General features: G+C 55.7%; 5 protein-coding genes across 19 annotated transcripts in view; 4 read left to right on the top strand and 1 right to left on the bottom strand.

The window, feature by feature from the left end:
• Window positions 1-19607, bottom strand: part of PTK2B (protein tyrosine kinase 2 beta) — a 54629-nt gene extending 35022 nt beyond the window's left edge. Inside the window, exons 1-7 of the mRNA XM_086875379.1 lie at window positions 19328-19607; window positions 12024-12286; window positions 8953-9131; window positions 8768-8855; window positions 6911-6990; window positions 5050-5112; window positions 1438-1492 (exon numbers count right to left, since the gene is read on the bottom strand). Coding sequence (XP_086731505.1) covers window positions 1438-1492; window positions 5050-5112; window positions 6911-6990; window positions 8768-8855; window positions 8953-9131; window positions 12024-12182 — 624 coding nt within the window. The 5' untranslated portion in view covers window positions 12183-12286; window positions 19328-19607. The remainder of the gene's footprint in view (window positions 1-1437; window positions 1493-5049; window positions 5113-6910; window positions 6991-8767; window positions 8856-8952; window positions 9132-12023; window positions 12287-19327) is intronic.
• Window positions 19608-25991: 6384 nt separating this feature from the next.
• LOC147654541 (uncharacterized) lies at window positions 25992-27103 on the top strand (the record flags this gene model as incomplete). The annotated part of the gene is made up of 1 exon (XM_086879439.1): window positions 25992-27103. A coding segment is annotated over one exon (1059 nt), but the record flags the coding sequence as incomplete, so codon positions are not given.
• A 1985-nt stretch (window positions 27104-29088) lies between these two features.
• On the top strand, window positions 29089-47758 carry DRC1 (dynein regulatory complex subunit 1). 6 transcript variants are annotated; one of them, XM_086875383.1, is made up of 17 exons: window positions 29089-31224; window positions 31905-31998; window positions 33228-33340; window positions 36446-36629; window positions 37489-37626; window positions 37873-37959; window positions 39844-39966; window positions 41883-42022; window positions 42112-42246; window positions 43168-43397; window positions 43562-43725; window positions 43864-43953; window positions 44847-44933; window positions 45050-45219; window positions 46727-46867; window positions 46951-47061; window positions 47598-47758. In XM_086875383.1, exons 1-17 carry the CDS (start codon window positions 30845-30847, stop codon window positions 47725-47727), a joined length of 2517 nt encoding a protein of 838 aa, XP_086731509.1. In that variant the 5' UTR covers window positions 29089-30844; the 3' UTR covers window positions 47728-47758. The 6 variants fall into 6 exon arrangements, with proteins under 6 accessions (XP_086731509.1, XP_086731508.1, XP_086731507.1 ...); XM_086875382.1 differs by having other exon boundaries at window positions 47568-47758; XM_086875381.1 differs by having other exon boundaries at window positions 47526-47758.
• A 777-nt stretch (window positions 47759-48535) lies between these two features.
• Window positions 48536-58698, top strand: TRIM35 (tripartite motif containing 35). 9 transcript variants are annotated; one of them, XM_086875391.1, is made up of 8 exons: window positions 48536-48840; window positions 49091-49411; window positions 50702-51167; window positions 53963-54058; window positions 55317-55547; window positions 55664-55686; window positions 55987-56108; window positions 57974-58698. In XM_086875391.1, exons 2-8 carry the CDS (start codon window positions 49326-49328, stop codon window positions 58531-58533), a joined length of 1584 nt encoding a protein of 527 aa, XP_086731517.1. In that variant the 5' UTR covers window positions 48536-48840; window positions 49091-49325; the 3' UTR covers window positions 58534-58698. The 9 variants fall into 9 exon arrangements, with proteins under 9 accessions (XP_086731517.1, XP_086731513.1, XP_086731512.1 ...); XM_086875389.1 differs by having other exon boundaries at window positions 48574-48909; window positions 49112-49411; XM_086875390.1 differs by having other exon boundaries at window positions 48579-49110; window positions 49235-49411.
• A 9333-nt stretch (window positions 58699-68031) lies between these two features.
• Window positions 68032-69667, top strand: part of STMN4 (stathmin 4) — a 13070-nt gene continuing 11434 nt past the window's right edge. For both annotated transcript variants that reach the window (XM_086875366.1, XM_086875367.1), the window contains exon 1: window positions 68032-68148. In XM_086875366.1, the coding sequence (XP_086731492.1) occupies window positions 68047-68148 (102 nt within the window). In that variant the 5' untranslated portion in view covers window positions 68032-68046. The remainder of the gene's footprint in view (window positions 68149-69667) is intronic.

Genomic DNA, 69667 nt, shown 5'->3' with positions numbered 1-69667 from the left:
GAACAGCGGGAATGGCATCGGGAACAGAGCCAGGAATAGCACCGGGAACAGCACCTGGAATACCACCAGAAACAGAGCCGGGAACAGCACCGGGAACAGCACCGGGAACAGCACTGGGAACAGCAGGAATGGCACTGGGAACAGCACCAGGAACAGGACTGGGAACAGCACCAGGAACAGCACCAGGAACAGCACCAGGATTTGCAACGGGAACAGCACCAGGAACAGCACCAGGAACAGCACCGGGAACAGCACCGGGAACAGCACCGGGATTAGCAACGGGAACAGGACCGGGAACAGGACTGGGAACAGCACCGGGAACAGGACCGGGAACAGGACCGGGAACAGCACCGGGATTAGCAACGGGAACAGGACCGGGAACAGGACTGGGAACAGCACCGGGAACAGGACTGGGAACAGGACTGGGAACAGCACCGGGATTTGCAACAGGAACAGGACCAGGAACAGAGCTGGGAATAGCACCGGGAACAGCACCGGGAACAGCACCGGGAACAGCACTGGGATTTGCAACGGGAACAGGACCGGGAACAGAGCTGGGAATAGCACTGGGAACAGCACCAGGAACAGCACCGGGATTTGCACCGGGAACAGCACCGGGAACAGCACTGGGATTTGCAATGGGAACAGGACTGGGAACAGCACCGGGAACAGCACCGGGAACAGCACCGGGAACAGCACTGGGAACAGGACTGGGAACAGCACCGGGAACATGGATGGAATCAGGCAGCAGGAACACTGGGAACAGCACCGGGAACAGTGTCAGGAATGGCGCCGGGAATGGTGCCAGGAACAGCAGAAACAGCGCCAGGAACAACACTGGGAACAGCACTGGGAATAGTGCCGGGAACAGCGGGAACAGCACCGGGAATGCCTCCAGGAACAGTGGGAACAGCACCGGGAATGCCTCCAGGAACAGCGGGAACAGCACCGGGAACACCGGGAACAGCGCCAGGAACAACAGGAATGCCACCGGGAACAGCACCGGGAGCAGGGATGGAATCAGGCACCGGGAACAGCGGGAACAGCCGGATCCGGGATGGATTCGGGAACAGGAACAACGGGATGGGAGAGTGACAGGGACAGAAGGAACAGCGGGAATGAGATGGACACACAGACATGGGAGATGGGGAAAGGGACACACGGACATGGACACACCCGGCCATGCTCTCTCATGTCCCCAGGTGTGTCCCCAGATGTCCCCCAAGGTGTCCCCAGTTGTCTGCAGTGTGTCCCCAGATGTCCCCAAGTGTCCCCAGTTGTCCTCCAGGTCTCCCCAGGTGTCTCCAGGTCTCCCCAGTTGTCCCCAGTGTGTCCCCAGATGTCCCCAGGTGTGTTCCCAGTTGTCCCCAGATGTCCCCAAGTGTCCCCAAGGTGTCCCCAAGTGTCCCCAGGTGTCCCCCCCCGTGTCCCTCTCACCTTCAGGTTCTCCTGCATCTGGCTGGGGAAGAACAGGTCCAGCCCCACCTCCTTCCTGCGGAGCACAGAATCCCGGGAATGTCAGCGGGAATTCCCCATCCCGGGAATGTCAGTGGGAATTCCCCAATCCCGGGAATGTCAGCGGGAATTCCCCATCCCGGGAATGTCAGCGGGAATTCCCCATCCCTGGGAATGTCAGTGGGAATTCCCCATCCCGGGAATGTCAGCGGGAATTCCCCATCCCGGGAATGTCAGCGGGAATTCCCTGATCCCGGGAATGTCAGTGGGAATTACCCATCCTGGGAATGTCAGCTGGAATTCCCTGGGAATGTCAGTGGGAATTCCCCGATCCCGGGAATGTCAGCGGGAATTCCCCAATCCCGGGAATGTCAGCGGGAATTCCCCATCCCGGGAATGTCAGCGGGAATTCCCTGATCCCGGGAATGTCAGTGGGAATTCCCCATCCCAGGAATGTCAGCGGGAATTCCCCATCCCAGGAATGTCAGCGGGAATTCCCTGGGAATGTCAGTGGGAATTCCCCATCCCAGGAATGTCAGCGGGAATTCCCCAATCCCGGGAATGTCAGCGGGAATTCCCCATCCCTGGGAATGTCAGCAAGAATTCCCCATCCCGGGAATGTCAGCGGGAATTCCCCGGGAATGTCAGCGGGAATTCCCCAATCCCGGGAATGTCAGCGGGAATTCCCCATCCCGGGAATGTCAGCGGGAATTCCCAATCCCAGGAATGTCAGGAGGAATTCCCCAATCCCGGGAAGGAAGGAGGGATCCGGCGGGAGCTGAGGGCGAGGGGGGACCCCGGGGTGGGGAGATGGGGGCGGGCGGTTCCCATCTTCATCCCTGAGGATGAGGAGGAGGAGGAGGAGGGTGAGGAGCCACAGGAGGATGAGAAGCAGCGGGAGGATGAGGAGGATGAGGAAGATGATGAAGATGAGGAGGATGATGAGGATGAGGAGCTGCAGAAGATGAGGAAGATGAGAAGCAGCAGGAGGATGATGATGAGGAAGGTGAGAGGCAGCAGGAGGATGAGGAGGATGAGGAGTAGAGGAAGATGAGGAGGATGAGGAGGATGAGGAAGATGAGGAGCTGCAGAGGATGAGGAAGGTGAGGAAGATGAGGAGGATGAGCAGGATGAGGAAGATGAGAAGCAGCAGGAGGATGATGAGGATGAGGAAGATGAGAAGCAGCAGGAGGATGAGGTGGATGATGAGGAGCCACAGGAGGATGAGGAGGATGAGGAGTTGAGGAAGAGGAGGAGGATGAGGAACATGATGAAGATGAGGATGAGGATGAGGATAAGGAGAATGAGGATGAGGAAGATGAGGAGCTGCAGAGAATGAGGAAGGTGAGGAAGATGAGGAGGATGAGCAGTATGAGGAGTAGAGGAGGATGAGGAGCTGCAGAGGATGAGGAAGATGAGAGGCAGCAGGAGGATGATGATGATGAGGAAGATGAGAAGCAGCAGGAGGATGAGGAGGATGAGGAGTAGAGGAAGATGAGGAGGATGAGGAAGATGATGAAGATGAGGAGGATGAGCAGGATGAGGAGTAGAGGAGGATGAGGAAGATGAGAAGCAGCAGGAGGATGATGATGATGAGGAAGATGAGAAGCAGCAGGAGGATGAGGAGGATGAGGAGTAGAGGAAGATGAGGAGGATGAGGAAGATGATGAAGATGAGGAGGATGAGCAGGATGAGGAGTAGAGGAGGATGAGGAAGATGAGAAGCAGCAGGAGGATGATGATGATGAGGAAGATGAGAGGCAGCAGGAGGATGAGGAGGATGATGAGGAGCCACAGGAGGATGAGAAGCAGCGGGAGGATGAGGAGGATGAGGAGTTGAGGAAGATGAGGAGGATGAGGAAGATGATGATGAGGAAGATGTGGAGGATGAGGAGGATGATGAAGATGAGGAGCTGCAGAGGATGAGGAAGATGAGAAGCAGCAGGAGGATGAAGATGAGGAAGATGAGAAGCAGCAGGAGGATGAGGAGGATGAGGAGTAGAGGAGGATGAGGAAGAGGAGGAGGATGAGGAGCTGCAGAGGATGAGGAAGATGAGAAGCAGCAGGAGGATGAGGAGGATGAGGAAGATGAGAAGCAGCAGGAGGATGAGGTGGATGATGAGGAGCCACAGGAGGATGAGGAGGATGAGGAGTTGAGGAAGAGGAGGAGGATGAGGAAGATGATGAAAAGGATGAGGATGAGGAGGATGAGGAAGATGAGGAGCTGCAGAGGATAAGGAAGGTGAGGAAGCACAGGAGGATGAGCAGGATGAGGAGTAGAGGAGGATGAGGAAGATGAGAGGCAGCAGGAGGATGAGGAAGATGAGGAGCTGCAGAGGATAAGGAAGGTGAGGAAGCACAGGAGGATGAGCAGGATGAGGAGTAGAGGAGGATGAGGAAGATGAGAGGCAGCAGGAGGATGAGGAAGATGAGGAGCTGCAGAGGATAAGGAAGGTGAGGAAGCACAGGAGGATGAGCAGGATGAGGAGTAGAGGAGGATGAGGAAGATGAGAGGCAGCAGGAGGATGAGGAAGATGAGGAGCTGCAGAGGATAAGGAAGGTGAGGAAGCACAGGAGGATGAGCAGGATGAGGAGTAGAGGAGGATGAGGAAGATGAGAAGCAGCAGGAGGATGAGGAGGAAGAGGATGATGAGGAACCATGAGAGGCAGCAGGAGGATGAGGAAGATAAAGGAGCGTGAGGAAGATGAGGAACTGCTGGAAGATGAGGAGGATGAAGAGATGTGGAAGAACGTGGAGATGTGGGAGGATGAGGAGGATGAGGAGCCACAGGAGGATGAGGAAGGTGAGGAGGATGATGAGGATGAGGAGGATGAGGAGTTGAGGAAGATGAGGAGGATGAGGAAGATGAGGGAATGTGAGGAGGATGAGGAGGATGAGGAGCCACAGGAGGATGAGGAAGGTGAGGAGGATGATGAGGATGATGAAGATGATGAAGATCATGAAGATCATGAAGATGATGAGGATGATGAAGATGATGAAGATGAGGAAGATGAGGAGGATGAGAAGCAGCAGGACGATGAGGAGGATGAGGAGCATTATGAAGATGAGGAAGATGAGGAAGATGAGGAGGATGGTGAAGATGAGGAAGATGATGAAGATGGTGAAGATGATGAAGATGAAAATGAGGATGATGAATATGATGAAGATGAGGAGGATGATGATGAAGATGAGTATGATGAAGATGAAGACGATGAAGATGGTGAAGATGATGAAGAGGATGAAGATGATGAAGATGGTAAAGATGATGAAGATGAAGAAAATGATGAAGATGAGGAGGATGATGAGGATGATGAAGATGGTGAAGATTAAGATGAAGATGAAGAGGATGATGAAGATGGTGAAGATGATGACGATGAGGAACATGATGAAGTTGAGGAGGATGATGAGGATGATGAAGATGGTGAAGATTAAGATGAAGATGAAGAGGATGATGAAGATGAAGAGGATGATGAAGATGGTGAAGATGATGAAGATGAGGAACATGATGAAGTTGAGGAGGATGATGAGGATGATGAAGATGAGGAGGTCGCTCAGCAGCCCCCCGGCCCCTCAGGACTGCGGGGCTGGACTCACTCCAGGAACTCGAAGTTGGATTTCTTGTCCAGCGCGTTGTGGGGCATGTCCTTGTAGAACCTCCTGCGGGACACGGGGACGTCGGACCGTGACACGCGGGTCCCCTGTCCCGAGTGTCCCCATGTCCTGGGGACACCCTGCATGTCCCTTCATGTCCCCCGTCCCTCCGTGTCCCCGTGACATCCTCCATGTCCCTCCATGGCCCTCCGTGTCCCCATGTCCCTCCATGTCCCCGTGTCCTGGTGTCATCCTCCATGTCCCCATGTCCCTCCGCGTCCCCGTGTCCTGGTGTCATCCTCCATGTCCCCATGTCCCTCTATGTCCCCATGTCCCTCCATGTCCCTCCATGGCCCTCCGTGTCCCCATGTCCCTCCGTGTCCCCGTGTCCTGGTGTCATCCTCCATGTCCCCATGTCCCTCCATGTCCCTCCATGTCCCTCCATATCCCCATGTCCCCCCATGTCCCTCCATGTCCCCCCATGTCCCTCCATGTCCCCATGTCCCCATGTCCCCATGTCCCTCCATGTCCCCATGTCCCTCCATGTCCCCATGTCCCCATGTCCCTCCATGTCCCTCCATGTCCCCCCATGTCCCCATGTCCCTCCATGTCCCCATGTCCCTCCATGTCCCCCCATGTCCCCATGTCCCTCCATGTCCCTCCATGTCCCCATGTCCCTCCATGTCCCTCCATGCCCCCATGTCCCCCCATGTCCCCATGTCCCTCCATGTCCCTCCATGTCCCCATGTCCCTCCATGTCCCCATGTCCCCATGTCCCCCCATGTCCCCATGTCCCTCTATGTCCCTCCATGTCCCCCCATGTCCCCATGTCCCTCCATGTCCCTCCATGTCCCTCCATGTCCCCATGGTCCCCCATGTCCCCCCATGTCCCCCATGTCCCCATGTCCCCCCATGTCCCCATGGTCCCCCATGTCCCTCCATGTCCCTCCATGTCCCTCCATGTCCCCCACATGTCCCCCACATGTGCCACCTCTCCCCATTCCCATCCCCTGGGACACACAGCGGACACCTGGGGACACTTGTGGACACACAGGGGACACAGGGGACACTTGGGGACACACGAGGATTCAGCAAGAGGTGACACTTGGTGACACTTGAGGATACTTGTGGACCCCTGGGGGCACACAGAGGACACACGGGTGGTACAGGTGACACAGGTGACACCTGGGGACACCTGGGGACACACAAGGGACACACAGGGGACACCTGGGGACACTCAGGTGACACTTGGGGACACCTGGGAACACGCAGGGACACAGGGGACACACAGGTGACATTTGGGGACACCTGGGGACGCACAGGGACACACAGGTTACTCTTGGGGACACACAGGGAGAACACAGGTGACACTTGGGGACACACAGGTTACACCTGGGGACACACAGGGAGAACACAGGTGACACTTGGGGACACACAGGTTACACCTGGGGACACACAGGGAGAACACAGGTGACACTTGGGGACACACAGGGAGAACACAGGTGACACTTGGGGACACACAGGTTACACCTGGGGACACACAGGGAGAACACAGGTGACACTTGGGGACACACAGGTTACACCTGGGGACACACAGGGAGAACACAGGTGACACTTGGGGACACTCAGGGAGAACACAGGTGACACTTGGGGACACCTGGGGACACACAGGGGTATACAGGGGACACTTGGTGACACTTGGTGACACCTGGAGACACCTGGGGACACCTGGGAACCCCTGGGGACACACAGGAGCACACAGGTGACACTTGGGGACAGCTGGGGACACACAGAGACACACAGGTGACACTTGGGGGCACACAGGTGACAGCCAGGTGACAGCTGGGGACAGCTGGGGCCGTACCTGAGCTCGAGGCAGCCCAGCTGCAGGGCCATGCCCTCGCTGACCTTGCTGGCGTAGCTCTGCATGTACTCGCTGCGCACCTGGGGACACCGGCGACACTCAGGGGACACCCAGGGGACACCCCAGGGACACTCAGGGGACATCGGGGACACCCCAGGGACACCCCGGGGACACCAGGGGGACACCAGGGACAGCGCTGTGACCACCCAGGGGACACCCTGGGGACACTCAGGGGACATCGGGGACACCCCGGGGACACCAGGGACAGCACTGTCACCACCCAGGGGACACTCCGGGGACACTCAGGGGACATCGGGGACACCCCGGGGACACCCCAGGGACACCCAGGGGACACCGGAGACACCCCGGGGACACCCTGGGGACACTCAGGGGACACTCAGGGGACACCCAGGGGACACCGAGGCAACCCCCAGGGGTGGTGACAGGGGACAATGACGGTGACAGGGGACAATGACAATGACAGGGACACTCCCCATAAACCACCCCAGGGCCACAAAACCCGGGAATCCCAGGAGATCCAGGATCTGGATCCGTTCTCCACTGCCACAAAACCCGGGAATCCCGGGAGATCCAGGATCTGGATCCACTCCTGGGGATCCCGGGAGATCCAGGATCTGGACCCACTCCTGGGAATCCCGGGAGATCCAGGATCTGGATCCACTCCTGGGAATCCCGGGAGATCCAGGATCTGGATCCACTCCTGGGAATCCCGGGAGATCCAGGATCTGGATCCACTCCTGGGAATCCTGGGAATTCCAGGATCTGGATCCACTCCTGGGAATCCCGGGAGATCCAGGATCTGGATCCGTTCTCCATTGCCACAAAACCTGGGAATCCTGGGAGATCCAGGATCTGAATCTGCTCCCCAGCGCCACAGAACCCGGGAATCCCAGGAGATCCAGAATCCGGATCCGCTCCTGGGAATCCCGAGAGATTCAGGATCTGGATCCGTTCTCCATTGCCACAAAACCTGGGAATTCCTGGGAAATCCAGGATCTGGATGCACTGCCCAGGGCCACAAAACCTGGGAATCCTGGGAGATCCAGGATCTGGATCTGCTCCCCAGAGCCACAAAACCCGGGAATCCTGGGAGATCCGGGATCTGGATCCACTCCTGGGAATCCCGAGAGATTCAGGATCTGGATCCGTTCTCCATTGCCACAAAACCTGGGAATTCCTGGGAAATCCAGGATCTGGATCCACTCCCTACCGCCTCCCCAGAACCACAAACCCCAGGAATCCCAGGAAGCCTGGGAATCCTGGGAGATCCAGGATCCGGATCCTCTCCCCAGAGCCACAAACCCCAGGAATCCTGGGAATCCTGGGAGATCCAGGATCCGGATCCTCTTCCCAGAACCACAAACACCAGGAATCCCGGGAATCCTGGGAGATCCAGGATCCGGATCCTCTCCCCAGAGCCACAAACCCCAGGAATCCCGGGAATCCTGGGAGATCCAGGATCCGGATCCTCTCCCCAGAGCCACAAACCCCAGGAATCCCGGGAATCCTGGGAGATCCAGGATCCGGATCCTCTCCCCAGAACCACAAACCCTGGGAATCCCGGGAATCCTGGGAGATCCAGGATCCGGATCCTCTCCCCAGAACCACAAACCCTGGGAATCCCGGGAATCCTGGGAGATCCAGGATCCGGATCCTCTTCCCAGAGCCACAAACCCCAGGAATCCAGAAATCCAGGATCCGGATCCTCTCCCCAGAGCCACAAATCCCAGGAATCCCAGGAATCCTGGGAGATCCAGGATCCGGATCCTCTCCCCAGAACCACAAACCCCAGGAATCCCGGGAATCCCAGGAATCCCGGGAATCCCGGGAATCTACCTGCTGGTAGAAGTAGAGCAGCGTGGTCCTGTCCTCCTGGAAGCGCTCCATGAAATCCTCGGGCAGGTACCGGATCTGGAGGTCGTACCTGGAGGGGGCCAAGGAAAAAAACCCGGGAGCCGCTCCCTCGGGAGCCCGTCCCGCTTTTCCCGGGAATTCCGGGAGAGGCGGAGCGGCGTTCCCACCTCCACTCGGCTTCCAGGTGGAGGCACTCGTATTTTTCCTGGACTTCTCCCACGGTCAGGTGGGGATGGAGCCAGTGGATCTCGTCCGACTTGACGTGCTTCAGCCTCAGGCCGTAGCAGGCGGCCAGCCGGATGTCCGGCCCGATCCGGCCGCTCTGCAGGATGGAGCGGATCACCTCCTGGGAAAACGGGAATGACGGGAAATGACGGGAAATGATGGGGAATGGGAATGGGGAATGGGGAATGGGGAATGGGAATGGGAAATGGGAATGGGAATGGGGAATGGGAATGGGGAATGGGAAATGGGAAATGGGAAATGGTTCGGGTGGGATTCGTGGAGATCCAATCCCGGCCCAATCCGGCCGCTCTGCAGGATGGAGCGGATCAACTCCTGGGAAAACGGGAATGACGGGAAATGATGGGAAATGATGGGAAATGGGGAATAATGGAAATGGGAAATGGGAAATGGGAAATGGGGAATGGTTTGGGTGGGATTCATGGAGATCCAATCCCGGCCCGATCCGGCCGCTCTGCAGGATGGAGCGGATCACCTCCTGGGAAAACGGGAATGACGGGAAATGACGGTAAATGATGGGGAATGGGGAATAATGGAAATGGGGAATGGGAAATGGGAAATGGGGAATGGTTTGGGTGGGATTCATGGAGATCCAATCCCGGCCCGATCCGGCCGCTCTGCAGGATGGAGCGGATCAACTCCTGGGAAAACGGGAATGACGGGAAATGATGGGAAATGGGGAATGGGGAATGGGAATGGGGAATGGGAATGGGAATGGGGATGGAAATGGGGAATGGGGAATGGGGAATGGGAATGGGAATGGGAATGGGGAATGGGAATGGGGAATGGGGAATGGGGAATGGGAATAGGGAATGGGAATGGGGAATGGGGAATGGGGAATGGGAATGGGAACAGGAATGGGAATGGGGAATGGGAATGGGGAATGGGGAATGCGGAAGGGGAATGGGGAATGGGAATGGGGAATGGGAAATGGGAAATGGGGAATGGGGAATGGGAACAGGAATGGGAATGGGGAATGGGAATGGGGAATGGGGAATGCGGAAGGGGAATGGGGAATGGGAATGGGGAATGGGAAATGGGAAATGGGGAATGGGGAATGGGGAATGGGGAATGGGGAATGGGAATGGGGAATGGGAATGGGGAATGGGAAATGGGAAATGGGGAATGGTTCGAGTGGGATTCGTGGAGATCCAATCCCGGCCCGATCCGGCCGCTCTGTAGGATGGAGCGGATCAACTCCTGGGAAAACGGGAATGACAGGAAATGACGGGAAATGATGGGAAATGATGGGAAATGATGGGAAATGATGGGAAATGATGGGAAATGATGGGAAATGATGGGAAATGATGGGAATGGTTTGGGTGGGATTCATGGAGATCCAATCCCGGCCCGATCCGGCCACTCTGCAGGATGGAGCGGATCAACTCCTGGGAAAACGGGAATGACGGGAAATGACAGGAAATGATGGGGAATGGGGAATGGGAATGGGGAATGGGGAATGGGGAATGGGGAATGGGAATGGGGAATGGGAATGGGAATGGGGAATGGGAATGGGGAATGGGGAATGGGAATGGGGAATGGGGAATGGGAATGGGGAATGGGGAATGGGAATGGGAATGGGAATGGGGAATGGGGAATGGTTTGGGTGGGATTCGCGGAGATCCAATCCTGGCCCGGCCGGCCAGGGGCACTCCAGCCTCGCCGTGTGGAGAATCTGGGGTGGGTCTGGTTTAAAAGTTTGGGAATTCCTGGCTGGAATTCCACTGGAATTTTGTCCAAACAATCCTCTTGGTGCAAGGTAGAAGAGCCAGGAGAAGGGTGGGATTCCAGGTTGGAATTCCATTGGAATTTTGTCCAAATATTGATTGGGAAATGAGGAGAATCTGGGGCAGCTCAGGTTTAAAAGTTTGGGAATTCCTGTCTGGAATTCTGTTGGAATTTTGTCCAAACATAAATTGGGAAATGAGGAGAATCTGGGGAAGTTTGGGTTCCAGAGTGGTTCAAGTTTGGGAATTCCTGGGCTGGAATTCCGTTGGATTTTTGTCCAAACCATCCCTGGTGCAGACTCAAGGCAGAAGAGCCAGGAGAAGTGGACAGGGTGGGATTCCAGGCTGGAATTCCATCAGAATTTCATCCAAATGGCCAGTGGGAAAGTGATCCCAGGGATTCTCTGGGAATTCCTTCCCGAGCTCCCAGCTCCCCTTTCCCAGTGGGAAGCCATTCCCTGGCTCCTGGCCCTGCGGCCCTTTCCCAAATCCCAGCTCTCCCGCAGCCCCTGGAGCCTCGGGAAGCGGCTCCCAGGATTCCCGGGATCCCTTTTCCCAATCCGGCCACACATTCCCGGCTCTCCTTGGAGGTTTAATCATTAACCCGGGATCCTGGAGCAGCCGGATGTGGAATTCCACATTCCGGAGGCTCCCAGGGGCCCAGAAAAGCCAACCTGGGAAATCCGGGAAATCCTCGGGAATCTCTGGGAAATCCGGGATCCCTCGGGATCCTCCCGGGGTCCCATCCCAGGAATGGGGGATGGTAGCCGGGATTGAGGAATTCTGGGGGGGATTTGGGATTTTCCAGCAGTTTTGGATTTGATCCCGGGAAAAACCACGGAGGGAATTGGTGGGAATGGGGGTGGGGGAGGGGAGGTGGTTCCTGGGATCCTTCCCTGATCCGGCTGCACATTCCCAGCCGGGCTCCAGGTGAGTCCCCACCCCCGAGAGCTCCGGGAGCACATTCCCGATTTCCACACCCCATTCCCCAGCTGGAATCCACCGGGCTCCGGGCGGAAAGGGCGAGCAGCACATTCCCGAACCAATCCCACCGATATCCACGCGGGAACGGCCCCAAAATCCCTTCCCGGCCTCCTCCCGGCCTCCGCGCCCCCATCCGAGGTCGGGAATCACGGAACCGGGGAACCTCAAAACTCATCCCAACATTCCCAACTTCTCCAGCCAGGCGGGAAACGTGGCTGGAAGGAGCCGGATCCGAACCCAACCACTCCAGAATTCCCGATCCCGCAATTCCCGATCCCGCGTACCCGGATCTCGGTGGCCACCGTGCACTTGACCAGCTTGAAGTTCTTGCCCAGGTTGAAGCTGTTGCTGTAGAAGCAAACCTTGAGGATCCGCGTCTCCTCCTGATCCCGCTGGGAATCCTGGCGGGAATCCCGGGGGGGATCCCGATCCGGCGTCCCCATGGCGTCGGGAATCCCGGAAAGGCGGCGGGAAGAGCTGCTCCGGGGGTCGGGAATGGCGCTGATCCGAGGGAGGGCCGGGGCGTTAGGAGAGGAGCATCCCTTCCCTGCGGGAATGAGGGAGAGACGGGATCGGGATGGGGAATGGGGAAATGGGAATGGGAGAGGGGAAATGGGGAATGGGAATTGGAATGGGGATGGGGAATGGGAATGGGAATGGGGAATGGGGAATGGGAATGGGAATGGGAATGGGGAATGGGGAATGGGGAATGGGGATGGGAATGGGGAATGGGAATGGGAATGGGAATGGGGAATGGGGAATGAGGAATGGGGAATGGGAATGGGGAATGGGGAATGGGAATGGGAATGAGAATGGGGAATGGGGAATGGGAATGGGGAATGGGAATGGGGAATGGGAATGGGGAATGGGAATGAGAATGGGGAATGGGGAATGGGAATGGGGAATGGGAATGGGGAATGGGGAATGGGGAATGGGAATGGGGAATGGGGAATGGGGAATGGGGAATGGGGAATGGGGAATGGGAATGGGAATGGGGAATGGGGAATGGGGAATGGGGAATGGGGAATGGGGAATGGGAATGGGAATGGGAATGGGGAATGGGGAATGGGGAATGGGGAATGGGAATGGGGAATGGGGAATGGGGAATGGGAATGGAAAATTATGGGAAATGGGAATGGGGAATGGGAAATGGAGAATGGGAGATGGAAAATGGGAATTTTGAAATGGGAATTGGGAATGGGAAATGGAAAATGGGAAAGGGGAAATGGGAGGGGGGAAACGGGAAAGTGACACCCCCGTGTCATTGTCACCTCCAGTGACAGCCCCGTGTCATTGTCACTCCCATGGTGACACCCCCGTGTCATTGTCACCTCTCCATGGTGACACCCCTGTGTCATTGTCACCCCCACGGCGCCACCTCCCCTCCCCCACCCCCATTCCCACCAATTCCCTCCGCGTTTTTTCCCGGGATCAAATCCAAAACTCCCGGGAAATCCCAAATCTCCCCCAGAATTCCTCAATTCCGGCTCCCATCCCCCATTCCCCAGGGAAAACCCCCCGGGAGGATCCCCCAGGATTCCCGGATTTCCCGGATTTCCCGAGGATTTCCCGGATTTCCCGAGGATTTCCCGGAGATTCCCAAGGATTTCCCAGAGATTCCCGGGGATTTCCCAGAGATTCCCAAGGATTTCCCAGAGATTCCCGAGGATTTCCCAGAGATTCCCGAGGATTTCCCCTTTCCCGGGTTGGCTTTTCCAGGCCCCCGGGAGCCTCTGGAATGCGGAATTCCGCATCCGACTGCTCCAGGATCCCGGGTTAACGATTAAACCTCCCGGGAGAGCCGGGAATGTGCAGCCGGATCAGGGAAGGATCCCGGGAATCCTGGGAGCCGCTTCCCGAGGCTCCAGGGGCTGCGGGAGAGCTGGGATTTGGGAAAGGGCCGCAGGGCCAGGAGCCAGGGAATGGCTTCCCACTGGGAAAGGGGAGCTGGGAGCTCGGGAAGGAATTCCCAGAGAATCCCTGGGATCGATTCCCAAGGAAAGGCCGGATCACCCCGGGAATTGCCGGGATTGGAGCGGGATGGGGACCGGAATCTTCCCCTCCCCCCACCCCATTTCGGGATCTTTCCATTTCCCGCTTTTTTCAGGGTTTGGGTTTTTTTTTTTCCCCCACTTTGGGGATTTTTGGGGTTTTTTGGGGGATTTTGGGGTTTTTTATGGGATTTTTAGGAATTTTGGAGAGGATTTTGGGGGATTTGGGGAGGGTTTTTTTTTATTTTTGGGGGGTTTTTGGGTTTTTTTTGGGTTTTGGGGTTTTTTGGGGGGTTTTTTTAGGGATTTTTGGGGTATTTTTTGGAATTATTTTAATTTTGGGGGATTTTTTTGGGTTTCGGAGGGTTTTTGGGGGGAGTATGGATTTTTTGGGGTTTTTTTATTTATTTTTGGGGATTTTGAGGGGTTTTTTGGGTTTTGGAGGGTTTTTTTGGGGATTTTTGGTGGTTTCCTGGGGTTTTTTGTGGTTGTTGGGTGGGTTTTGGGGGATTTTGGGGGATTTTTGGGGATTTTTGGGTGATTTTTAGGGATTTTGGGTTTTTGGCGGGGATTTTTGGGGATTTTTGGATTTTTGGGGGGGTTTGGGGATTTTTGGGGGATTTGGGGGGATTTCTGGGGTTTTTTTTTTTTGGGGGGGATTTTTTTTTGGTTTTGGGTTTTTTTTTAATTTTGGGGGATTTTTTTGTTTTTTGGAGGGTTTTGGGGGTTTTTTGGGGGTTTGGGGTTTTTTTGGGGGGTTTGGGGGTTTTTTGGGGGGATTTTTGGTTTTTTTGGGGATTTTTGGGGTTTTTTTTGGGATTTTTAGGAATTTTTGGGGATTTTTGGTTTTTTGGGGGTTTTTGGGGGGTTTTCTGGGGATTTTTGGGAATTTTGGGGGGATTTGGGGGGATTTTGGGGGGATTTGGGGGGATTTTGGGGATTTTTAGGGGTTTTTGAGGGGATTTTGGGGGGATTTTGGGTTTTTGGGGGTTTTTTTTACGGATTTTTGGGGTGTTTTTTTTATTTTTGGGATTTTTGATATTTTTGGTTTTTGGGGGGATTTTGGGGTGGGTTTTTTTTATTTTTTTGGATTTTTTTTTGTTTTTTCGGGTTTTTTGGGGTGTTTTTTTATTTTTGGGGTGTTTTTTTTTTGTTTTTTTGGTTTTTTTTGGTTTTTCGGGGTTTTTTGGGGCCTCTCGGGGCCGGGCCCCGCCGGAAGCCGCAGCCTTTGCACAACCCCCGCTGACACTCGGGTGACAACCGGGTGACAACCGGGTCACCTCCCCCACCCCGTCCCCAAAATCAACCCCAAAAATCCCAAAACGACCCCAAATCCCGCCGGGGATTTTTTTAGGGAATGCGGGCCGGGAATATTCCCGGGTGTTTTTCCCTTTTTCCCCCTCATTCCCGGATTTTTCCGTCCCCGTGAGGGGGGAGAGGGGAGAGCGGGGACGGGAACGGGGGGAATCCCGGGGAAAATTAATTATCCCGGGGAAAATTATCCCAAGGAAAATTCCCGGCGGCGCCTCAGAGCGGGGACACCAGGGGACACGAATGTCCCCTCACAAGGGACACCAGGGGACACCAGGGGACACCAGGGGACACCAGGGGACATCAGGGGACATCAGGGGACACCAAAGGACACCAGGGGACACCAGGGGACACCACAGGGACACCAGGGGACACGAATGTCCCCTCACAAGGGACACCAGGGGACACCAGGGGACACCAGGGGACATCAGGGGGACACCAGGGGGACACCAGGGGACACGAATGTCCCCTCACAAGGGACACCAGGGGACACCAAAGGACATCAGGGGACACCAGGGGGACACCAGGGGGACACCAGGGGACACCAGGGGACACCAGGGGACACCAGGGGACACCAATGTCCCCTCACAAGGGACACCAGGGGGACACCAGGAGACATCAAAGGACATCAGGGGACATCAGGGGACATCAGGGGACACCAGGGGACACGAATGTCCCCTCACAAGAGACACCAGGGGGACACCAGGGGACACCAATGTCCCCTCACAAGGGACACCAGGGGACATCAGGGGGACACCAGGGGACATCAGGGGGACATCAAGGGACGCCGGGGGACATCAGGGGACATTCAAGGGACACCAGGGGACATCAGGGGACACCAGGGGACACGAATGTCCCCTCACAAGAGACACCAGGGGGACACCAGGGGACACCAAAGGACATCAGGGGACACCAGGGGACACCAGGGGACATCAGGGGGACACCAGGGGACACCAATGTCCCCTCACAAGGGACACCAGGGGACACCAAAGGACACCAAAGGACACCAAAGGACACCAGGGGACACCAGGGAACATCAGGGGGACACCAGGAGACATCAAAGGACACCAAAGGATATCGGGGACACCAGGGGACACCAAAGGACACCAAAGGACACCAGGGGACACCACAGGGACACCAGGGGACACGAATGTCCCCTCACAAGGGACACCAGGGGACACCAAAGGACACCAGGGGACATCAGGGGGACACCAGGAGACACCAGGGGACACCAGGGGACACAAATGTCCCCTCACAAGGGACACCAGGGGGACACCAGGAGACATCAAAGGACACCAGGGGACACCAAAGGACACCAGGAGACACCAGGGGACACCACGGGGACACCAGGGGACACGAATGTCCCCTCACAAGAGACACCAGGGGACACCAGGCGACACCAAAGGACATCAGGGGACACCAGGGGGACACCAGGGGACACCAGGGGACACCAGGGGACACCAGGGGACACCAAAGGACACCAGGGGACACCAGGGGACACCAAAGGACAGCAGGGGACACCAGGGGACACGAATGTCCCCTCACAAGGGACACCAGGGGACACCAGGGGACACCAAAGGACATCAGGGACACCAGGGGACACGAATGTCCCCTCACAAGGGACACCAGGGGGACACCAAGGGACACCAGGGGACATCAGGGCACACCAATGTCCCCTCACAGGGGACACCAGGGGACAATCAGGGGACACCAAAGGACATCAGGGGACATTCAAGGGACACCAAAGGACATCAGGGGACACCAAGGGACACCCAGGGGACACCACGGGAACACCAGGGGACACCAATGTCCCCTCACAGGGGACACCAGGGGACACCAAAGGACATCAGGGGACATTCAAGGGACACGAAAGGCCACCAGGGGACATCAGGGGACACCAGTGAACATCAGGGGACATCAGGGGACACCAATGTCCCCTCACAAGGGACACCACGGGGACATCAGAGGACACCAGGGGACATCAGGGGACACCAGGGGACACCAAAGGACACCAGGGGACATCAGGGGACATCAGGGGACACGAATGTCCCCTCACAAGGGACACCAGGGGACACCAAAGGACACCAGGGGACACCCAGGGGACATCAATGTCCCCCCACAAGGGACACCAGGGGGACACCAGGGGACACCAAAGGACACCAGGGGACACCACGGGGACACCAGGGGACACCAGGGGACACCAGGGGACACAAATGTCCCCTGACAAGGGACACCAGGGGACACCAAAGGACACCAGGGGACATCAGGGGGACACCAGGGGACACCAGGGGACACCAGGGGACACGAATGTCCCCTGACAAGGGACACCAGGGGACACCAAAGGACACCAGGGGACACCAAGGGACACCAGGGGACATCAGGGGACACCAATGTCCCCTCACGAGGGACACCAGGGACAATCCCATCCCCCCCCCCGTGTCCCCAAATTCCCACCGCGCTCCTCCCACTTCCATGAAAAACCTGGAAAAGCGTCCCTGGTGCCACCCTGACCCCTCCCCCAAAAGTGTCACCTCCCCCCCGCCTTGGGGACACTTGGGGACACTTCCCGGCCCCCCCCCCCGCCCCCCCGGTGACGCAACCGCGGAGGAAACGAAACCGAGCCCGGCGCTGCCACCAACGGCCCCTCCCCGCCCCCACAGTGTCCCCTGATGTCCCCAAGTGTCCCCAAGTGTCCCCTGATGTCCCCAAGTGTCCCCCAGTGTCCCCCAACGTCCCCTCCTGTCCCCCAATGTCCCCCAGTGTCGCCTCGGTGTCCCCCAACGTCCCCTCCTGTCCCCCAGTGTCGCCTCCTCCCGGCGGTGGCACCGGCGCCACCAACGTCCCCTCCCTGCCCCAAACAGTGTCCCCTGATGTCCCCAAGTGTCCCCCAGTGTCCCCTGATGTCCCCAAGTGTCCCCCAACGTCCCCTCGGTGTCCCCTCGGTGTCCCCCAGTGTCGCCTCCTCCCGGCGCTGCCACCGGCGCCACCAACGTCCCGTCCCCGCCCCCACAGTGTCCCCTGATGTCCCCCAAAGTCCCCCAGTGTCCCCTCCTGTCCTCTTGGTGTCCCCTCGGTGTCCCCTAATGTCCCCCAATGTCCCCTCGAGTCCCCCAATGTCCCCCCAGTGTCCCCCAGTGTCGCCTCCTCCCGGCGGTGCCACCGGCGCCACCAACGTCCCATCCCTGCCCCCCCAATGTCCCCTCGAGTCCCCCAATGTCCCCCAATGTCCCCCCGTGTCCCTCAGTGTCCCCTCGTGTCCCCCCTGTCCCCCAGTGTCCCCCAAGTGTCCCCCAAGTGTCCCCCAACGTCCCCTCCTGTCTCCCAATGTCCCCCAGTGTCGCCTCCTCCCGGCGCTGCCACCGGCGCCACCAACGTCCCGTCCCTGCCCCCCCCCCAGTGTCCCCTCGAGTCCCCCAGTGTCCCCTCCTGTCCCCTCGGTGTCCCCTCGGTTCCTCCCCCCAGTGTCCCCCAATGTTCCCCAGTGTCCCCAAGTGTCCCCCAAAGTCCCCAAGTGTCCCCTGATGTCCCCCGGTGTCGCCTCGAGTCCCCCAGTGTCCCCCAGTGTCCCTCGGTGTCCCCCAGTGCCCCCAAAAGTCCCCCAATGTCCCCTCGTGTCCCCTCCTGTCCCCCAGTGTCCCCTGATGTCCCCAAGTGTCCCCCAGTGTCGCCTCCTCCCGGCGGTGCCACCGGCGCCACCAACGTCCCGTCCCCGCCCCCCCAATGTCCCCTCGAGTCCCCCAGTGTCCCCCAAGTGTCCCCCAACGTCCCCTCCTGTCCCCCAATGTCCCCCAGTGTCCCCTCGTGTCCCCCAGTGTCCCCTGATGTCCCCACCTGTCCCCCAGTGTCGCCTCCTCCCGGCGCTGCCACCGGCGCCACCAACGTCCCGCCCCCGCCCCCCCCAATGTCCCCTCGAGTCCCCCAGTGTCCCCCAGTGTCCCCCAGTGTCCCTCAATGTCCCCCAGTGTCCCCTGCTGTCCCCCAGTGTCGCCTCCTCGCGGCGGTGGCACCGGGAAGGTCCCCGCGGGCCCCGGGGCCACCTCCCGCACCAGGAAGTGGCCCCGGTGGCTCGCGGGGAGCCGCGGGTCCCCTCCCGGTGTCGCCTCCCGGGGTGGCAGCCCTCGGTGGCACCTCGGTGTCGCCAACTCTGTCCCCCGGGCGGCGCTCGGGTCCCCTCCCCGCCTCGGGAATTCTCCGGGATTGGCTTTTCCCGGGAATCCGCCGCCAGGTGAGGGAGGAGGGGCAGCGGGAAACTCCCGGGAATGCGGGGCGAGGACGGCGGCACTTACGGAGGGATGGTCCCGGTGTCGCCCGGGCCGGTCCCGGTGTCACCCGAGGTGGTCCCGGTGTCACCTGGGCTGGTCCCGGTGTCGCCCGGGCCGGTCCCGGTGTCACCTGGGCTGGTCCCGGTGGTCCCTGGGCTGGTCCCGGTGGTCCCGGGCTGGTCCCGGGATGGTTCCGGTGTCGCCCCGGGGTGGTCCCAGTGTCGCCCGGGGTGGCCCCGAGGTGGCCCCGAGGTGTCGCCGCTGTCCCCGCGCCGAGCGCGCGCCGGCGGCGCTTCCTGCTGTGACTGGCAGGGGTGCGCAGAGGGACCGGCGGCGGCACCGGAACCGGCACCGGGACCCGACCGCGGAACCGGCACCGGGACCCGACCGCGGAACCGGGAACCAGAACCGGGACCGGCACCGGGACCCGACCGCGGAACCGGCACCGGGACCCGACCGCGGAACCGGGAACCAGAACCGGGACCGGCACCGGGACCTGACTGCGGAACCGGCACCGGGACCTGACTGCGGAACCGGGATCAGGACCTGACTGCGGAACCGGGACCGGCACCGGGACCCGACCGCGGAACCGGCACCGGGACCTGACTGCGGAACCGGGATCAGGACCTGACTGCGGAACCGGGACCGGCACCGGGACCCGACCGCCGAACCGGGACCGGGACCGGGACCGGGACCGGGACCCGACTGCGGAACCGGGAACCAGAACAGGGACCAGCACCGGGACCGGGACCTGACTCCGGGACCGGCACTAGGACCCAGCACCCGACAGTGGCAGCAACACCCGGAACCGGGAGCCGGCACCCGACAGTGGCAGCGGCGCCCAGAACCGGAACCGGGACCAGGATTTGGCACCCGACAGTGGCAGCGGCGCCCAGAACCGGAACCGGGACCAGGATTTGGCACCCGACAGTGGCAGCGGCACCCAGAACCAGCACCCGGAATCCAGCAGAGGCACCGGGACCGGAACCGGCACCAGGACCCAGAACTGGCACCTGACAGTGGCACCGGGACTGGGACCAGCACCGGGATCCAGCACCCGGCGGGGGCACTGGAACCGGGACCCAGAACCGGCACCCAGAACTGGAACCGGGACCCAGAACTGGAACCGGGATCAGAACCGGGACCCGGCACCCAACACCGATACCGGGACCAGAATTGAGATCCAGCACCCAGCACCGATACCGGGACCAGAACTGGGACCCAGCACCCAGCATCGGTATCGGGACCGGAACCGGGACCCAGAACCAGGACCCCGTACCCAACACCCAGTGCCCAGAACCAGGACCCAGCACCGATATCGGGACCAGAACTGGGACCCAGCACCCAGCACCGATACCGGGACCAGAACTGGGACCCAGCACCCAGCACCGATACCGGGACCAGAACTGGGACCCAGCACTGATACCGGGACCAGAACTGGGACCCAGCACTGATACCGGGACCAGAACTGGGACCCAGCACCCAGCACCGATACCGGGACCAGAACTGGGACCCAGCACTGATACCGGGACCAGAACTGGGACCCAGCACCCAGCACCGATACCGGGACCAGAACTGGGACCCAGCACCCAACACCGGTATCAGGACCAGAACCAGGACCCAGCACTGGTATCAGAACCAGAACCGGAACCAGCCCCCAGCACCAGGACCAGCACCGGGAACCGGGAACCGGCACCAACCCGAACGCTCCCGGTGCCGCTGGAATTCCCGCTGGAATTCCCGCTGGAATTCCCGTTCCTCCCCAAATCCCGGATCCCAAAGCTGCCGGACGCGGGAATTCCGCAGGGATTCGGGAATGGGGAGCCAGAGGTCACCCGGGATTCAGCCGTGGGAATGGGAATGCGGGAATTCCACAGGAATTTTGGGAATTTTGGGAATGGGGATGACCCTGGAGCTCATCCCGGCCTCCAGGCGCTCATTCCCGCACCCAGTGGGAATCCTGGCGCTATCCAGGGAAAACCGGATCCCGGGAGCGGCTCCCGGATCCCGAGCCGCCATTCCCAGCTCTGATTCCCGATCCCGATTCCCGATCCACGCAGGCATTCCGGTGACCCACGGGATCCGAATTCCCGCTGGATAAACCGGGAACGGGAGATTCCCAAGGGATCGTCCATAGGGATCCCGCCACCCCGGGGCGCTGGGAATCCCGGGATGGTTTGGGGTGGGATCCGCCGATCCTCGATCCCATTCCCACCCCGCCATCCCGGGCTGCGCCAGCTTTTCCTCGGATGCTCCCAGGGATTCTCCGGGAATTCCAGCCCATCTCTCCTCTCTCCCGTTTTCCCGCGCTTCCCATCTCCTCGGCTTCCCGTTTTTCCCTGCATCCCGTCTCTCCTGTATCCCGTTTTTCCTGTATCCCGTTTTCCCGCGCTTCACATCTCTCCCAGCTTCCCGTTTTCCCTGAATCCCATTTTCCCGTTCCCCACCTCTCCCTGTATCCCATCTCCTCCCGCTTTCCCACCTACCCCCTTTTCCCAGCTTCCCATTTTCCCTGAATCCCATTTTCCCTGCTCCTCATCTCTCCCTGTATCCCATTTTCCACCTGTATCCCATTTTCCCGCTCTTCCCATGTCTCCCTGCTTCCCAGCTCCATCTGTATCCCATTTTCCCTGCATCCCATTTTCCCTGTATCCCATCTCTCCTCTATCCCGTTATTCCCACACTTCCCATCTCCTCGGCTTCCCGTTTTTCCCCGTATCCCGTTTTCCCTGTATCCCGTTTTCCCTGCTCCGCCTGTATCCCATTTTCTTGTTCTTCACATTTTCCCTGTATCCTGTTTTTCCCTGCATCCCATCTCCTCTTTCATCCCATTTTCCCTGCATCCCATCTCTCCTCTATCCCGTTTTCCCACACTTCCCATCTCCCCCTGTATCCCATTTTCCCATGTCTCCCATCTTCCCCTGCATCCCGTTTTTCCCTGTATCCCATTTTCCCGCTCTTCCCATGTCTCCCTGCTTCCCAGCTCCACCTGTATCCTATTTTCCCTGTATCCCATTTTCCCTGTATCCTTTCTCCCCTGTATCCCATTTTCCCTGCTCCGCCTGTATCCCATTTTCCTGTTCTTCCCATTTTCCCTGTATCCCATTTTCCCACACTTCCCATCTCCTCTGCTTCCCATTTTCCCCATATCCCATTTTCCCCGCATCCCGTTTCTCCCTGCATCCCATCTCCTTTTCATCCCATTTTCCACCTGTATCCCGTCTCTCTCCTATCCCGTTTTCCCGCGCTTCCCATCTCCTCTTTCATCCCGTTTTTCCCTGAATCCCATTTTCCCGTTCCCCACCTCTCCCTGTATCCCATCTCCTCCCGCTTTCCCACCTACCCCCTTTTCCCAGCTTCCCATTTTCCCTGAATCCCATTTTTCCCTGCTCCTCATCTCTCCCTGTATCCCATTTTCCCTGCATCCCACTTTTCCCTGCTCCCATCTCCTCTTCCATCCCATTTTCCACCTGTATCCCATTTTCCCGCTCTTCCCATGTCTCCCTGCTTCCCAGCTCCACCTGCATCCTATTTTCCCTGTATCCCATTTTCCCTGCATCCCATCTCTCCTCTATCCTGTTATTCCCACACTTCCCATCTCCTCGGCTTCCCGTTTTTCCCCGTATCCCGTTTTCCCTGTATCCTTTCTCCCCTGTATCCCGTTTTCCCTGCTCCGCCTGTATCCCATTTTCTTGTTCTTCACATTTTCCCTGTATCCCATTTTCCCTGTATCCTGTTTTTCCCTGCATCCCATCTCCTCTTTCATCCCATTTTCCCTGCATCCCATCTCTCCTCTATCCCGTTATTCCCACACTTCCCATCTCCTCGGCTTCCCGTTTTTCCCCGTATCCCATCTCTCCTGTATCCCATTTTCCCGTGTCTCCCATCTCCCTCTGCATCCCGTTTTCCCGTTATTCCCATTTTTCCCTGTATCCTTTCTCCCCTGTATCCCGTTTTCCCTGCTCCGCCTGTATCCCATTTTCCTGTTCTTCCCATTTTCCCCTGTATCCCATTTTCCCACGCTTCCCATCTCCTCTGCTTCCCATTTTCCCCGTATCCCATTTTTCCCTGCATCCCATCTCCTCTTTCATCCCGTTTTTCCCCTGTATCCCATCTCTCTCCTATCCCGTTTTCCCGCGCTTCCCATTTTCCTTCTCTCCCGTTTTCCCACGTTTCCCATCTCCTCTGCTTCCCATTTTCCCTGCACCCCACCTCTCCCTGTATCCCACCTCCTCCCGCTTTCCCACCTATCCCATTTTCCCTGCATCCCACTTTTCCCTGCTCCCATCTCCTCTTTCATCCCGTTTTTCCCTGTATCCCATTTTCCCGTGTTTCCCACCTCTCCCTGTATCCCATCTCCTCCCACTTTCCCACCTATCCTGTTTCCCCTGTATCCCATTTTCCCACGCTTCCCCTCTCCTCTGCTTCCCATTTTCCCCATATCCCATTTTCCCCGCATCCCGTTTTTCCCTGCTCCCCATCTCCTTTTCATCCCATTTTCCACCTGTATCCCATCTCTCTCCTATCCCGTTTTCCCGCGCTTCCCATCTCCTCTTTCATCCCGTTTTTCCCTGAATCCCATTTTCCCGTGTTTCCCACCTCTCCCTGTATCCCATCTCCTCCATCTCCTCCCGCTTTTCCACCTATCCCCTTTTCCCAGCTTCCCATTTTCCCTGAATCCCATTTTTCCCTGCTCCTCATCTCTCCCTGTATCCCATTTTCCCTGCATCCCACTTTTCCCTGCTCCCATCTCCTCTTTCATCCCATTTTCCACCTGTATCCCATTTTCCCGCTCTTCCCATGTCTGCCTGCTTCCCAGCTCCACCTGTATCCTATTTTCCCTGTATCCCATTTTCCCTGTATCCCATTTTCCCTGAATCCCATCTCTCCTCTATCCCGTTATTCCCACACTTCCCATCTCCTCGGCTTCCCGTTTTCCCCTGTATCCCGTTTTCCCTGTATCCCGTTTTTCCTGTATCCCGTTTTCCCTGTATCCCGTTTTCCCTGCTCCGCCTGTATCCCATTTTCTTGTTCTTCACATTTTCCCTGTATCCCATTTTCCCTGTATCCTGTTTTTCCCTGCATCCCATCTCCTCTTTCATCCCATTTTCCCTGCATCCCATCTCTCCTCTATCCCGTTATTCCCACACTTCCCATCTCCTCGGCTTCCCGTTTTCCCCTGTATCCCGTTTTCCCTGTATCCCGTTTTTCCTGTATCCCGTTTTCCCTGTATCCCGTTTTCCCTGCTCCGCCTGTATCCCATTTTCTTGTTCTTCACATTTTCCCTGTATCCCATTTTCCCTGTATCCTGTTTTTCCCTGCATCCCATCTCCTCTTTCATCCCATTTTCCCTGCATCCCATCTCTCCTCTATCCCGTTATTCCCACACTTCCCATCTCCTCGGCTTCCCGTTTTTCCCCGTATCCCATTTTCCCTGTATCCTTTCTCCCCTGTATCCCATTTTCCCTGCTCCGCCTGTATCCCATTTTCCTGTTCTTCCCATTTTCCCTGTATCCCATTTTCCCACGCTTCCCATCTCCTCCTCTTCCCATTTTCCCTGCACCCCACCTCTCCCTGTATCCCACCTCCTCCCGCTTTCCCACCTATCCCATTTTCCCTGCATCCCACTTTTCCCTGCTCCCATCTCCTCTTTCATCCCGTTTTTCCCTGTATCCCATTTTCCCGTGTTTCCCACCTCTCCCTGTATCCCATCTCCTCCTGCTTTCCCACCTATCCTGTTTCCCCTGTATCCCATTTTCCCACGCTTCCCATCTCCTCTGCTTCCCATTTTCCCCGTATCCCATTTTCCCCGCATCCCGTTTCTCCCTGCATCCCATCTCCTTTTCATCCCATTTTCCACCTGTATCCCGTCTCTCTCCTATCCCGTTTTCCCGCGCTTCCCATCTCCTCTTTCATCCCGTTTTTCCCTGAATCCCATTTTCCCGTTCCCCACCTCTCCCTGTATCCCATCTCCTCCCGCTTTCCCACCTACCCCCTTTTCCCAGCTTCCCATTTTCCCTGAATCCCATTTTTCCCTGCTCCTCATCTCTCCCTGTATCCCATTTTCCCTGCATCCCACTTTTCCCTGCTCCCATCTCCTCTTCCATCCCATTTTCCACCTGTATCCCATTTTCCCGCTCTTCCCATGTCTCCCTGCTTCCCAGCTCCACCTGTATCCCATTTTTCCCTGTATCCCATCTCTCCTCTATCCCGTTATTCCCACACTTCCCATCTCCTCGGCTTCCCGTTTTTCCCTGTATACCATCTCCTCTTTCATCCCATTTTCCCATCCCATTCCATTTTCCCATCCCATTTTCCCATCCCATCCCATTTTCCCATCCCATCCCATTTTCCCATCCCATTTTCCCATCCCATCCTCCCATTTTCCCTGAATCCCATCTCTCCTCTATCCCATTCTCCCGCGCTTCCCATCTCCTCGGCTTCCCATTTTCCCTGTATCCCGTTTTCCCTGTATCCCGTTTTCCCTGTATCCCATTCTCCCGCTCTTCCCATCTCCTCGGCTTCCCGTTTTCCCTGAATCCCATCTCTCTTCTATCCCATTCTCCCGCTCTTCCCATCCTCTCGGCTTCCCATTTTCCCTGTATCCCATTTTCCCACCTCTCCCCGTGTCCCATCTCCTCCCCGCTTTCCCACGTATCCCGCTTTCCTAGCTTCCCATTTTCCCTGAATCCCACTTTTCCCTGCTTCCCATCTCCTCTTTCATCCCATTTTCCACCTGTATCCTATTTTCCCGTTTTCCCTGTATCCCATTTTCCACCTGTATCCCATTTTCCACCTGTATCCCGTTTTCCCTTTATCCCATTTTCCCAGCTTCCCGTTTTCCCTGAATCCCACTTTTCCCTGCTCCCATCACCACCTGTATCCCATTTTCCACCCGTATTCCCATTTTCCCGTTTTCCCTGCATCCCGTTTTCCCATCACCACCTGTATCCCGTTTTCCCTGTATCCCATTTTCCCTGTATCCCGTTTTCCACCTGTATCCCGTTTTCCCTGTAGCTCTTCCTTCCCTCCGGAGCCATCCCAGCCCCATCCAAGGCTCCTTCCTGGTGCTTCCCACTTTTCCCGCCGGGAAATCCCGGGATTTTTGCCGGGAGGGATTTTTTTGGGGCCCGACTCCGGAGTTTTCCAAGGGATTCCCTGGGATCCGCATTCCCGAAGCCCCGTGCTGGGTGAGGGGATCCCGGAGTTGGGCTGGATCCCGCGGGATCCAGCCGGGATCCGATCCCAGCCTCGGGAAAAGCCTCGGGAATGGGAGCGGGAGCCGCTTCCCAAAATTCCGGGCAGCTGGGAAAAGCGGGATGAGCTCCCGGGCTGGGAGGAGGTGGAAAGTTCGGGAATTCGGGAATTCCGAGCGCCGGGAATCACCCGGGATCTGCCGGAATTTTCCCGGAGAAGGGAATTGGGAACGTTTGGGATCCCTTGGGGCATTCCAGGGATTCCAAGGGCGATGCGGATCACCGGGATGGGGATATCCAGGGAATGTCGGGATCGGGGAAGCCCCGGGGGATGCGGGAATGTCCCAGGGACATCCCGGGAATGGAATCGGGAAGGATTTGGGAATCTCGGGGGTGCTCCAGGTGGGAATTCCCGGCTGCCGGAAGCCAATCCCAACCTCCAGCTTTTCCAAGGGCCGGAATCCTTTTGGCTTTTTCCCGGAAATCCGGGAATTTTCCGGGTGGGATATCCGGCAGTTCCTCCACCCAGGAAGGCGGAAAAACCGGGATAACCGGCAGGGGGGAAGAAAAAATTCCCGAAAAAAATTTTTCCATGGAAAATCCTGCTGGTTCCGCCGAGTTTTCCCTCGGGATGGATCCCGGGAAGGATCCCGGAAAGGATCCCGGGAATGTTGGGATCACGGAGAGCCCGTTTGAGGAAGCGGCAGAAAAAAAGGGAAGAGGAAGAGGCCGAGGATCCCGACATTCCTGGTCCCGGAGCTGATCCCGTAACGGATCCCCGGATCCCGGAGCAGATCCCTGGGTCCCCGAGTGGATCCTTCATCAGATCCCCAGACCCCTGAGCTGATCCCCGAGGGGATCCCCAGATCCCAGAGCGGATCCCCGGATCCCGGAGCAGATCCCTGGGTCCCCGGGTGGATCCTTGAGCAGATCCCCAGACCCCTGAGCTGATCCCCGAGGGGATCCCCAGATCCCAGAGCGGATCCCCGGATCCCGGAGCAGATCCCTGGGTCCCCGGGTGGATCCTTGAGCAGATCCCCAGACCCCTGAGCTGATCCCCGAGGGGATCCCCAGATCCCAGAGCGGATCCCCGGATCCTGGAGCAGATCCCTGGGTCCCCGGGTGGATCCTTGAGCAGATCCCCAGACCCCTGAGCTGATCCCCGAGGGGATCCCCAGATCCCAGAGCGGATCCCCGGATCCCGGAGCAGATCCCTGGGTCCTCGAGTGGATCCTTGAGCAGATCCCCAGACCCCTGAGCTGATCCCTGAGCGGATCCCCAGATCCCAGAGCGGATCCCTGGATCCCGGAGCAGATCCCTGGGTCCCCGGGTGGATCCTTGAGCAGATCCCCAGACCCCTGAGCTGATCCCCGAGAGGATCCCCAGATCCCAGAGCGGATCCCCGGATCCCGGAGCAGATCCCTGGGTCCCCGGGTGGATCCTTGAGCAGATCCCCAGACCCCTGAGCTGATCCCCGAGAGGATCCCCAGATCCCAGAGCGGATCCCCGGATCCCGGAGCAGATCCCTGGGTCCCCGGGTGGATCCTTGAGCAGATCCCCAGACCCCTGAGCTGATCCCCGGCTCCCTGGGCAGATCCCGTAGTGGATCCCATAGTAGATCCTGGATCCCGGAGCAGATCCCTGAGCGGATTCCGGGGTCCCCGAGTGGATCCCATAGCGGATCCCCAGATCCCCCCCCCGGATTCTCATTCCCATCCCCGGCAGCAATTCCCGAGCTCCGGCAGCGCCTCCCCCACAGGAGGAGATGCGCAATTCCCACGCTCCGGGATCCGGAGGGATCCGGGGGGATCCGGGGGGATCCGCCAGGCCGGGAATCTCCCGGGCTGTGTGTGGGGTGTGGGGGAGAGGATCCCCGAAAATTCCCGCTGGGAATCTCGGGGCGGTTGGGAAGGAGCCGCGCTCACCCCGGCCCTTTCCCAACCTCATTCCCACAAGTTTGGGGAGGAAATCCTGGGGAAAACGGCGCTTCCATCCCCAATCCCCAATCCCGGGAACCCCGAACCCCGAATCCCGAACCCCATTCCCGGCGGATCCTCACAGGAGAGCTGGCTGAGGAGGCGGCGGAGCCATCCCATGCTCCCTTTTCCAGCTTTTCCAGAGGCGATTCCCGTCGCTCCGGGAACGGCTCCCGGGAAACCGCCGCTCCCCCCCACCACCACCCCCGCGCGCTTCCCGAATTCCCGCTTTTCCATTGGAAACGGAGAGCCGGGAATCACAGCCCCGCCGGGATTCGTTGGCGCTTGGAATTCCAATTTTTTGGAATTTTGGATTCCACCCCCCCAAAAAAAACAAAACAAAAAAAAAACAAAAAAACAACCACCGCAAAACTCTAAAAAAAAAAAAAAAACGGGATAACGAACTCACTTTTTCCAAGGGAATTGTTGGAGGAGGGATCCGGCCGGGATTTGGGAGCGGGAGAAGTTGGAGCCGCTTCCCGAGGTTGGGAGGGAGCCGTTCCCAGCGCCGGGAATTCCGCGGGCGCTTGCTGCCATCTTCAGGAAAACCGGGAGAGAAAAATTCCAGCCGGAATTCCAAACCCTCCCCCCCCCGTCCCCAGCTCAGAATTCCAAGGAATTCGGGGCTTCCCGGCCCTCAGAACCCCGCGGAGGATTCCATGGTTTAACTTGGATCGTTTCCCCTTCCCAACGGGTTTTTAGGGAAGTGGGAATTTATTTTTTTTTCCCACCCCCCTCAAGGAAGGAAAATCCTGGGAAAGATTTGGGAATGAGGCTGGAAAGGGCTCAGGGCGATCCCGGCGGGATTCTCCCGGTTTTCCTCATCCGTGGGATCATCCCGGGTTTTTCCCCCCCACCCCGTCTCGGGAATTCCTGGATGGAATCCTTCGGGATTTTTTTTTTTCCCAAGGGAATGGGATATCCCAAAAAAATCCAGCGGGAATTTATCCCTGCCCGGGATATTCCCGCTCCTCCTCCATCCCAAAGCGGCCCCGTCGGGGATGCGGAATTCCCTGGGAAAGGAAAAAATTCCCTGGGATCTCCAGGAAGGGAAAAAAGCGGGATTTGGGGGAAGCTGAGGCCGGGAAAGGCCTGGAATTTTTTCCATGTGGGGGCTCCCCCCCATCCCCCCATCCCATCCCATTCCCAGCCTCCTGCCATTTCCATGGAAACCGTGGATACAAATTCCATGGCAACCCCATGGCAACGCCGCCGTTCCCGCATCCCGGAGGCGGGAGAGGCCCGGGAACGCTGAGAGCTCCTTTCCCGGCCTTTCATGGAATTCATGGAATTCCCAGGAATCCTGGAGCTGGCCGTGGGGATCAAGGGATGGGCCCGGAGCCGGAGGAGGCTGGAAAATCCCGGGAATGGGAATGGGGAGAGGGATCCCCGTCCTGGGAATTGATCCCAGGGATTCTCCGGGAATTCCTTCCCAAGCTCCCAGCTCCCCTTTCCCAGTGGGAAGCCATTCCCTGGCTCCTGGCCCTGCGGCCCTTTCCCAAATCCCAGCTCTCCCGCAGCCCCTGGAGCCTCGGGAAGCGGCTCCCAGGATTCCCGGGATCCCTTTTCCCGATCCGGCTGCACATTCCCGGCTCTCCCAGACCGGGATTGGATCCAGCCCCATCCCGACTCCTCCTGGAGAAGGAATTTCGAGATCCAGGGGCTTCGCTGGGAATTGGGAACTCCAGGAAGGGTCTCCCTTCCCTTTTCCATCCCTGAATTCCATAAAAATCCCTCGGGACGGATCCTGAGTGTTCTTTAACTTGGAATGCCGGACTGATTTTGGGAAGAGACCTTCAATCCCATCCCATCCCATCCCATCCCATCCCATCCCATCCCATCAGCGGTCACACAATTCCCACTATCCCAGGCTGCTCCAACTTTTTATTGGAAGCTTCCAGGGACGGAGCAGCCATAGAAATCCCTGGGATTCCCATCCCAGCGCCTCCCCACATTCCAGCCCCCGCTCCTTTCGGTTGGATCCCAGCGGGAAAAAGCGGGAGGAGCTCTCCCGGTGCCGTTTTTCCCGGTGTTTCCCACGAAAACGCGTCGGGATTTGGGAAAATAGGGAAAAGGTGGGGAGGGGAGGCGTCCATGATGCTCCCGCCGTTGCCAAGCAACGGGAAGAGCCATCGCGCATGCGCAGCATCGCTCAGGCCACACCCATGTCGTGTTACTTAGCAACGAGCGACGCTTTTGTATCTGCGCATGCGCAGCAGCGCTCCAGTAACGCCCCCGCGTGTTGCTTAGCAACGAGGAACGCTCTTGGCTCAGTGCATGCGCAGTGAGCGCGGAGCATCCCCCGTTTCCATGGCAACGGGAGCCGCGCATGCGCTGTAGCGGGCGCTCACCTGCGCTCAGGTGCCCCCATGGAGCAGGGGGAGAGCGGGGCAGCCCCGGGAGTGCAGCTGGAACCGGCAGAGCCCGAACCTCATCCCGAGCCTCGTCCCGAACCTCATCCAGAACCTCATCCCGATCCCGAACCCGATCCCCGGGCTGATCCCGGTCCCGGGGCTGATCCCGGTCCCGGGGCTGATCCCGGTCCCAGGGCTGACCCCGTTCCCGGGGCTGATCCCGAACCCGGGGCTGATCCCGAGCCCGAACCCGGGGCTGATCCCGAGCCCGAACCTGGGGCTGATCCCGAGCCCGAACCCGGGGCTGATCCCGGGCCCGAACCCGAGTCCGGGGCGGATTGGGAGCGGCAGCAGCGAATCGCCGCCCGCCGGAACCGCCTCGATGCCCGGCGCCGGTGAGGGACGGGGAACCGGGACTGTGAGGGGAACCGGGACCGTGAGAGGAACCGGGACAGTGAGGGGAACCGGGACGGTGAGGAGAACCGGGCCAGAGAGGGGAACCCGGTCGATGAGGGGAACCGGGACAGGGGAACCGGGACCGTGAGGGGAACTGGTCTCCCAGTGAGGAGAACCGGGCCGGTGAGAGGAACCAGAATGGTGAGAAGAACCGGGCTGGTGAGAGGAACCGGGATGGTGAGAGGAACCAGTGAGAAACGGGGGAACCGGGCCAGTGAGAACTGGGCTGGTGAGGAGAACCGGGCCGGTGAGAGGAACTGGGCCAGTGAGGGGAACCGGGACAGCGAGGGGAACTGGGCCAGAGAGGAGAACCGGGCCAAAGAGAGGAACCGGGCCGGTGAGGGGAACCGGGCCAGTGAGGGGAACTGGGCCGGTGAGGGAACCGGGGGAACCGGTGAGGAGAACTGGGAACCCCCCTCCCCACGGAGAGAGATCCTGGCGTTCTGCACTGGGATGGGATCCAGGCCCTTCCTGAGCATTGGGGAGAGGTTGGGGTGGGAAATATTCCCACTTTTCCCTGTTTTCCTAAAAAAAACCCGTGGGAAATATTCCCACTTTTCCCTGTTTACCCCCCCAAAAAAGTGGGAAATATTCCCATTTTTCCTTGTTTTCCTGCCAGGGAAGCCCTTGGGGAGAAGGTGGAGCAGGAGGAGGAGGAGGAGGAGAAGGAAGAGGAGAGGAAGAGCCTGAAGCTGATCCAGGAGACCGGGAAGGTGAGGAAAAAAACGGGAATCTCCTCCTGGATCCCTCCTTATCCCTCGTTTTCCTCCTTTATGGACATAAAAAATAATCGGGAGAGGAATTCCCCAGGACTGGGATCGGGGCTGGATCCTCAGGATCCGATGGGAATTTCCTCTTGGATCCGGCTTTATCCCTTGTTTGGATCCTCGGTGGGACAAAAATCCAGGAAAGAAACTCCCCAGCACCAGGATTTGAGCTGGATCATTGGGATCCAATGGGAATTTCCTCTTGGATCCATCCTCAATCCCTGTTTTCTTCCTGGGATTTGGGATCCAATGGGAATTTCCTCTTGGATTCATCCTCGATCCCTTGTTTGGACCCTCGGCGGGACAAAAATCCAGGAGAGAAACTCCAGGATCGGGATTCGGGATCCGATGGGAATTCCCTCTTGGATCCATCCCCGATCCCTGTTTTCCTCCTGGGATTTGGGATCCGACAGGAATTTCCTCTTGGATCCCTCCTCGATCCCTCTTTTCCTCCTGGGATTTGGGATCCGATGGGAATTTCCTCTTGGATCCATCCTCGATCCCTGTTTTCCTCCTGGGATTTGGGATCCGATGGGAATTTCCTCTTGGATCCATCCCCGATCCCTGTTTTCCTCCTGGGATTTGGGATCCAATGGGAATTTCCTCTTGGATCCATCCCCGATCCCTGTTTTCCTTCTGGGATTTGGGATCCGCCAGGAATTTCCTCTGGAATCCCTCCCCGATCCCTCTTTTCCTCCTGGGATTTGGGATCCGCCAGGAATTTCCTCTGGAATCCCTCCCCGATCCCTGTTTTCCTCCTGGGATTTGGGATCCGATGGGAATTCCCTCTTGGATCCATCCTCGATCCCTGTTTTCCTCCTGGGATTTGGGATCTGACGGGAATTTCCTCTGGGATCCATCCCCGATCCCTGTTTTCCTTCTGGGATTTGGGGTCTGCCAGGAATTTCCTCTGGGATCCATCCCCGATCCCTTGTTTGGATCCTCGGCGGGACAAAAATCCAGGAGAGAAACTCCAGGATCGGGATTCGGGATCCGAAAGGAATTTCCCCTCGGATCCCTCCTCATCCCAAACTTTCCTCCTCGACGGGCCAAAAACCGGGAGAGGAGCTCCCAGGGACGGGGATTCCAGCTGGATCCTTGGGATTGGGTTCCCGCCCATCCCGGGGACGGGGAGGATCCGGGATTGGCGCATTCCAAGGCGGAATTCCCGGCAGGTCCTGGCCAAGCTCCTGTTCCACGGGACGCAGCTGGTGACCAACGTCCAGGTGGAATCCGATCTCCGGGAATGGCGGAGGCGGGAAAAGGAGGGCCCGGAGAAGCTGAGGAGGTGAGCGGGAATGGGGCCGGGAGTTTGGGAACGCCGCCGGGTTCCCGTGGGAGATTTCGGGATTTGGGATTTCGGCTGGGATTTGGGGAAGGGCCGGGAGTCAGGGAATGGATTCCCACTGGGAAAGGGGAGCTGGGGCTGGGAGCTCGGGAAGGAATTCCCGGAGAATCCCTGGGAGTGCCCCAGGAAAGGGTGGAACCCTCTGGAATGGCGGGGTTGGAATGGGATGGGATTGGAAATCCATGGATCCTATCCCAAACCATTCCGGGATTCTGGGATTGAGGACACTCAGGATCCATCCCAAGGGATTTTTATGGAATTCAGGGATGGAAAAGGGAAGGGAGACCCTTCCTGGAGTCCCCAATTCCCAGTGAAGCCCCTGGATCCCGAAATTCCTTCCCAGCGAGGAGTCGGGATGGGGCTGGATCCAATCCAGGAGAGCCGGAGAGGGATTTGGGAAAAGGGCCCGGAATGCCGGGACAGGGAACGGCTCCCACTGCCCCAGGGTCGGGATTTTGGGATCTTGGGAAGGGATTCCCGGCTGGGCTGGAATTCCCAGAGAATCCCTGGGAGCTCCCAAGGAAAGGCGGGATCACCCTGGGATGGCGGGGTTGGAACGGGAAGGAATTGAAGATCCACAGATCCCATCCCAAACCACCCGGGAATTCCCCCTTGGAATTCCTCAGCGCATTCCTGGGAAGGCCCTGCCCATCCCCCTCCTCCCACAGCGGGATTTTTCCTGCTGGGATTTTCCCGAAGCCCTTCCAGCCCCTGGCATTCCCTGACCCTCCCCGGGATCCTTCCTGGCCGCTCCCATCCCGCTTTTCCACCAGCCACATTCCCGGGATTTGGCAAGCCCAAATCCGCGCTCCCGCTGCCTTTGGAGCAGCTCCCAGCTGGAGCAGGATGGGAATTCCCCGCTCCATGGGAATTCCCAGCGGGAATCTCCTCCGGGAAGCGGCTGCCGGCAATTCCGGGAATTTGGGGGTGGCTCCGGCAGGAATTTCCCGGAGATGCTCCGGGAATGGCCGGATTCCCTGGGCTGCTCCAGACCTTCATCCCAAACGGGGATTCCGGGATGGAATTCCGGGAAGGGATTCCGGGAAGGGATTCCGGGAAGGGAAGGGAATCCGGGAAGGGATTCGGGAAGGGATTCTGGGATGGGATTTTGGGAAGAGGTTCTGGGAAGGGAAGGGAATCTGGGAAGGGATTTTGGGATTTAGGGAAGGGATTCTGGGAAGGAATTTAGGAAAGGGATATAGGGAAGGGATTCCGGGAAGGAATTTAGGGAAAGGATTTCGGGAAGGGATTCAGGGAAGGGATTTTGGGATTTAGGGAAGGGATTCAAGGGAAGGAGAAGGAATTTAGGGAAGCGATTTAGGGAAGGGATTTTGGGATTTAGAGAACGGATTCCAGGAAGGGATTTAGGGGAGGAGAAGGAATTTAGGGAAAGGGTGTTGGGAAAGGATTTAGGGAAGGAAAGGATTTCAGGAAGGGATTCCGGGAAGGGATTTCGGGAAGGAGAAGGGATTTAGGGAAAGGATTTAGGGAAGGGATGCTGGGAAGGAAAGGGATGTAGGGAAGGGGTGTTGGGAAGGGATTTAGGGAATGGATTTAGGGAAGGAAACGGATTTTGGGAAGGGACTTTGGGATTTAGGGAAGGAGAAGGGATTCCAGGAAGGGATTCAGGGAAGGGATTTTGGGATTTAGAGAAGGGATTTAGGGAAGGGAAAGGATTTAGGGAAAGGATTCAGGGAAAGGAGAAGGAATTTAGGGAAGGGATTCAGGGAGGGGGTTTAGGGAAGGGATTTTGGGATTTCGGGAAGGGATTTTGGGATTTTGGGAAGGGATTTAGGGAAGGAAAAGGATTTAGGGAAATGATTCAGGGAAGGGATTCTGGGAAGAAAAGAAATTTAGGGAATGGAAGGGATTCAGGGAAGGGATTTAGGGATTTAGGGAAGGGATTCAGGGATTTAGGGAAGGGATTTAGGGAAAGGGTTCAAGGAAAGAAGGAATTTAGGGAAGGGATTCAGGGAAGGGATTTAGGGAAGGAAAGGGATTTAGGGAAGGGATTTAAGGAAGGGATTCCGGGAAGGAATTTATGGAAGGGAAGGAATTTAGGGAAAGGATTTCGGGAACGGATGCTGGGAAGGAAAGGGATGTAGGGAAGGGGTGTTGGGAAGGGATTTAGGGAATGGAAGGGATTCCGGGAAGGGATTTTGGGATTTCGGGAAGGGATTCTGGGAACGGATTCAAGGAAAGGAGAAGCAATTTAGGGAAGGGATTCAGGGGGGGGGGTTTAGGGAAGGGATTTTGGGATTTCGGGAAGGGATTTTGGGATTTAGGGAAGGAAAAGGATTTAGGGAAAGGATTCAGGGAAGGGATTCTGGGAAGAAAAGAAATTTAGGGAACAGAAGGGATTCAGGGAAGGGATTTGGGGATTTAGGGAAGGGATTTAGGGAAGGAAAAGGATTTAGGGAAAGGATTCAGGGAAGGGATTCTGGGATTTAGGGAAGGGATTCAGGGATTTAGGGAAGGGATTTAGGGAAAGGATTCAAGGAAAGAAGGAATTTAGGGAAGGGATTCAGGGAAGGGATTTAGGGAAGGAGAAGGGATTTAGGGAAGGGATTCAGGGAAAGAAACGGATTCAGGGAAGGGATTCTGGGAAGAAAAGAAATTTAGGGAATGGAAGGGATTCAGGGAAGGGATGAAGGGATTTAGGGAAGGGATTTAGGGAAGGAAATGGATTTACGGGAGGGAATTTGGGATTTCAGGAAGGGATTCTGGGAAGGGATTTAGGGAAGGAGAAGGAATTTAGGGAAGGGATTCAGGGAACAGATTCAGGGAAAGAATTCAGGGAAGGAAAGGGATTTAGGGAAGGGATTTAGGGAAGGGATTTAAGGAGCGAATTTATGGAAGGGAAGGAATTTAGGGAAAGTATTTAGGGAAAGGATTTACATAACGGATTCAGGGAAGGAAAGGGATTCCGGGAAGGGATTTAGGGACTGGAAAGGATTCCGGGAAGGGATTTAGGGAATAGAAACACCCCAGGCATGGAGCAACTCCAGCCCTATCCCAGCTCCGCCATTCCCTGGCTTCCCGCAGGCTGGAAAAGCTGGAGACGGAGGCCAAGCGCGGCGCGGAAAAGTTGGCGGAGATCAACTCCAGGTGGGGCTCGGCCGAGGAGCTGAAGGTGCCGCAGGAATTGTGGGAATTGCTGGAGCAGCAGCAGGAGCAGTGCCAGCAGCTCCTGGCCGAGAAGAACCAGCTGATCCAAGAGCTCCGGCAGGTACCCGGGAACAGCCGGAGCCGCTCCCGGGGCTGGGAGAGCCAGGAATGTACAGCCGGATCGGGAAAAGGGATCCCGGGAATCCTGGGAGCCGCTTCCCGAGGCTCCAGGGGCTGCGGGAGAGCTGGGATTTGGGAAAGGGCCGCAGGGCCAGGAGCCAGGGAATGGCTTCCCACTGGGAAAGGGGAGCTGGGAGCTCGGGAAGGAATTCCCAGAGAATCCCTGGGAGCGCCCAAGGAAAGGCTGGAGCCACCTAGGATTGGGATTTGGATTGAAATTGGGATGGGATTTAAAATCCAGGGATCCCATCCAAATAATTTTGGGATTCTGGGATCGAGGACACTCAGGATCCACCCCGAGGGATTTTTATGGAATTCAGGGATGGGAAAGGGAAGGGAGACCCTTCCTGGAGTCCTGAGATTCCCAGTGAAGCCCCCGGATCCTGAAATTCCTTCTCCAGGAGAAGTCGGGATGGGGCTGGATCCAATCCCGGTCTGGGAGAGCCGGGAATGTGCGGCCGGATCGGGGAAGGATCCCGGGAATCCTGGGAGCCGCTTCCCGAGGCTCCAGGGGCTGCGGGAGAGCTGGGATTTGGGAAAGGGCCGCAGGGCCAGGAGCCAGGGAATGGCTTCCCACTGGGAAAGGGGAGCTGGGAGCTTGGGAAGGAATTCCCAGAGAATCCCTGGGATGAATCCCCAGGAAAGGCCGGATCACCCTGGGATCGGGATTAGGATTTGACTGGGCCGATCCTTGAGGTCTCCTCCCAACCACTCCAGGATCATTCCGTGTCCTGCCCTTTCCCTGAGGATTCCCGCTGAATTCCGGCTGATTCCAGGCTGCCATTCCCTGTTTTTCCCAGGAGCTGCAGGCCAGGGATGAGCAGTACGAGCAGGCCCTGAAGGAGCAGGCGGAGGAGATCCGGCTGCTCCTGGAGAGGATGGAAGAGCAGACCCGGAACATGCTCAGGACCTACCGGCACCACCTCCGGCAGATTGAGGTGACCAATTCCCGGGAAAACCGGGAAAAGCGGGAAAAGCCCCCTCTCCGCTTCTCCCGATCTTTATGGGGAAAAAGAAAAAAAAAATCCCAAAAATCCTCGGAATTGCGGTGCTGGGATGAAATCCGTCTGGATGAGGCGGGAAAGCGGAGCTCCGAGGGGTTGGGAATGACTCTGGAATGACTCTGGGAGCTGCTGTTGCCGTTTTCCCGGGATCCCAGGCTGGAATTTCCCTCTCTCCCGCAGAAAACCTTTGAGGAGGAGCGCCGGGAAATGCTGGCCAACAACCGGAAAAGGTGGAACGAGGCCATCCGGGCCCACAACGAACAGGAGGTGAATCCCACAGGAATTTTGGGAATCGCTGGGGCCGGAAAAACCCTCTGGGATCGCCCAGTCCGACCGTTCCCATCTCCAAAGGGTCAAATCCACGTGGATTCCAATCCCATTGGGAATGGGGGCTCCACCGTGCCCCGGCTGGAAAACCCCTGGATGTTGGGAATTGTTCCCGATATCCAAGAAAACCTCCCCTGGCACTTTCCCTATTGTCCTGGCTTTTCCGGGAATTCCAGAGGGGGAAAGATCCCTCTGGAGCCTCCTTTTCTCCAGGCTGAGCTCCTTTCCCAGCTCCAGCCCCATTCCCAACCCCTTCCCTGCCTGGGCCCGGCTTGGAATGCCGGGATCGGCTTGGAATGTCGGGATCGGCTTGGAATGTCGGGATCGGCTTGGAATGTCGGGATCGGCTCTGCCCTGCGGGGCGACGGGAGGGAGCTGGAATTCCTGGGATTGGTGTGGGAACGGGATGGGGAGGGTTGGGATGGGATGGGATGGGATGGGATGGGATGGGATGGGATGGGATGGGATTGGAAAAGGTGGAATGAGGTTGGGTGAGGTTGGATGGGCTGGGATGAGATGGGATGATGGGTTTGGATGAGGTTGGATGGGATTGGATGGGATTGGATGGGATTGGATGAGGTTGGATGGGGTGGGATGGGGTGGGATGAGATGGGATGGGTTTGGACAGGGTTGGATGAGATGGGATGAGGTTGGATGTGTTTGGAAGAGGTTGGATGACATTGGATGGGTTTGGATGAGATGGGATAAGGTGGGATGGGCTGGGATTGGATGAGGTTGGATGCAGTTGGATTCTGTTGGATGAGATTGGATGAGGTGGGATGGGGTTGGATGAGGTTGGATGGGGTGGGATGAGATGGGTTGGGTTTGGATGAGTCGGAATGAGGTGGGATGGGGTTGGATGAGGTGGGATGGGGTTGGATGAGGTGGGATGGGGTTGGATGAGGTGGGATGGGGTTGGATGGGATTGGACGGGGTTGGATGAGGTGGGATGGGGTTGGATGGGGTTGGATGAGGTGGGATGAGGTGGGATGAGGTTGGTGAGGTGAGATAAGGTGGGATGGGCTGGGATTGGATGGGTTTGGATGCGGTTGGATGAGACCAGATGAGGTTTGGAAGAGGTTGGATGGGTTTGGATGAGGTTGGATGGGATTGGAAGAGGTTGGATGACATTGGATTCGGTTGGATGACATTGGATGATATTGGATGCGGTGGGATGGGTTTGGTTGGGGTTGGATGGGGTTGGATATAGTGGGATGAGGTGGAATGGGATGGATTTGGACTCAGTTGGATTCTGTTGGATGGCATTGGATGAGGTGGGACTCAGTTGGATGAGGTTGGATGGGGTTGGATGATGTGGGCTGGGATTGGATGGGATTGGATGGGGTTGGATGAGGTTGGATGGGATTGGATGGGATTGGATGAGGTTGGACGGGATTGGCTGGGATTGGATGAGGTTGGATGGGATTGGCTGGGATTGGATGAGGTTGGATGGGATTGGATGAGGTTGGATGAGGTGGGATGAGATGGGATGAGGTTGGATGTGTTTGGATGGGGTTGGATGGGATTGGCGGGGATTGGATGGGATTGGATGGGGTTGGATGAGGTGGGATGAGATGGGATGAGGTTGGATGTGTTTGGATGGGGTTGGAATGGGATTGGATGAGGTTGGATGGGATTGGATGGGGTTGGATGGGATTGGATGAGGTTGGATGAGGTGGGATGAGATGGGATGAGGTTGGAAGAGGTTGGATGTGTTTGGATGTGTTTGGAAGAGGTTGGATGTGTTTGGATGTGTTTGGATGGGATTGGATGAGTTTGGAGGAGGTTGGATATCCAAGGCTGAGGCTCCGGGTGCTCCCGCAGCTGGAATTCCTGCGGCATCGGATGGAGCAGGCGCGGGAGTTTGAGCAGCAGCTGAACGAGCTGCAGGCCGAGAGCGTGGAGAGCTACGACCGCATGAAATTCCAGCTGGAACAGGACGTGCAGGTGCCGGGAAAAACCCCAGAATCACCCCCAGGAATCCTGGAATGACTCGGCTGGGAAGAGACCTCACATCCCATCCCATTCCAACATCCCAGGCTGCTCCAACCTTTCCTTGGATGCTCCCAGGGATCCAGGGACAGCCACAGCTTCTCCGGGAATTCCAGCTCCCGGGAAATTCCTGACGGAGCCACCCCCAAATTCCCGGAATTGCCGGCAGCCGCTTCCCGGAAGAGATTCCCGCTGGGAATTCCCATGGAGCGATGGATGCATCCTGCTCCGGCCGGGAGCTGCTCCAAAGGCAGCGGGAGCGCGGATTTGGGCTTCCCAAATCCCGGGAATGCGGCTGGTGGAAAAGCGGGATGGGAGCGGCCAGGAAGGATCCCGGGGAGGGTCAGGGAATGCCAGGGGCTGGAAGGGCTTCGGGAAAATCCCAGCAGGAAAAATCCCGCTGTTGGAGGAGGGGGATGGGCAGGGCCTTCCCAGGAATGCGCTGAGGAATTCCAAGGGGGAATTCCCGGGTGGTTTGGGATGGGATCCGTGGATCTTCAATCCCTTCCCGTTCCAACCCCGCCATCCCAGGGTAATCCCGCCTTTCCTTGGGAGCTCCCAGGGATTCTCTGGGAATTCCAGCCCAGCCGGGAATCCCTTCCCAAGATCCCAAAATCCCGACCCTGGGGCAGTGGGAGCCGTTCCCTGTCCCGGCATTCTGGGCCCTTTTCCCAAATCCCTCTCCAGCTCTCTGGGATTGGATCCAGCCCCATCCCAACTCCTCACCGGGAAGGAATTTCGGGATCCAAGGGCCTCACTGGGAATTCCCAACTCCAGGAAGGGTCTTCCTTCCCTTTTCCATCCCCGAATTCCATAAAAATCTCTCAGGATGGATCCTGAGTGTCCTCGATCCCAGAATCCCGGAATGGTTCGGGATGGGATCCAGGGATTTTAAATCCCATCCCATTCCAATCCCAATTCCAATCTCAATCCTGGGAATTCAGGATTCCCAATTCCTTGGTCACCACCAGAGCTCCCAGGGATTCTCTGGGAATTCCTTCCCAAGCTCCCAGCTCCCCTTTCCCAGTGGGAAGCCATTCCCTGGCTCCTGGCCCTGCGGCCCTTTCCCAAATCCCAGCTCTCCCGCAGCCCCTGGAGCCTCGGGAAGCGGCTCCCAGGATTCCCGGGATCCTTCCCTGATCCGGCTGCACATTCCCGGCTCTCCCAGCCCCGGGAGCCGCTCCGTGGCATTCCCTGGATTCGCTCCAGCAGCTCCACACCCTCAATTCCCGATAAGTTGGAAGCGTGGGATGTTCCCAGCGCCCCGGAGCTGTTTTGGGAGGGAGCTCAGCATTCCCAGGGAAACGTTGGAGAAACAACCTTGAGCCGTGGAAGGGGGAGGAGATCCGGGGAGAATTTTCCCTCTCCAAATTCCAGGGTTTGGGAAGGAAAAACCATCCCAGGGAAAGCTTTCCATGGGATTTTAAGAATATTTTTTTCCCCCCCAAAATAAATGTGAAACATCCCAAAATTCATCCCAAAAACCCCGGAATTCCATAGGGAGGAGGAGCGGGAATTCCCTGTGCCCACCACAGGTGGGAAAGGAAAACACTCGGAAGCCGGAACCGGGATTTAGGGAGGGAATTCCAAGCTGGGAGAGGCTGGAATTAAACTGATGGTGGATTAATTTCATTAATTGGATTAATTGGATTAATTTTGTTTAATTTGATTTAATTTGATTGCTGCCCGAGGTGGGATTTTGGGAATTCACCCCTGGATTCTCTGGAAAAGGGAAAAAAAAACCCTCTTGGCCCTGCCAGGATTTAATCCCAGCTTTTTTTATTTATTTTTTAAAAAATCCCGAGGAATCCAAATCCAAAAATTCCGGGATTTTCCCTAAATTCCAGGCTTGTTGTTTTTTTCTTTTCCAGTACCTGGAGAAGAAGCTGCGGCAGATGAAGGGAATGTTCCACCTGAACCAGGTGAAGCTGGAATACAACCTGGACGTGCTCCGGCAGCTGGACCTGGAAAATTCCACGCTCCGATCCCTGCAGAAGCGGAAAATCACCCGGTAAAACCCATCCCGGGAATCTCCTCCCCGTTCCCAGGGGTTCTCGGGGCATTCCCAAATCCCGGATTTCCGTCCCAAATCCGCCCCAGGTTCCAGACGTGCCTCAGCCTCCTGAGGGAGAGGATGGCCCGGCAGGAGGAGAAATTCCAGGAGGAAAAGCGGAGCCTAGAATGGGAGCTGCAGCGGATCACGGGGCAGTTCCAGGAGACGCGGAGCCGGATGAGGTGGGAAACTCTTGGAATGGCGTCCCGTGGATCCTCCGGAGCGCCGGGAATCCGGGAATCCCTTTGGGGATCCTCCAGAGCAGGATCCGGGAATCCAGGAATCACGGAATCCCTTTGGGGATCCTCAGTCTGGGAATCCAGGAATCCCTTCGGGGATCCTCTGGAGTGCCGGGAATCTGGGAATCACGGAATCCCTTAGGGGACCCTCCGGAGCGGAAATCTGGGAATTATGGAATCCCTTTGGAGATCCTCTGGAGTGGGAATCTGGGAATCCCTTCGGGGATCCTCAGTCACGGAATCACGGAATCCCTCCAAGGATCCTCTGGAGCACCGGGAATCCAGGAATCCCTTTGGGATCCCTCCGTTGATCCTCAATCTGGGAATTCGGGAATCCCTTCGGGGATCCTCTGGAGCAAGTGCCGGGAATCCGGGAATCACAGGGGATCCCTTTGGGGATCCTCAATCTGGGAATCCCTTCAGGGATCCTCCAGAGCAGAATCCGGGAATCACAGAATCCCTTTGGGGATCCTCCGGGGCAGGAATCTGGGAATCCCTTTGGGGATCCTCCAGAGCATTGGGAATCTGGGAATCATGGGATCCCTTTGGGAATCCTATGGAGCACTGGGAATCTGAGAATCCCTTCAGGGATCCTCCGGAGAGCCTCAATCCGGGAATCACGGGATCCCTTTGGAGATCCTCCGGAGCAGAATCCGGGAACCACGGGATCCCTTTGGGGATCCTCAATCTGGGAATCATGGAAACCCTTCAGGGATCCTCCGGAGCATCAGGAATCCGGGAATCATGGAATCCCTTCGGGGGATCCTCAATCCGGGAATCCCAGGGGATCCCTCTGGGGATCCTCCAGAGCACCAGAAATCCGGGAATCCCGGGGGATCCCTTTGGGAACGGTTTTTCCCGCAGGCAGCTGGCGCAGAGCAGCGCCGAGCGGTTCCGGCAGGTTTGGATCGTCAACGAGGAGGAGGCCAAGGCGCTGATCCGGCAAGCGCTGGACGCCGATCGGATCATCCACGTCCAGCAGCTGGGAATTCCCTGGGAAGAGCCGCGGCTGGGACTCCTGGAGAACGTGGGACCCCTGGGAGGCCGCCGGGAAAAGCGGGACGCCCTGCAGGTGGCCACGGAACTGCTGGAAGGTTGGGAAAATCCCCCCAAAAAATTCCTCGGGATTCACCTCCCCTGTCCCAAGCCGTCCTTGGGATTTCCGGGTGGGATTTTCCAGCCTCCTTCCGGAATTTTCCAGGGATCCAAAGGTGGTTTTTTTGGGGTTTTTTTTTGTCTCCTTCCCGTGGGTTTTCAGGGATCAAATCCGGGAAAAGGGAGCGGGAAGGGAGGAGGAGCAGGAAGAAAGGCGGAGAGGGGAGGAAGGAAAAGCAGGAAAACTCGGAGCCAAGAGTCACCAGCCAGCCCAACATTCCCAGGAAAACCCTCCGGAAAATGCTGGAGCTCCTGAGCGAGGAGTCGGTGAGCTCGGGATCCGGGAGCCAGCCCCATCCGGGGTTTGTTTTTTTTTTCGGGAATCCCTTTGGAATCAGGGCTGGGAATGCTCAGTGCGGCTCTTCCCGGCTTTTTTTTTTTTTTTTTTTTTTTTTCCCTCCCAAGGAATTCCTGTTGGAAAACAAACTCCTGAGGCCCCTGCGGGAGGTGGTGGGACACAGGAACAGCGTCCAGCAGCTCCGATCCCTCCTGGAGGTGAGCTGGGATCGGATCTCCCGGGATCTCAGCACCGGGAATGCGCGGCCGGATCGGGAAAAGGGATCCCGGGAATCCTGGGAGCCGCTTCCCGAGGCTCCAGGGGCTGCAGGAGAGCTGGGATTTGGGAAAGGGCCGCAGGGCCAGGAGCCAGGGAATGGCTTCCCACTGGGAAAGGGGAGCTGGGAGCTTGGGAAGGAATTCCCAGAGAATCCCTGGGATCAATCCCCAAGGAAAGCCTGGAGCAGCCCGGGGTTGGAATGGGATGGGAGTGAAGATCCAGGGATCCCATCCCAAACCATTCCGGGATTCTGGGATCGAGGACACTCAGGATCCATCCCGAGGGATTTTTATGGAATTTGGGGATGGAAAAGGGAAAGGAAACCCTTCCTGGAGTTCCCAATTCCCAGTGAAGCCCCTGGATCCCGAAATTCCTTCCCCGTGAGGAGTCGGGATGGGGCTGGATCCAATCCAGGAGAGCCAGAGGAGGATTTGGGAAAAGGGCCCGGAATGCCGGGACAGGGAACGGCTCCCACTGCCCCAGGGTCGGGATTTTGGGATTTTGGGATCTCGGGAAGGGATTCCCGGCTGGGCTGGAATTCCCAGAGAATCCCCGGATCCCTGGGAATATCCAAGTTTCGGGATGACGGGCGGTGTCCCTGCTGAGCGTTGAGGTTCCTTCCCACCCAGAACATTCCAGGATTCCCAGATTCCCGGCTCCGGATCCATCCTGAAAGGTCTCAGCACCTCCAGGATTCCTCCAGCCCATTCCCAGACTTTCCCATCCGTGGATATTCCCGGCTCTCCCGCCCTCCCTCCCTCCCTTATCCCGCATTTCCAGAGGGGCTCCCTCCGCTCCCGGAAAATTCCTGACGGAATTCCCGCTTTTCCAGACCCTCCGGATCGAGGACGAGGATGACCTGCGCAAACTCCTGGATTATTTCCTGGATTTCGATTCCCAGAAAGCCACCAAAAGCCAGGTGGGATCAGCAGCCCGGGAAAAATCCCAGGAATCTCGGGGAAAGCATCCCGGGAATTCCCGGGAGGAGGATTTTTCCCCATGGGAAAATTCCGTATCCGGCTTTTCTCCCTCCAGGACATCCCGGGAGGGGAAGATCCCACGGATCCGGCTCAAGGGAATGTCGGATCCCATTCCCGGAGGGATGAGCTCCGATCCCCCGGGAATTCCATTCCCGGCCTGTCCATCCGAGCGGACGATATCCTGGGGATCCTGAAGGAATTCCTGCGGGATTTCCCCAAGCTGAGGTGGGAACAGGGACGGAGCGGGGCTGGGGGCACCGGGATGGATCCTGGGAATGTCCTGGGAATTCCTGGGTTGAGGAAAAAGAGCTTCCCAACCTTCCACCAGGGATGGATCCGGAGATTCCCGAGGCTGGGAGATGATCCAGGAGCCGGGAAGGGAGGGAAAGCCGGAGTTTGTTCTCCATCCCAGGGATCTCCTCCCTGTTCCCAAGGATTTCTTCTCTATTCCCAAGGATTTGCTCTCCATCCCGAAATTTCTTCTCCATCCCAGGAATTTCTTCTTCATTCCAAGATTTTTTTCTCTATTCCCAAAGATTTTCTCTCTTTTCCCAGGGATTTCTTCTCCATCCCAATGATTTCATCTCCTTCCCAATGATTTGTTCTCCATCCCAGGAATTTCTTCTTCATTCCAAGAATTTCTTCTCCATCCCAAGGATTTGCTCTCTATTCCCAAAGATTTCTTCTCTATTCCCAAGGATTTCCTCCCCATCCCAGGAATTTCCTCCCCATCCCAGGAATTTCCTCCCCATCCCAAGGATTTCCTCCCCATCCCAAGGATTTCCTCTCCATCCCAGGAATTTCCTCCCCATCCCAGGAATTTCCTCTTCATTCCAAGATTTTCTTCTCTATTCCCAAGGATTTATTTGCTGTCCCAAAGATTTCTTCTCCATCCCAAGGATTTGTTCTCTATTCCCAAAATTTGTTCTTTATTCCCAAACATTTTCTCTCTATTCCCAAAGATTTCTTCTCTATTCCCAGAATTTCTCCTCTATTCCCAAAGGTTTGCCCTCTATTCCCAAGGATTTGTTCTCCATCCCAAGGATTTGTTCTCCATCCCAAAATTTCTTCTTCATTCCCAAGGATTTCCTCTCTATCCCCAAGATTTCTCCTCTATTCCCAAAATTTGCTCTCTATTCCCAACGATTTCTTCTCCATCCCAAGGATTTGTTCTCCATCCCAAAATTTCTTCTCTATTCCCAAAGATTTGTTCTCTCTTCCCAGGGATTTGTTCTCTCTTCCCAGGGATTTGTTCTCTATTCCCAAGGATTTCTTCTCTTTTCCCAAGGATTTATTTGCTATCCCAAAGATTTCTTCTCTATCCCAAAATTACTCCTCTATTCCCAAAGATTTGCCCTCTATTCCCAAGGATTTGTTCTCCATCCCAAGATTTGTTCTCTATTCCCAAAATTTGCTCTCTATTCCCAAAGATTTGTCCTCTATTCCCAAGGATTTTCTCTCCATCCCAGGAATTTCCTCTCCATCCCAAGGATTTCTTCTCTATTCCCAAGGATTTCCTCCCCATCCCAGGAATTTCCTCTCCATCCCAAGGATTTCCTCCCCATCCCAAGGATTTCCTCTCCATCCCAGGAATTTCTTCTCCATCCCAAGGATTTCTTCTCTATTCCCAAAGATTTCCTCCCCATCCCAAGGATTTCCTCCCCATCCCAGGAATCTCCTCCCCATCCCAGGAATCTCCTCCCCATCCCAAGGATTCCTTTCCCGCCCCCAGGGACGAAGGCCCCCCCAGGGAGATCCAGGACGTCCGGGACAATTCCAAGGACGGGGAATACTGGGAATCCCTGAGCGCTGTCATTCCCGAGCCCACGCTCAAACTTTGGGATGCGCTGGGAGCCGCGCTCCGGCAATACCAGTGAGTGCCCGGGGACGATCCCAGCGGGAGAATTCCACCTTTTCCCGGGATTTTCCCGCCTTATCCCAGTTTTTTTTTCCCAGCAAAGTGCTGACCCGGAGATCCGAGCTCTTTTCCGAGGCCGCCGCCCTGCAGCGGCAGAACTCGGAGCTGGGAATTCTGCTGGAGGAATACCTGGGATCCGCGGAAGGCCAGTGAGAACACCGGGAAGAATATTCCGGATATTCCGGGTGGGAACCGGGCGTGGGTTTCCCCGGATCTGATTCCCGGCCGGGGTTAATAAACCGTTCCCAAAGCCGGATCCGGGTGCGGAGGAGTTTGGGAATGGGGAGAACATCCGGGTGTCCCAAAGATCCAGGGAATTCTTGGAGTTCTGGGAAGGGCCACGAAACTTTGGGATGGATCGTCGGATTCCGGGGTAGAAGCGTAAATCCCATCCCGAATTCCCCACAAAATTCCCCATAAAATTCCCACAAAATTCCTGCAAGGCTCCCACAAAATTCCTATAAAATTCCCACAAAATTCCCACAAAATTCCTATAAAATTCCCCACAGAATTCCCACAAAATTCCCACAAAATTCTCACAAAGTTCTCCACAATTCCCACAAAATTCCCACAAAATTCCCACACAATTCCCACACAATTCCCACAGTTCCAGGCCAGGATGGCTCCGGAGGCCGAAGGGGTTTTTTTCCATCAGGGATTTTTCCCACCCCCGCGCTGTTCCCAGCACTCCGAGCTCCTCATTCCCGCTTTTATCTTTAACCTTGGAATCCCGGCCTTCGGAAAACACGGCTCCAACCGCTTGGAATTCCACAGGGGGAAAGAAAAACAACAACCAAAACCACCTTTATTATTAATATTAGTATTAGTATTAGTATCAGTATTATATTTTTATTTCTATTTTTATTTTTATTTCTATTTCTATTTTTATTTCTATTTTATTTCTTTTTCTATTTCTATTTCTATTTTTTTATTTTTACTTTTATTTTTAATTTTATTTCTAATTTTATTTTTTTTATTTTTATTTTGCTTTTTATTTTTATTTTTAATGTTTATTATTTTATTTTTATTTTTATTTCTTTATTTCTATTTCTATTTCTATTTCTATTTCTATTTTATTTTTATTTCATTCTTATTTTGCTTTTTTATTTTTTATTATTATTTTATTTTTATTTTCAATTTTATTTTGTATTTCTATTTTTATTTTTTTTTTATTTTTTTAATTTTTATTCCTATTTTTATTTCTATTTTTATTTCTATTTCTATTTTCATTTCTATTTCTATTTCTATTTCTATTTCTATTTCTATTTCTATTTCTATTTCTATTTTTTCCCCTGTTGTTCGTTTTCCCTCGGATAATTTTTTGGATTTCTCCCGGTTCCCACGGCGGGATTTTTGGGAGGGGGGATGGGAACACCGCGAGATTCCCGGGATGTCGGAGCGGCTGGAAAAGCGGGAAAAGCGGCTGGAAAAGCGGGAAAAGCGGCTGGAGAAGCGGGAAAAGCGGCTGGAGAAGCGGGAAGGGGCGCAAGGCCAGGTGTGGAAAACCCCAGCGTGGGGGGAGGGGATCATCGGGAACCTCATTCCCGAAAAAAAACCGGGATTTTGGGATGGCTGAACCCGCCAAAAACCCGGGTGGGGCGGGGAGGGGGCGGGGCCGGGAAGGGCGGGAGAGGCGGGGCCGGGAACGGGACCCGCCCCCAGGAGCGGCTTCATCCCGGGCCGGGCTCCGGGAACACCGGGAGAACAGCGGGAAGAGCAACAGCGGGAAGAACAGCACCGGGAATACCGGGAAAAGGCTCCGGGAAGAGCAACAGCGGGAAGAGCAACACCGGGAATACCGGGAAGAGCACCGGGAAGAACCGCGGGAAGAGGCTCCGGGAAGAACACCGGGAATAGCACCGGGAATACCGGAAACAGCACCGGGAATACCGGGAACACCGGGAAGAGCACCGGGAATACCGGGAATAGCCTCACCGGGAATACCGGGAACAGCAGCACCGGGAACACCGGGAACAGCACCGGGAATACCGGGAATAGCACCGGGAATACCGGGAACACCGGGAATAGCACCGGGAATACCGGGAATAGCACCGGGAGTACCGGGAACAGCACCGGGAGTACCGGGAACAGCAGCACCGGGAACACCGGGAACAGCACCGGGAATACCGGGAACAGCACCGGGAATACCGGGAATAGCACCGGGAATACCGGGAATAGCACCGGGAGTACCGGGAATAGCACCACCGGGAATACCGGGAACACCGGGAATACCGGGAACAGCCTCACCGGGAATACCGGGAATAGCAGCACCGGGAATACCGGGAACAGCCTCACCGGGAATACCGGGAATACCGGGAACAGCACCACCGGGAGTACCGGGAACAGCCTCACCGGGAATACCGGGAACAGCCTCACCGGGAATACCGGGAACACCGGGCTCAGCACCACCGGGATGTGGCAGGAGGGCGAGCGGAGCCCCGCGCGGCGGCCGCCACGGAGGAGGGAGCGCTGCCGGCGGTGCCAGGTCCGCTCCGCCAGGTGAGGGGAACCACCGGGAACCGGCACCGGAACCGGTACCGGTACCGAGAAGGGCAGGGAGACACCGGGAGAGGACCCGGGGTGGGGGAGAGGGGTCGGGTACCGGGATCGGGTACCGGGATCGGGTACCGGGATTGGGGGCTGGGACTGGGGGACAGGACCGGGACCGGGACTGGGGAGCCGGGACCGGGACCGGGGAACCAGGACCGGGATTGAGGGACCGGAACCGGGACCGGGGAACCAGGACCGGGATTGAGGGACCGGAACCGGGACCGGGGAACCAGGACCGGGATTGAGGGACCGGAACCGGGACCGGGGAAACAGGACCGGACACCGGGATTGGGGAACCGGGACCGGGACCGGGGAAACAGGACCGGGATTGAGGGACCGGAACCGGGACCGGGACTGGAAAACCAGGACCGGCCACCGGGATTGGGGAACCGGGACCGGGTACCGGGATTGCAGAACCGGGACCGGGATTGGGGAACCGGGACCGGGATTGGGGAACCAGGACCGGATACCGGGATTGCAGAACGTGGACCGGGATTGGGGGATCGGGTACCGGGATTGGGGACCGGGTGCCGGGTTTGGGGGACCGATACCGGGTACCGGAGCGGCCCCGGGACTGGGGGTCCGGAGCCGCGGGGCTGCCCCGGTTCGGGCGGCAGCGGTCCGGGCACGGCAGCGGGACCGGGTCTGGGGAACGGGAGCAGCCCCGAATTTGGGGGGACCGGGAGATCCCGAACCGAGCACGGAGCAACCCCGAATTCGGGGGTACCGGGACCTGGGGATCCCGAACCGGGCACGGAGCAACCCCGAATTCGGGGGTACCGGGACCTGGGGATCCCGAACCGGGCACGGAGCAGCCCCGAATTCGGGGAGACCGGGACGGGGAGATCCCGAACCGGGCACAGAAGCAACCCCGAATTCGGGGGTACCGGGATCTGAGGACCCAGACCCGGGCACGGAGCAGCCCCAGATTCGGGGGTACCGGGAGCGGGAGATTCCGAACCGGACACCGGAGCATCCCCGAATTCGGGGGTACCGGGCCCTGCGGACCCATCCCCGAGCCCCGGGGCCGCTCCGGTGCTGTCCGCTCTCTCGGTACCGGAACGGGGCTGGGCCGGAGGGGGGTCCCGGGCGGTTTTGTGGCCGCTGCCCGGAGCCCCCCCGGCCGCGGCCCCGGGGCGGCGTCACCGGGCGGGGGGGAACGGGCTCGGCTGAGTCACGGGCAGGAAACCCAGCGCGGTTGCATCAGAAGCGGCAGAGCTGGAAAATCCCGTCCCGCAGCGCGCAGGAAGGAGCGGAAATCATGGAAAAACCCAGCTCCAGCAGCTCCAGCGGCTCCAGGAGCTCCAGCGGCAGCTCCAGACCCAAGCTGAAGGAGGAACTGCTGTGCCCCATCTGCTACGAACCTTTCCGGGAAGCCGTCACCCTTTGCTGCGGCCACAACTTCTGCAAGGGCTGCGTCAGCAAATCCTGGGAAAACGGGCACCACGCCTGCCCCGTCTGCAAGGAAAACTCCTCGCTGGAGGATCTCCGCCTCAACTACACCCTCAACAACCTGGTGGAGCTGATCCTCAAGGAGGAAGGGCAGCGGCAGAGCCCGGGCGCCGCTCCCTGCCCCGTCCATGGGGAGGATCCCAAGTTTTTTTGCCTGGAAGACAAGGAGCTGGTGTGTTTCGCCTGCCAGAATTCCAAGCAGCACCAGGGGCACAAGATGAGGCCGGTGCGGGAAGCGGCGGCGGATTTTAGGGTGAGGGGGGGTGTGGGGAAATGGGGGTGGGTCTGGGGATGGAGCCGGGAATCCAGGGATGGATCTGGGGATGGAGCCAAGGATGGATCTGGGGATGGATCCAGGAATCCATGGATGGATCTGGGGATGGATCTGGGGATGGATCTGGGGATGAATCTGGGGATGAATCTGGGGATGGATCTGGGGATGGATCCGGGGATGGATCCGGGGATGGATCTGGGGATGGATCTGTGGATCTGTGGATGGATCCGGGGATGGATCCGGGGATGGAGCCAAGGATGGATCTGGGGATGGATCCATGAATCCATGGATGGATCTGGGGATGGATCTGTGGATGGACCTATGGATGGATCCGGGGATGGATCTGGGGATGGATCTGGGGATGGATCCATGAACCCATGGATGGATCCGGGGATGGATCTGTGGATCTGTGGATGGATCCATGGATGGATCTGGGGATGGATCTGGGGATGGATCCGGGGATGGATCTGGGGATGGAGCCAAGGATGGATCTGGGGATGGATCCATGAACCCATGGATGGATCTGGGGATGGATCCAGGAATCCATGGATGGATCCGGGGATGGATCAAGGAATCCATGGATGGATCTGGGGATGGATCCAAGGATGGATCTGGGGATGGATCTGGGGATGGATCCAGGGATGGATCGGGGATGGATCCATGAACCCATGGATGGATCCGGGGATGGATCTGTGGATCTGTGGATGGATCCATGGGTGGATCCGGGGATGAATCTGGGGATGGATCCGGGGATGGATCTGGGGATGGAGCCGGGGATGGAGCCGGGGATGGAGCTGGGGATGGATCCATGAACCCATGGATGGATCTGGGGATGGATCCAGGAATCCATGGATGAAGCTGGGGATGGATCTGGGGATGAATCCGGGGATGGATCTGGGGATGGATCTGGGGATGAATCCGGGGATGGATCTGGGGATGGATCCATGAACCCATGGATGGATCCAGGGATGGATCTGGGGATGGATCCATGAACCCATGGATGGAGCTGGGAATGGATCCAGGGATGGAGCCGGGGATGGAGCCGGGGATGGAGCCGGGGATGGAGCCGGGGATGGATCCATGAACCCATGGATGGATCTGGGGATGGATCCAGGAATCCATGGATGGATCTGGGGATGGATCTGGGGATGGATCTGAGAATGGATCTGGGGATGGATCTGGGGATGGATCCAGGGATGGATCGGGGATGGATCCGGGGATGGATCCATGAATCATGGATGGATCCAGGAATGGATCCAGGGATGGATCCGTGGATCCATGGATAGATCTGGGGATGGATCCGGGGATGGATCTGTGGACTTATCCATGGATTTATCCATGGATGGATCTATGGATGGGTCTATGGATGGATCCAGGGATGGATTCGGGGATCCATGGATGGATCTGGGGATGGATCTGAGGATGGATCTGTGGTTGAATCCATGGACATCCCAAAAAGCTGCAGACATCCCAGATTTTTCCAGGCTGGGATTTGGGATGAGACAGCCACGCTTCCCTGCGGGAATGTGGCAGCTGCTGGATGCTCTCCCTCCCTTTAATTATCCCGGCTAATTATCCTGCGGGAAAAGAAAAAAAACCCCGGGATAACGATGATTCCCGGCTCGGTGCCCCAGATCCGGCCACGCTGGTTATTCCAGGGATATAAATTCGGGATTTGGGAGTTGCAGAATTCCAGCAGGAAGGAGGGACGGGATGTGGCTGGGGGAGGAGGAGGAGACGGGAATCAGCCGGGAGCTGGGAATGGCGCCAGGACACGCTGGAGAACGGCCAGCGCCGCCCTGACTCATCCCGCTGGATTCCAAACGTGGCGGGAAAAGCTCGGCCGGTGGGAATGGGAGTGGGGAAAAAATGGGGAAAAAATGGGAAAATGGGAAAAAAATGGGAATGGGAAAATGGGAAAATGGGAATGGGAATGGGATCGGGAATGGGAATCGGGAAAAGGATCAGGAGTGGGGCTGGGAATCAGGAAAATGGGAAAATGGGAATGGGAATGGGATCAGGAATGGGAATCGGGAAAAGGATCAGGAATGGGAATGGGAATCAGGAAAATGGGAAAGGAATTGGGAATGGGAAAATGGGAAAATGGGGAAAAAGGGCATGGGAGAATGGGAATGGGAATGGGATCAGGAATGGGAATCGGGAAAAATGGGAAAGGAATTGGGAATGGGAAAATGGGAAAATGGGAAAGGGAATGGGAATCAGGAAAATGGGAAAGGGATTGGGAATGAAAATGGGAATGGGAATGGGAAAATGGGAATGGGAATAGGAATAGGATTGGGAATGGGAATCAGAAAAAGGATCAGGAGTGGGGCTGGGAATGGGAAAATGGGAATGGGAATGGGAAAATGGGAATGGGAATTGGAAAATGGGAATGGGAATGGGAAAAGGGAATGGGAAAATAGGAATAGGAATGGGAAAATGGGAAAAGGGAATGGGAATGGAAAAAGGGAATGGGAATGGGAAAATGGGAATGGGAATGGGAAAATGGGAATGAGAAAATGGGAATGGGAATGGGAGAATGGGAATGGGAATGGGAACGAGGCTCCCCACAGCACCGGGACAGGCAGGGATGGGATATCCCAAAAAAACCAGAGGGAGGAGGATTCCCTATGGAGCAAAGCTCCTCTCCCAGCTCGGATCCCGGCTGCCCGAGGGGAAGGGTCGGATGGAGCCGGGATCTGGCTCCGGGGGCGTTCATCCGCACGGGAAAATCCCGGGAATGGGGGAATCCTGAGGGCGTCTCCTCCCCGCAGGCCAAGCTGGCGAACATGGAATCTTCCCTGCGGGATAAGGCCAAGGATTTCGGGAGCGTGCGCCGCTCCTACGAATCCATCTCCCGGCACAACGAGGTGCGTGATCCGCCCGGAGCTGGGAGTGATCCCCATCCCGGGAAAGGAGAGCGGTGGGGAGTTGGGAAGCGGGGACAGGAATTTGGGAAGATCCTGGTGATCCTATGGAACCCCTGAGCTCTGGGAAGGGGGAGTCCAGGAAATTTGGGATCTCCAGAGTTGGGATTGATCCCAATCCTGAGAGTGAAGCCCCAATCCCATCCCGGGGAAGGAGAGCAGTGAGGATTTGGGAAGCTGGGATGGGAATTTGGGAAGAGCAGCGTTGATCCCAGTCATCCCAGGGAATTGCTGAGCTGTGGGAAGGGGGAGTCCAGGGAATTTGGGATCTCCAGAGGTGGGATTGAGCCCAATCCCAATCCCAATCCCAATCCCAATCCTGCACATGCGCTGGGGTGGAGCACTGATCCCATCCCGGGAAAGGAAAGTCGTGGGGATTTGGGAAGTGGGGACAGGAGTTTGGGAGGATCCTGGTGAGTGATCCCAGGGAATCACTGAGCTCTGGGAAGGGGGAGTCCAGGGAATTTGGGATCTCCAGATTTGGGATTAATCCCAGTCCCAATCCCGATCCTGATCCTGCACGTGCACTGGGGCAGAGCTCTGATCCCATCCCGGGAAAGGAGAGCGGTGGGGATTTGGGAAGCAGGGATGGGAATTTGGGAAGATTCCAGAGATCCCAGTGACCCCAGGGAATTCCTGAGCACTGGGAAGGAGGAGTCCAGGGGAATTTGGGATTTCCAGAGCTGGGATTGAGCCCAATCCCAATCCCAATCCCGCACATGCACTGAGGTGGAGCCCTGATCCCATCCTGGGAAAGGAGAGCGGTGGGGATTTGGGAAGCGGGGACGGGAATTTGGGAAGATCTCAGTGATCCCAAGGAATTGAGCTCTGGGAAGGAGTCATGGGGAATTTGGGATCTCCAGGGGTGGGATTGATCCCGATCCTGAGAGTGAAGCCCTGATCCCATCCCGGGAAAGGAAAGCGGTGGGGATTCGGGAAGCGGGGATGGGAATTTAGGAATTGATTCAGGATTGATCCTGATCCCGATTGGGAATGCAGCTGGAGTGAAGCCCCGATCCTATCCTGGAAAAGGAGAGCGGTGGGGATTTGGGAAGCTGGGATGGGAATTTGGGAATCCCCCAGTGATCCCAAGGAACCTCCGGAGCTGCCCGGCCGGGGACCCCGGGGAATTTGGGCGCTCCAGGGAGGGGGTGGGGAAGTTCCAGCATTCCCAGCTGGAGCGAGGTGCCGCCATTCCCAGGCGGAATCGGCGCGGCTGGAGCGGCAGGTGAAGTGGGAATTCGAGAAGCTGCACAAATTCCTGCGGGATGAGGAGCAGGCGCTGCTGGCGCAGCTGCGGGAGGAGACGCGGCGGAAGCAGGATCTGATCCAGGGAAAGATGGAGCAGCTGCTGGAGGAGAGCCAGGCCCTGCTCAAGGAGGCCGGGCAGATCCAGACTGATCTCAAGGAAGACGACTACACATTCCTGAAGGTAATTCCCACCGGGAATTCCGCTCCGGGCCCGGATCCCCACCTCCCCCACCTGATCCGTCGGTGGCTGGAATTCCGGCAGCCGGGATCTGATTCCCGGTGTCTTTTCTTTTCCAGACCCACAAGAACCGCAAGCGGAGGTAGGTCCCGATCCCGGGAATATCCGTGGGAATCTGGGAATGGCTGAGCCCTTCCCGAGGGCTGGATGGGCTCTCCTGGCTGGCTGGAATGTGATCCCAGCTCCAAGAAAATTCCAGCGTCCCCTGCAAGTCCAGGAGGTGCTGGATGTTCCCCCGGGTGCTCCGTGGGAAGCGGAATTTCCGGGTTTGTGGGAATCATCAAATCCCAGATTTTGCGGGAATCGAGGGAGGATGAGCTTGGGAATCTCCCGCTGGATTCGGGAGCCTCACCCCGATGGTTTCCCCACGGTCAATCCCTAGGATCGCCTGCACGGCCGAGGAGCCGGAAGCCGTTCCCTTGGGAATGCTCCTGGACGTGGCCAAGTACCTGGGATCGCTCCAGTACAAAGTGTGGAAGAAAATGTTGGCCACCATCACCGTGGGTGAGGAGCCGGGAACAGCCTGAGCGGGAATTCCCAAGGGTGGGAAGATGGGAGAAGCGGAGATGGGTTCTTCCCTAAAAAAGGGTGGTTTTTGGGGTCTGGGAAAATGGGGAATGTGGAGCTGGGATGGGCCTGGATCGAGGGTTGGGGATTTGGACATGGGAGGGAAACCTGGGAATGGCCGGTGTTTGCCAGGGGTGGTGTGGGTTAGGGAGGAATCCATGGATAGGGGTGGAATCCATGGATCTGTGGAGGGATGGAGGGATGGATGATGGATGGATGGATGATGGATGGATGATGGATGGATGATGGATGGAAGGATGGATGGATGGAAGGATGGATGGATGGATGGATGATGGATGATGGATGGATGGATGGATGGATGGATGATGGATGGATGATGGATGGATGGATGATGGATGGATGATGGATGGATGGATGGATGGATGATGGATGATGGATGGATGATGGATGGATGATGGATGGATGGATGACGGATGGATGATGGATGGATGATGGATGGATGATGGATGGAAGGATGGATGGATGGAAGGATGGATGGATGGATGGATGATGGATGATGGATGGATGGATGATGGATGGATGGATGATGGATGGATGGATGATGGATGGATGATGGATGGATGGATGATGGATGGATGATGGATGGATGGATGATGGAGGATGGATGATGGATGATGGATGGATGATGGATGGATGATGGATGGATGGATGACGGATGGATGGATGATGGATGATGGATGGATGGATGGATGATGGATGGATGATGGATGGATGGATGATGGATGGATGGATGATGGATGATGGATGGATGGATCCATGGATGGATGGATGATGGATGATGGATGATGGATGGATGGATGGATGGATGGATGGATGGATGGATGGATGATGGATGGATGATGGATGGATGGATGATGGATGGATGATGGATGGATGGATGATGGATGGATGATGGATGATGGATGGATGATGGATGGATGGATGATGGATGGATGATGGATGGATGGATGATGGATGGATGATGGATGGATGATGGATGGATGATGGATGGATGGATGATGGATGGATGGATGGATGATGGATGATGGATGGATGATGGATGATGGATGGATGGATGATGGATGGATGATGGATGGATGGATGATGGATGGATGATGGATGGATGATGGATGGATGGATGGATGATGGATGATGGATGATGGATGGATGGATGGATGATGGATGATGGATGGATGATGGATGGATGATGGATGGATGGATGGATGATGGATGATGGATGATGGATGGATGGATGGATGATGGATGATGGATGGATGATGGATGGATGATGGATGGATGGATGACGGATGGATGATGGATGGATGATGGATGATGGATGGATGGATGGATGATGGATGGATGATGGATGATGGATGGATGATGGATGGATGGATGATGGATGATGGATGGATGGATCCATGGATGGATGGATGATGGATGATGGATGGATGATGGATGGATGGATGGATGATGGATGGATGATGGATGGATGGATGGATGGATGATGATGGATGGATGATGGATGGATGATGGATGGATGGATGATGGATGGATGATGGATGATGGATGGATGGATCGATGGATGGATCGATGGATGGATCGATGGATGGATCAATGGAAGGATCCATGGAATGATGGAGGGATGGATCCATGGCTGGATCCAGGGCTGGCTGAATGGATGAATCCACGGATGGACGGATCCCTGGAACAGATCCATGGCTGGATCCATGGAGGGCCCCACAGAGGGATGGCTGGATCCCCGCCCAGCTGCTTCCCGTAAAACCTCCCCCTTTCCCGGCCAGTCCCGTTCAGCCTGGATCCCAACTCGGCCGCCGGCTGGCTCTCGGTGTCCGAGGACCTCTCCAGCGTCTCCAACCGCGGCTACACCCTCTCCGTGGAAAACCCGGAGCGCTTCACCTCCACCCCCTGCATCCTGGGATCCCGCGGCTTCTCCGAGGGCTTCCACACCTGGGAGGTGGACCTGGGCGGGCTGACCAACTGGAGGGTGGGCGTGTCCCGGCCCCACCACGGCTCCCACTGGGCCTTCCACCACGATTCCCGCTCCGGATTCTGGTACATCTACCACATTCCCGGGAAAGACGAGTGCCGGGCGTCCAACGCCGTGCGCTCGGAGGCGGCGCCAGGAAACATCCGGCGGATCCGGGTGGAGCTGGACTGCACCGAGGGGGAGTTGTCCTTCTACGACGCCGAGCTCCGCAGCCACATCTACACATTCCATGAGAAATTCGGCGGCGTCGTCTTCCCCTATTTCTACGTGGGAGGGCCCCAGGGCGGCGCCAAGGCCAAGTCGCTCCGGATTTGCCCGCTCCAGGTCCACGTCCGGGAGGAAATCCTGGTTTAGGAGCCTCCCGCTTCCCGGTGGTGTTCTCCGGGTGCTCCTCCAGCTTTTCCGGGTGCTTTTCCGGGTGTTTTTCCCGAAAAGGGGGGGAAAAAAAAGCAGGGATAAAAAGAATGTTTGTTTGTAACGCTTCGGGTTTTTATCTTTAATAAAAATTAATAAACTCTCCCCGTCTGCTTCTTGTTCCCAAATCCCGAATTTTTCCCGCCGCTCTCTGTCGCGGATCCAAGCCGGGAAGGCTTTGGGGAGAAGGGATCTCCTTGTCCTATAAGGAATTCGACTGTTCCGGGGTTTTTTCCTGGGGTTTTCAGGGATCTGGGAATCCCTGCTGGGAACAGCGATGATTATCCCGGCTCCTGGAATGGGAAAATCCCACGGGATTTGGCCGGAGCGAGGGGTTCCATCCCCCCCACGTGGAATGGGAACATCCCCGGGAGCATCCCAGCTCCTCCAGCCTTTTTCCCATGGTTTTATCCCTCCGAGGGGCTTTTCCATGAATTCCCAGCTCTGGGAATGCTGTGCGGATGTGGGAAGTAGAGGGAATTCGGAGTTTTTATCTGGAGTTAATCCCGCCCGGATTTTTTCCCGAATCCAGGTGAATCCTTGGGATTTCAGGCGATTCCGTGGGGAAAGGGAAGGGCCCATTTTCCTGCTTTTTTCCTGCCCGGATTCCGACGGGAGCGGGTGGTTTCCATGGATTCCCGCCATTTCCTCGGGAAGCTCCTCAGGAAAAAGACCCGGAGAAGGGAAAACAAAATGGAGACGGTGGAGCTGGGGGTGAATTCCCTGGATCTGGGGAAGGAGGAAAGGCAGCGGGAGCATCCCAAATTCCCACATCCCATCTCCATCCGCACTGCCTCTGTCCCATTCCCATCTTCCCGCCGTCCCGTCTGCGGCCCTTCTCCCACTGCTGCTTCTCCAGGGCCTTCCAATCCCGATCCCAATCCCCATCCTGATCCCAATCCTGATCTCAATCCTGCTCCATCCCATCCCAATCCTGCTCTATCCCAATCCCAATCCCAATCCCAATCCAAATCCCATCTCAATCTCAATCCCATCCCATCTCATTCCTGCTCTATCCCAATCCCATCCCAATCCCAATCCCATCCCAATCCCAACCCCAATCCAAATCCCATCTCAATCTCAATCCAAATCCCAATCCCATCCTAATTCTGGATTCAGAACCCCAGTCCCAATCCCATCCCATCCCATCCCAATCCCAACCCCAACCACAACCCCAACCCCAATCCCAACCCCAATCCCAATCCCAATCCCAATCCCAATCCCAATCCCAATCCCAATCCCGACCCCAATTCCAATCCCAATTCCAATCCCAATCCCATCCAATCCCAAACCCAATCCCGACCCCAATCCAATCCAAATCCCTCTCCACCCCATCCCAATCCCTCTCCATCCCAATCCCAATCCCAATCCCAATCCCAATCCCAATCCCAATCCCAACCCCAATCCCAACCCATCTCATTCCTGCTCTATCCCAATCCCATCCCAATCCTGCATTCCCAATCCCAATCCCAACTCCAACCCCATTCCATCCCATCCCAGTCCCAATCCAAATCCCAATCCCAATCCCAATCCCAATCCCAATCCCAATCCCAATCCCAATCCCAATCCCAATCCCAATCCCAATCCCAATCCCAATCCCATCCCTCCTCCCCATCCCAATCCCCCATCCCTGTGCCTGACCCCGACACTTCCCAAGATCCCGGCGTTTCCCAGAATTCCCAACATCCCAACACCAAACCCGGCACGGTCGGGATTTGTTCGGGAATGGGAGGCCTGGAGTTCTTCCTGTTTTTCCTGGGAATGTCGGAGGAGAAATGGAGGGGAAAAATGGGGTCGAGGGGCTCCTCTGGGGCCTTTCTATCCCAAATCCCGGAATTCCGCCTGGGAAAAAGGGAATTTTTCCTTGGAAGGGTCTCGTGGATTTTATTTATTTATTTTATTTTATTTTTATTGTTTTTAATTTTTTTTTCTTTTTTGGGTTTTTTTTTTATATTTTATTTTAAAATACTTCATTAAAATATTTTATTTTAAAATTATTAAAAAATTATTAAATTAATTTATTTGAATATTTGTTAAAATATTTATAAAAATATTTCATTTCAAACTTAAAATATTAAATATTAAAAACTTAAATTAAACTTCAAATTTCAAATATTAAAAAATATTAAGATAATTTATTTAAATATTTGTTTAAATATTCATTAAAATAATTTATATAAAACTTTATTAAAAATTATTTAAATCATTTATTTAAATATTTATTAAAACATTTATTAACATTTCTTTCATTACATGATTGAATTTATTTTTGCTTTAGATTTCAATTTCTAATTTTTAAAATCAGACATTTAAATAAATTTAAAATTTAATTTAATTTTAAATTGAAATAGAAATTTAATTTTAAATTTCATTCAATTTTAAATTTAATTTAATTTAATTTAAATTATTTAATATTAATTTAAATTCACTTAAATAATTTAATTTTAATATACTTTAATTTAATTTAAAATTTAATTTAAATTTAAATCAATTTAAATTTAATTTAATTTAATTTAATTCTTGTTTTTATCGGCTGTTATTTTCACTTTCCTTTTAAAGTGATTTTTTTTTATTTTTAATTTTTTGTGTTTTAGACTTTTGTTTTCTTTTTGATTTGGTTTATTCCTAATTTTGTAATTATTCCCATTATTTTTTATGTTTAGATTAATTTTTAAAAATTTTAATTCATTTATGCTTAAATAAATTATTTCCTTCACTTTTCATTTTTCTTTCATGCATTATTTTGTATTTTATGTTTTATATAAATATTTTATATCTATTCTATCATAACTTTTTTTTTATATTTTTTTCATTTATTTTGAATTTATTTTGTATTTTTGGGGGTGTTGAATTTATTTTTATCTTTGTTTTATGCCATATTTTGTGGGGTTTATTCTTATATTTATTTTATATTCATTCTATATATTTAAAATTTATTTTATATTTATTTTTGCATTTATTTCAAATTAATTCTATATTTGTTTTATGCATTTTTGTTAAATATAATTTATTTTCAGTGTAATTTATTTAATATTTATTTTTACATTTTTTTAAAATTTCTTTGAAATTTATTTTATATTTGTTTTTTGCATTTCTTTTAAAATCAATTTATTTTAGATGTATTTTTTTATATTTATTTTTACATTTTTTTCAAATTTATTCCAAATTTATTTTACATTTTTTATGCATTTCAGATTTTATTTTATATTTGTTTTCTGCATTTCTTTAAAATGCATTTTATAATTTTTGGGCATTTATTTAAAAATTATTTTAAAATTTATTTATTTTTTTGTATTTCATTTTATATTTCTATTTTATTTTATTTTATTTTATTTCTATTTTATTTTATTTTATTTTATTTGACATTATTTTATTTTATTTTATTTTATTCTATTTTATTTTTATTTTATTTATTTTTGATTTGATTTGATTTTGATTTGATTTGATTTGATTTGATTATTTTTTCCATTTATTTTATTTTACATTAGTTTATTTTATTTCTATTTTATTTTATTTTATTTCTCTTTATTTCTAATTTATTTAATTTCTATTTTATTCTATTTTACTTTAATTATTTTTTTTTAATTAATTCACCCAATTCTTTCCCCACATTTCCCCATCCCATATTCCCAGCTCCCAAAAACTCTCCCATCCCTTCTCTTCCCATTTTTCCCATTTTTCCCATTTTTCCCAGAATTCCCGCCCCATTCCCGCCCCTCCCCCATCCCGGGATCCCCCCCGGACCCACCCAAGATTCGGGGCGGGGCCTCCACAAACGGCGGCTTCCTATTGGATGCCTCTCATCGATGATGTCATTTCTGACCAATCAGCGCCCGACACCGCGCCTGTGCCCCGCCCCTCCCTCCCTGGCGGTACCCGGAGCATCCCAAGGATTTTGGGGGGGATTTGGGGGATGCGGGAGCCTCCCGGGGGGTTCTCCGGGATTCCTGGGAGCCGCTGGCATTCCCAGGGGCAGGAATCGTGGATTGGGAATGGTTCCGGTGGGAAGGAGCCGTAAATCCCATCCCAATCCCGATCCCGGGCTGCTCCAGCCTTTCCTGGGAGCTCCCAGGGATTCTCTGGGAATTCCTTCCTGAGCTCCCAGCTCCCCTTTCCCAGTGGGAAGCCATTCCCTGGCTCCTGGCCCTGCGGCCCTTTCCCAAATCCCAACTCTCCCGCAGCCCCTGGAGCCTCGGGAAGCGGCTCGCAGGATTCCCGGGATCCTTCCCTGATCCGGCTGCACATTCCCGGCTCTCCCAGCCCGGGATTGGATCCAGCCCCATCCCGACTCCTCCTGGAGAAGGAATTTTGGGATCCAAGGGCTTCGCTGGGAATTGGGGACTCCAGGAAGGGTCTCCCTTCCCTTTTCCATCCCTGAATTCCATAAAAATCCCCCAGGACGGATCCTGAGTGTCCTTGATCCCAGAATCCTGGAATGGTTTGGGTGGGAAGGGACCTCAAACCCCATCCCAGGGACACCTCCCACCATCCCAGGCTGTTCCAGCCTTTCCCTGGATACTCAGAGGGATCCAGGGATTCTCTGGGAATTCCTTCCCAAGCTCCCAGCTCCCCTTTCCCAGTGGGAAGCCATTCCCTGGCTCCTGGCCCTGCGGCCCTTTCCCAAATCCCAGCTCTCCCGCAGCCCCTGGAGCCTTGGGAAGCGGCTCCCAGGATTCCCTGGAGATGATCCCAGACCCCGGGAATGGCTCGGCGGGGATGGAAAAGGGACGACAGCCCGCAGGTTCCCTGGAGAATCCCAAATTTCCATGAGCTCCTGTTCCTGAGCCTCCTTTAGTCGGGATCGGCACGGGAAAAAAAACAATTCCCGGCTCTGGAGCATCCAGGATGGAGAGAGAAAATCCTCAGGCATGGTGGCCACGGAGTATTCCCGGCTCCAGGATTTGATCCCAAAATTTATCCCTAAAAAATCCACTCCTGGAACTGGGACCCCCCCTGGTGCTCCCAGCATCATTCCCGGCTCCAGGATTTGATCCCAAACTCCATCCCTGAAATCAGCCACTCCTGGAACTGGGAAATTCTAGAAACTGGGACCCTCCCAGTGCTCTTGTCATCATTCCCAGCTCCAGGATTTGATCCCAAACTCCATCCCTAAAATCAGCCACTCCTGGAACTGGGAAATTCCAGAAATTGGGACCCTCCCAGTGCTCTTGTCATCATTCCCAACTCCAGGATTTGATCCCAAACTCCATCCCCAAAATCAGCCACTCCTGGAACTGGGAACCTCCCAATGTCCCTGGCATCATTCCTGGCTCCAGGATTTGATTCCAAACTTAATCCCTGAAAAAGATATTCCTGGAACTGGGACCTCTCCCAATGTTCCCAGTGTCATTCCCAGCTCCAGGATTTGATCCCAAACTCCATCCCTAAAAAATCCAATCCTGGAACTGGGACATTCCAGAAACTGGGACCCTTCTGGTGCTTCCAGTGTCATTCCCAACTCCAGGATTTGATCCCGAACTCCATCCCTAAAATCAGCCACAATGGAACTGGGACCTCTCCCAATGTTCTCGGCGTCATTCCCAGCTCCAGGATTTGATCCCAAACTCCATCCCTGAAAATCCAGTCCTGGAACAGGGAAATTCCAGAAACTGGGAGCCTCCCATTGTTCCCAGCGTCATTCCCGGCTCCAGGATTTGATCCCAAAGGCGCTGCCGGTGCCAGGCACGGCCGGGACGTCCCCGGAGCCACTGAAGGCTCTTTGTCCCCAGCTCGGCCCCTTTGGGATTTGACCCTTTCCCGGCCTTTGTCCCTCAGGAATGTTCTCCCGTCCTTCCCACGGGAATCCCAAATCTTCCCCAGCAGGGAAAGGATGGCGGGAGGATCCTTTGGAATTTCAGGTGTCCCTCCCACGGAATCATTGGATCGTGGAATGATTTTGGGATGGGCCTTAAATCCCATCCCATTCCAGCCCAAGGACAACTCCCCCTATCCCAGATTTATCCAATCCCAATCCCAATTCAAATCCCAGTTCCAAACTGAACCGATATCATTCCTGTTCTATCCCAATCCCAATCTCAATCCCATCCCACCCCAATCCTGCATTCCCATCCCCAACCCCAATCCCAATCCCAAACCCAATTCCAATTCCAATCCCAATCCCAACCCCAATTCCAATCCCAAACCCAATCCCAATCCAAATCCCAACCCATGTCATTCCTGCTCTATCCCAATCCCAACCCCAATCCCAATCCAAATCCAAATCCCAATCCCAACCCCAATCCCATCCCATTCCTCCCCAATATCCGCCTCCCCCATCCCAGATTTATGCAATCCCAATCCCAATTCCCAATCCTGCATTCCCATCCACAATCCTAATTCCAATCCCAATCCCAATTCCAATTCCAATCCAAAACCCAATCCCATCCCATCCCAATTCTGCATTCCCAATCTCAATCCCAATCCCAAACCCCAATCCCAATCCCAAAACCTAATCCCAATCCCAATCCAAATCCCAACCCCAATCCCAATCCCAATCCCAATCCCAATCCAATTCCCAATCCCAATCCCAATCCCATTCCTCCCCCATCCCAGATTTATCCAATCCCAATTCCCAGTCCTGCATTCCCATCCACAATCCCAATCCCAATCCCAGTCCCATTCCCAATCCCATTCCCATTCCCATTCCCATTCCCAATCCCAATCCCAATCCCATCCCATTCCTCCCCCTATCCCAGATTTCTCCCAGCCCCACCCAACCTGCAATGGAACATTCCAGAGCCGGAATACGCGATTCCAACCGGGCCATCCCGTCCTTCCCAACATCCTGACCCTCCAAACCCACCCTAAATCCCCAAATTTCCAGAAGGATCCCAAAACTTTTCCGGTGCTCGGTGCATAACGGAGAAATCCTAAAAATAGCGGGACGGCTCCCAGAGGTGCCGGGCGCGTGACCGTATCCGCCGGCGGAAAATAGGCCGGGGTGAGGCGGATTTGGGGAAGGAGAGGCAGAATTTGGGAAGGACTCGGCATTCCGGAGGTGTCCCGGTTCCAGCCGGATTCCCTGGAGCCGGGAACGGCCCCAAAATAGTTCTGGGATCTGGGGCTGGGCCGCTCCCCATTCCCGTGGCCCGGATTGGGGCCGGGGGAGGAGGAGTCCGGGAGGGAATTTGGGAATGGGGGAGGATTGGGATGTGACCTGGAGCTGGGAGAGGGGAGGGGACACCCCAATGTCCCCAGATCCTGGAGATGTCACCCCATTGTCCCCAGATCCTGGAGATGTCACCCCATCGTCCTTTGGGATGGAAGTGACACCCCAATGTCCCCAGATCCTGGAGATGTCACCCCAATGTCCCCAAATCATGGAGACGTCACCCCATTGTCCCCCGGGGTGGAGGGGACACCCCACTGTCCCAAATCCTGGAGATGTCACCCCGTTGTCTGGGAGGGGACACCCCATTGTCCCCAAATCTTGGAGATGTCACCCCATTGTCCCCAAACCATGGAGATGTCCCAGTGTCTGGGAGGGGACACCCCAATGTCCCCAGATCCTGGAGATGTCACCCCATTGTCCCTCGGGATGGAGGGGACTCCCCATTGTCCCCGGATCTTGGAGATGTCACCCCAATGTCCCCATATCTGTCACCCCATTGTCTGGGAGGGGACACCCCCTTGTCCCCAGATCTTGGAGATGTCACCCCATTGTCCCCAAATCCTGGAGATGTCACCCCCCTGTCCCCATATCTGTCACCCCATTGTCCCCCCAAATATGTCACCCCAATGTCCCCATATCGATGTCACATCATTGTCCCCATATCTGTCCCCCCATATCAATGTCACCCCAATGTCCCCATATCTGTCACCCCATATCGGTGTCACTCCGCTGTCCCCATATCTGTCACCCCATTGTCCCCAAATCTGTCACCCCAATGTCCCCATATCTGTCACCCCATATCGATGACACTCCGCTGTCCCCATATCTGTCACCCCATATCAGTGTCACCCCATTGTCCCCAAATCTGTCACCCCAATGTCCCCATATCTGTCACCCCATATCGGTGTCACCCCATTGTCCCCATATCGATGTCACCCCATTGTCCCCATATCTGTCCCCCCCATATCGGTGTCACCCCATTGTCCCCATATCGATGTCACCCCATTGTCCCCATATCTGTCACCCCATTGTCCCCATATCTGTCCCCCCCATATCGGTGTCACCCTACTGTCCCCATATCTGTCACCCCATTGTCCCCAAATCTGTCACCCCAATGTCCCCATATCGATGTCACATCATTGTCCCCATATCTGTCCCCCCATATTGATGTCACTCCAATGTCCCCATATCTGTCACCCCATATCGGTGTCACATCATTGTCCCCATATCTGTCACCCCATATCGGTGTCACCCCATTGTCCCCATATCTGTCACCCCAATGTCCCCATATCTGTCACCCCATATCGGTGTCACCCCATTGTCCCCATATCTGTCACCCCATATCGGTGTCACCCCATTGTCCCCAAATCTGTCACCCCAATGTCCCCATATCTGTCACCCCATATCGGTGTCACCCTACTGTCCCCATATCTCTCACCCCATTGTGCCCCCAAATATGTCACCCCAATGTCCCCATATCGATGTCACATCATTGTCCCCATATCTGTCCCCCCATATTGATGTCACTCCACTGTCCCCATATCTGTCACCCCATATCGGTGTCACATCATTGTCCCCATATCTGTCACCCCATATCGGTGTCACCCCATTGTCCCCAAATCTGTCACCCCAATGTCCCCATATCTGTCACCCCATATCGATGTCACCCCAATGTCCCCATATCTGTCACCCCATATCGGTGTCACCCTACTGTCCCCATATCTGTCACCCCATATCTGTCACCCCATATTGATGTCACTCCACTGTCCCCATATCTGTCACCCCATATCGGTGTCACCCCATTGTCCCCATATCGATGTCACCCCATTGTCCCCAAATCTGTCACCCCAATGTCCCTATATCTGTCACCCCATATCGATGTCACCCCATTGTCCCCATATCGATGTCACCCCATATCTGTCCCCCCCATATCGATGTCACCCCATTGTCCCCTACCCGATGACGTCACCCCGCTGCCCCCCCACCCCCAAAATCTGGGCCCCGCCCCGCTGTCCCCGGTCACGTGACCAGAGGGGCGCGCGGACCCCTCGCCCCCCTTGCGACGTCCCTTTGTCACTTTGTCCCTCCGCGCCCCTCTCCCACCCCCAAAATCCCCCTTTTTCACCCCAAATCCCCCCAATTTTTTCATTCCTTTAATCCCCCATTTTCCCACCCTTTTTTTTTTTTTTTAATTTTTTTTCCCCCATTTTTTTTTCCCCCCCCCCCCTCCCCATTTTATTTTTTTCCCTTTTGCTCCGACCCCCAAAAATAGCTGCGGGCTGTGACGTCACCGGGCGGGGCCCTCACTCGCAGGGGCTCTGGACCAATCAGAGAGCCGGGCGATGATGTCATGGGGGGCGCTGGGGACCCCCCGCCCGGGATCTTCCAAAGCCGCGTTAAAGGAGCCGGGAGAGCGCCAGGAGCAGCGCGACCACCGCCGGCAGGTGAGTCCGCTGGAATTCTCCGGGAATTCTCCGGGAATTCCCGCCGGTTCCGCTCCCGGAGGGAGGGTTTGGATGGATTTGGGGTGAGGGAAAAGGTTTTTTGGGGAGCCCTTCCCAAAAAAAAAAAAAAAAAAAAAAAAAATGGAGTCTTTTTTTTTTGTTCCAAATCCGGTTTTTTTTTGGGATGCTCGTCCGGCTCTTCCCGGGGCGTTTTCCAAGCGCCTGGAATTCGCCCTCATCCTCATCCTCAAATCTTCATCCTCATCCTCAAATCCTCATCTTCAAATCCTCATTTGGGATTTTTTTTTTGGGGGGGGGGGGGGGGGGGTTGGGGTGGGGATGCTCCGCGCCTTTCCCCAGAATTCCCGAGGGATCTTCACCCCCCTCCGGTATTCCCAGAATTCCCAGAATTTTCCGGGGATCCGCATCCCCCGAATCCTTGGGGGACCCACCCCATTCCAGCATCCCTGAGGGAGCGGAACCGCCCCCCCAAAAAAATTCCCGGGATTTCTGCATCCTCAAAATCCTCGGGAGACCCGGATCCCCCCCCAAAAAATTCCCGGGATTCTGAATCCTCAAAATCCTCGGGAGACCCGGATCCCCCCCAAAAAATTCCCGGGATTTCTGCATCCTCAAAATCCTCGGGAGACCCGGATCCCCCCCAAAAAATTCCCGGGATTTGGCCTCCCCCGGCACCCTCAGAGTCCCGAATTCCCGGGGCGGACCCTCCGCATTCCCGGGATCCCGGATTTTTGGGAGCCCCTCACCCTTTAATCCTGGGAGGATCCTCAGCAATTCCCTGGAAAACCTTCAGCATTCCCGGGATTTTGCGTCCCGGCCCCACCCAGAGCCCCCCAAAATTTGGGAGCGGAGCCCCCTCCCCACCCCCCCCCCCCCCCCAGGAGGGCAGGAGCCGAATTCCTGGAATTTTTATTCCAGGGAAAAAGCAAAGGTGGGGGGAGGGAGGAGGCGCTGCCATCCCGCTTTTCCCCCTCTGGAGCCCCCCAGGATTCCCGAAATCCCTTCCCGTTCCTCCATCCATCCCTGGATGCCTTTTCCAGGGAAAAATGGGGGGGGTGGGAGGGTCTTTTCCTGGGAATTCAGGGTGGGAAAAGGGGAGAAGCCCCCGGGGGGGGAGGGGTGGATCGGGATCCGTCTGCCGGCCACGTGCGCCGGGCTGGGAATGGGATGTGGGGCTCGGGAATGGGATCGTGGGGTCAGGAATGGGATTTGTGGGGTCGGGAATGGGATCGTGGGGTTGGGAATGGGATCAGGGGGTTGGGAATGGGATCAGGGGCCCGGGAATGGGATCGTGGGGTCAGGAATGGGATTTGTGGGGTCGGGAATGGGATCGTGGGGTTGGGAATGGGATTTGTGGGCTCGGGAATGGGATCAGGGGCTCGGGAATGGGATCAGGGGCTCGGGAATGGGATCAGGGGCTCGGGAATGGGATCAGGGGGTCGGGAATGGGATCAGGGGCTCGGGAATGGGATCAGGGGCTCGGGAATGGGATCGTGGG

This window comes from Cyanistes caeruleus, chromosome 2, assembly GCF_971803275.1.
Source record: "Cyanistes caeruleus chromosome 2, bCyaCae1.hap1.1, whole genome shotgun sequence".
NCBI lineage: Eukaryota > Metazoa > Chordata > Aves > Passeriformes > Paridae > Cyanistes > Cyanistes caeruleus.
This window is presented reverse-complemented; position numbering and strand designations above follow the sequence as displayed.

What these genes read in the sequence shown, in the direction of transcription:
- DRC1 (XM_086875380.1), top strand. Translation starts at nt 30,845, where the DNA reads ATGGAGCAGGGGGAGAGCGGGGCAGCCCCGGGAGTGCAGCTGGAACCG. An exon ending in GGCCCGGAGAAGCTGAGGAG is followed by an intron (nt 33,341 to 36,445) that starts GTGAGCGGGAAT and finishes GGCTTCCCGCAG; the next exon opens with GCTGGAAAAGCTGGAGACGG. An exon ending in TGATCCAAGAGCTCCGGCAG is followed by an intron (nt 36,630 to 37,488) that starts GTACCCGGGAAC and finishes TGTTTTTCCCAG; the next exon opens with GAGCTGCAGGCCAGGGATGA.
- TRIM35 (XM_086875391.1), top strand. Translation starts at nt 49,326, where the DNA reads ATGTGGCAGGAGGGCGAGCGGAGCCCCGCGCGGCGGCCGCCACGGAGG. An exon ending in CCATCTCCCGGCACAACGAG is followed by an intron (nt 54,059 to 55,316) that starts GTGCGTGATCCG and finishes CGCCATTCCCAG; the next exon opens with GCGGAATCGGCGCGGCTGGA. An exon ending in ACGACTACACATTCCTGAAG is followed by an intron (nt 55,548 to 55,663) that starts GTAATTCCCACC and finishes TTTCTTTTCCAG; the next exon opens with ACCCACAAGAACCGCAAGCG.